General features: G+C 44.6%; 1 protein-coding gene and 1 pseudogene across 1 annotated transcript; one reads left to right on the top strand and one right to left on the bottom strand.

The window, feature by feature from the left end:
- Positions 1–12,443: 12,443 nt before the first annotated feature.
- Positions 12,444–12,561, bottom strand: LOC124546134 (annotated as a pseudogene).
- A 21,398-nt stretch (positions 12,562–33,959) lies between these two features.
- LOC124544974 (protein regulator of cytokinesis 1-like) lies at positions 33,960–47,193 on the top strand. The gene is made up of 2 exons (XM_047123722.1): positions 33,960–35,511; positions 47,099–47,193. Exons 1-2 carry the CDS (start codon positions 33,960–33,962, stop codon positions 47,191–47,193), a joined length of 1,647 nt encoding a protein of 548 aa, XP_046979678.1.
- Positions 47,194–72,089: the final 24,896 nt, after the last annotated feature.

The following is a 72,089-nucleotide window of genomic DNA, read 5'->3' as shown; positions in this document are numbered from 1 at the left end:
CAGTCCGGAACCGCGAGCCTGCTACCGTCGCAGGTTCGAATCCTGCCTCGGGTATGGATGTGTGTGATGTCCTTAGGTTAGTTAGGTTTAAGTAGTTCTAAGTTCTAGGGGACTGATGATCTCAGATGTTAAGTCCGATAGTGCTTAGACCCATTTGATTTTATGTAGATCTTGTAAGTTTGCCGTGTTGTGTCCCAGGTGCAGTAAATGGAAAGTCGGAACTAATTACAACTTGGAAGCAAGGTGAAACATCACTGGTGCTCAGGTCCGTAGCCAAAGTTCATAGTAACAGCGTCGCGACTGAGAGCAGACCTGCTCCGTGCTCCAGGGGGCCCACCAGACGACTCCCCTTCCGGGCCGCGACGACGCAACTTAATCACGTGGGCCTGCATCCTGACTGGCTCCGTCGACTCCAGCGATATGGCTGCTGCATCTCTTGTGCTGCCCCCACTGTCAGCACTTTGAAGTTATGTCGCGGTGCCACCACTGGAGCGTTGGCACGCGGTACTCGAGAAGGCGTTGGTCGCGCCTTACCTGCGGCGACCGCGCTGTACGAACACACGGCACAACATCCCACAGTCGCATTCCGAAATACTGGAGGTACATTTCAAGAACCGTCTGTTTTCTTCTTCTGTGTGTTCTAAATATGTGGCCATAGCTTTTGTTACACCCTACGCATCAAAAAAGAAAAAAGAAAAGAAAAGGTGCAATGGGCCACAACTTCATAGCAGCTCAAACAAATTTCTTGTCCATTTGTTGTTACTAAAGGACAGCCTCATTCTTCCCATTCAATAAACACTAAAAGAACAATTCTTGACCTTTCTCCGAACAGCCATAGTGTTTTCTTAAATAAAAATTAAACGCATCATTCTAATCTCACAGTTGGGCCCAATTAACGACGACTTTGCAGTGCCTGTGTGGTGGAGAAGTGCGATGCAGTATTCCTTCACAACTTCTTCACAGCAGAGCCACTGCAATGTGTATTTATCGGTCGATACCGAGCCTGCGACTTAGAAATAAAATGTCGTCCCTGTATGGGAAGAGGATAGTGGGATGTACGAGCACAGGTATGACACGTGGACGGCGATATGTGGAAGTCTCGGTGTGGCCGTGGATCGCACTTCGGACAGCTGAAGCCGTTAAGGCGGCCGCTAGCGTAAAGTGGGAAATACAGGTCAGAGTCCCAACAAAAAGTTTCATTGTTGTCGTTTCATTATTTATCTGGAAGTAGTTCCTATTAGCAAGTGCGAACACATTTCCTGACAGGTGAAAGTGGTATTTCTTGTTGATTCCCCTAGTCTGGCGACAGAACAGCGCACACTGTTTACGCTGAATCACTGGCAGTCCGTTTGCCGGTGTCCACGAGGTGCTGCAGCGGAGAAAGTGGCCGCCGCCGGCAGCTGCTACTTAGAGGGCAGCCGCTAGCACAGCCATAAGTCAGCGGCACCAGCCGTCCTCGCTCACCTGTTCACGGGCCAAGCCCACAAGGAGCGGGTCTAATTGTGAAACGAAAACCTCCGCGGCCGGAAACGCCACACTTTTTACGAGGGGGCGTTCAATATGTAATGGAACACATTTTTTTCTCCGCCAGTTTCGCTTGAAAAAATGCGGAATTGTTGTGGGACATTGTAGTATATTACCACTCTATCCACTATTATTTCGCGAAATTCCGATTCACGGCGGCGCTGTTCGTAGTCTTCAAATTGGTGTCTCTAACGGAGCAGTGTTCCAAGCAGACGGTCATCACCGAGTTCCTTTTGGTGGAAAACCAGAGCATCGCATAGACGCTTGCAGAATGTCTACGGAGCCCTGGCAGTAAACAAAAGCACAGTGAGTCGTTGGGCGACGCGTGTGTCATCAACGCAACAAGGTCGCACAAACCTGTCCGATCTCCCGTGCGCCGGCCGGCCGCCATCACAGCTGTCACTCTTGCACTGCTGGAACGTGCGGACACTCTCATTCGAGCTGTCGACAGATCACAACTGGACGTCTCTGTTAGTGCTCCTGACAGACTCGACTACCAGTTGGGCTACTCACAGGTGTGTGCCCTGTGGGCACCTCGCTGCATAAAAACCAATGAAGGACTATTTTTGCAGTACTGCTTGCACGTGATGAGGCTGATCGTGATAATTTTTTGTGAAGCATCGTAACATGGGTTCATCACTTCGAACTGGAAACAAAACGGCAGTCCACAGAATGGCTCCACAGCATCCCTCGTCCAAAGAAAAGGTTCTAAGCCGCAACTTCAGCCTATAAAGTCATGGCGACGGTCGTCTGTCACTCTGAACGCTCCCCCCTCATTGTGATACCTCTAGGAAATTTAAGAGACAACTTCACCGTGTTCGTCGTCACAAAAGTGCAAACGAACTTCTCCTTCTCCACGACAACTCAAGACCTCACACAAGACTGTGCATCCTACAGCTCACAAAACTTCGTTGGACAGTTCTTCCTCATCCATCCTACAGCCCGGGTCTCACACCTTCCAGTTTCCATCTGTTTATCCCACTCCGTGGGCAGCAGTACGTGGATGCTGGAGAGGTTACTGATGCAGTGAGACGTTGCCTCCGACGTCGCCCAGTACAGTCGTACCTTGCGGGCATACAGGCCCTCGCTGTAAGGTGGCGTACGGCAGTCGCATTGAACGTAGGTTATGTTAAAAAACAGACTCTTGTAGCCAAAAGAGTGGGCAATAATATGTTGTATTGGAGTCCTTAATAGGAGGTGCATTCAAGTTCTAAGGCCTCCGATTTTTTATTCTCCGGACTGGAAAGAGATAGAAACATGCGCATTGTTTTAAAATGAGGCCGCGTTCATTGTCAATACGTCCCAGAGATGGCAGCACCGTACAGCAGATGGAATTTTACCGCCAGCGGCGAGAACGAGAACTATTTTAAATACTTAAAACGGCGACGTTTTCCTTACTTGAACAGCGTGCAATCATTCGTTTTCTGAATTTGCGTGGTGTGAAACCAATTGAAGTTCATCGACAGTTGAAGGAGACATGTGGTGATGGAGTTATGGATGTGTCGAAAGTGCGTTCGTGGATGCGACAGTTTAACGAAGGCAGAACATCATGTGACAGCAAACCGAAACAACCTCGGGCCGCACTAGCCGGTCTGACGACATGATCGAGAATGAATGGGACTTTCTTTTCGTCGGTTGTGACAATGGATGAGATGTGGATGCCATTTCTCAATCCAGAAACAAAGCGCCAGTCAGCTCAATGGAAGCACACAGATTCACCGCCACCAAAAAAATTTCGGGTAACAGCCAGTGCTGAAAAAATGATGGTGTCCATGTTCTGCGACAGCGAGGGCGTAATCCTTAGCCATTGCGTTCCAAAGGGCACTACGGTAACAGGTGCATCCTACGAAAATGTTTTGAAGAACAAATTCCTTCCTGCACTGCAACAAAAACGTCCGGGAAGGGCTGCGCGTATGCTGTTTCACCAAGACAACGCACCTGCACATCGAGCTAACGTTACACAACAGTTTCTTCGTGATTCCTCATGCTCCCTACTCACCTGACCTGGCTCCTAGTGACTTTTGGCTTTTTTCAACAATGAAAGACACTCTTCGTGGCCGCACATTCACCAGCCGTGCTACTATTGCCTCAGCGATTTTCCAGTGGTCAAAACAGACTCCTAAAGAAGCCTTCACCGCTGCCATGGAATCATGGCGTCAGCGTTGTGAAAAATGCGTACGTCTGCAGGGCGATTACGTCGAGAAGTAACGCCAGTTTCATCTATTTCGGGTGAGTAGTTAATTAGAAAAAAAATCGGATGCCTTAGAACTTGAATGCACCTCGTAAAACCAACCTGCTTTCAGACAAAAATGTGTTGCACTATTTATTGAACACCACTCGTAAAATTTTCCGGGCTGTCGTGAACTGCTCGGATGACTTCCTCGTCGAAGCTTAACGTTGCGTCCCCATGTGTGCAGGACGTCTTCAACAGGGGTTTGTGTTTTTCGAAGGTTCGATGCACACCTTGGCTCGCTACCGACAGAAGTAAAATTCCGCTCCCGTGCATGATGCGTGACGGCACATATTTTGAAAATTCGACCGCAATTGACGGCTGTCGGTTGCTGTTGTCCGCTATCATCTTGGTACCAGCCCGTGGTGGAAGGCTGGTACACATCTTCTTCAGAACCAGAATCCAGATACACCGTTCAGTTCCACGCTCCCCTCCTTCCGATTACAATCATTGTGGCGTTTAGTCGCTTTTATGACGTCTCTGTATGAATTTTCATAGTATCCGCTTGTGGCTATCAGTACCGGAGTCTCCTCAAATCGTATCCGATGCTGCCCTAGTTGCAAAGACTGTCCGCAACAGCTGACTTGTCTGCTTCTTCTTTCTACGATTGCCCTTCTGTTCTTCCCATCGTTTCTCGGCCGTTCTTTTAGTGATACCCATCTACACATGTCCACCAGAACACGGTGTCCCGTAATTTCCGCCTTTTCCTGCGTTTCCGCTGCTCTGTATCGGCTCTCCACGAACACCGGAGTCCCGAGCGACTGCAAAGAAGCGCAGGTGACTCCTGTATATAATAAGGGTAAAAGAACGGACACGCAAAATTACAGACCATGCTGCAGAACCCTTGAACATCTTCTCAGTTCGAATACGATAAACTTTCTCCAGACTCAGAAATAGTTAACGCAGAACAGGGAATCAGCGTTCATCAAGCGGTTACAGCATCGGTGATTTCAGCAGTAAATAGAAATATTGAAAAAAGGTAGGAAGATTTTTCTGTTTAGCAAAAGTGACAAAAAGCAGATTTAAGAGCACTTGATGGCTCAACACAAAAGTTTTGTCTCAAGTACAGATAGTGTTGAGGATCAGTGGACACAGTTCAAAACCATCGTACAATATGCATTAGAAAAGTATGTGCCAAGCAAGATCGTAAGAGATGGAAAAGAGCCGCCGTGGTACAACAACAGAGTTAGAAAACTGCTACGCTCGCAGCAAGGTCTTTAATTGCTCTGTGTCTGAAAGTACACTTCGTATCGATGGTGTGGTTTGTACGGGAATCCGAATCACTGTCGTATACAGGAAATACACTACAAAGAATTCCATAAAATGAATTCTGACATGGAAATAAAGCGTAAGGCATGCCTCTGTAACATACAGGGTTATTCCTAAGTACCTCCGGGGTTTTGGAAGACAACTGCAAACATAAACATAGCCAAAGCCTTGCAGACAAACAAAAATTACACGAAGCGAAATGTAGTGTGAGGAGGGCTATGAGAGAGGCGTTCAATGAATTCGAAAGTAAAGTTCTATGTACTGACGTGGCAGAAAATCCTAAGAAACTTTGGTCTTATGTCAAAGCGCTAGGTGGATCAAAACAAAATATCCAGAAACTCTGTGGCCAAAATGGTGCCGGCCCATTGAAGCCGAGCGGTTCTAGGCGCTACAGTCTGTAACCGCGCGACCGCTACGGTCACAGGTTCAAATCCTGCCTCTGACATGGATGTGTGTGATGTCCTTAGGTTAGTTAGGTTTAAGTAGTTCTAAGTTCTAGGGGACTGATGACCTCAGTAATTAAGTCCCATAGTGCTCAGAGCCATTTGAACCAAAATGGTACTGAAACAGAGGATGACAGGCTAAAGGCCGAAATATTAACTGCGTTTTTCCAAAGCTGTTTCACAGAGGAAGACTGCACTGTAGTTCCTTCTCTGAATTGTCGCACAGATGACAAAATGGTAGGTATCGAAATAGATGACAGAGGGATAGAAAAACAATTAAAATCGCTCAAAAGAGGAAAGGCCGCTGGACTTGGTGGGATACCAGTTCGATTTTACACAAAGTACGCCAAGGAAATTGCCCCCCCCCCCCCCCCCCCCCCCCTTCTTGCTGCGGTGTATCGTAGGTCTCTGGAAGAGCGTAGCGTTCCAAAAGATTCGAAAAGAACACAGGTCTTCCCCGTTTTCAAGAAGGGACGTCGATGTGCATAACTATAGGCCTATATCTCTAACGTTGATCAGTTGTAAAATTTTGGAACACGTATCATGTTCCAGTATAATGACTTTTCTGGAGACTAGAAATCTACTCTGTAGGAATCAGCATGGGTTTCGAAAGAGACGGTCGTGTGGAACCCAGCTTGCGCTATTCGTCCACGAGACTCAGAGAACCATAGACACCGGTTCCCAGGTAGATGCTATGTTTCTTGCCTTCCGCAAGGCGTTTTATACAGTTCCCCACAGTCGTTTAATGAACAAAGTAAGAGCATATGGACTATCACACCAACTGTGTGATTGGATTGAAGAGTTCCTAGATAACAGAACGCAGCACGTCATTCTCAATGCAGAGAAGTCTTCCGAAGTAAGAGTGATTTCAGGTGTGCCGCAGGAGAGTGTCGTAGGACCGTTGCTATTCACAATATATATAAATGATCTTGCGGATAACATCAGAAGTTCACTGGGGCTTTTTGCGGATGATGCTGTAGTATATCGAGTGGTTGTAACATGGAAAATTGTACTGAAATGCAGGAGGATCTGCAACGAATTGACGCATGGTGCAGGGAATGGCAATTGAATCTCAATGTAGGCAAGTGTAATGTGCTGCGAATACACAGAAAGATCGTTTATCATTTAGCTACAATATAGCAGGTCAGCAACTGGAAGCATTTAATTCCATAAATTATCTGGGAGTACGCATTAGGAGTGATTTAATATGGAATGACCATATAAAATTAATAGTCGGTAAAGTAGATGCCAGACTGAGATTCACTGGAAGAATCCTAAGGAAATGAAGTCCGAAAACAAAGGAAGTAGGTTACAGTACACTTGTTCGCCCACTGCTTGAATATTGCTCACCGGTGTGGGATCCGTACCAGATAGTGTTGATAGAAGAAATAGAGAAGATCCAACGGAGAGCAACGCGCTTCGTTACAGGATCATTTAGTAATCGCGAAGGCGTTACGGAGATGATAGATAAGCTCCAGTGGAAGACTCTGCAAGAGAGACGCTCAGTAGCTCGGTACGGGCTTTTGTTGAAGTTTCGAGAACATACCTTCACCAAGAAGTCAAGCAGTATATTGCTCCCTCCTACGTATATATCGCGAAGAGACCATGAGGATAAAATCAGAGAGATTAGAGCCCACACAGAGCCATACCGACAATCTTTCTTTCCACGAACAATACGAGACTGGAATAGAAGGGAAAACCGGTAGAGGTACTCAAGGTACCCTCCGCCACACACCGTCAGGTGGCTTGAGGAGTGTAGGTGTAGATGTAGAGGCTTATGTCCACGAATGAGCATGGTTTTAGAAAGCATTGCTGGTGCGAAACTCACATGATGTACTGTGAACCATGGATGAAGGGCAACAGGCAGATCCCATATATCTAGCTCTCCGGAAAGCATTTGACACGGTGCCCCATTGCAGGCTGTGAACAAAGGTACAGCGTATGGAATAAGATCACAGATATGTGTCTCGAAGGCTTCTTAAGTAACAGAACCCAGAGTGTTGTCCTCGACGGGGAGTGTTCATCAGAGAGAAGGGTGCAGTCAGGGGTGCCACGGGGAAGCGTGGTAGGATCGCTGTCGCTCTCGCTATGCACGAATGGTTTGGCGGACGGGGTGGGCAGCAACCTGCGGCTTTTTGCTGACGATGCTGTGGTGTACGGTAGGGTGTCGAAGTTGACTGACTGTAGCAAGATACAACACGACTTAGACGAAATTTCCATTTGGTGTGATGAATGGCAGCTAGCCTTAAATGCGGGAAAATGTAGGTTAATGCCGATGAGTAAGAAAAGCAACCCTGTAATGTTCGAACACTGCATTAGCAGTACACTGCTTGACACAGTCACGTTGTTTAAATACCTGGGCATAACGCTGCGAAGCGATATGAAATGGAGCTAGGACTGTGGCAGGGGAGGCGAATACTCGGCTTCGGTTTATTGGGAGAAATTGTAGGAAAGAGTGGTTCACCCGCAAAGGAGACCGCATACGGAACGCTGGTGCGACCTGTTCTCGAATGCTGCTCCAGTGGTTGGGATCCGTACCAGGTCAGATTGGAGGAGGACGTAGAAGCAATGCAAAGGCGGGCTGCTAGATTTGTTACCGGTAGGCTCGAACAACACACAACTGTTACGAAGATGTTTCGAGAACTCAAATGGGAATCCTTGCAGGGAAGGCGACGTTCTTTTCGAGAAATATTATTGAGAAAATTTAGAGAACCGGCATTTGGAGCTGACTGCCGAACGATTCTAGTGTCGCCAAAATATCTAGCGCGTAAGGACCTCGAAGATAAGATACCACAAAGTAGGACTCATACGAAGCGATTTAGAAGTCGTTTTCCCCTCGCTCTATTTGCGAGTGGAAGAGGAGGGGAAATGACTAATACTGATACATGGTACCCTCCGCCACGCACCTTACGGTGGTTTGCGCAGTATGTAGACATACGAGGGAGGCTTAAATGAAACCCTTAAATATTTTTAAATATTATTTATTGTGCAGAAGTGGTATAAAGCTGTATCACTTTTCAACATAATCTCCCCCCAGCGCTTACAAAGTGCATGAATTCCTTTAGAAAAAAAATCTTTAGGTAGTCCGTGCAACTGCTCATGCACCGCGTGGCGTACCTCTTCATCAGAACGGAACTGCTTTCCTCCCATTGCGTCTTTGAGTGGTCCAAACATATGGAAATCACTTGGGGCAAGGTCTGGTGAGTATGGTGGATGAGGAAGACACTCAAAATGCAGGTCTGTAATTGTTGCAACTGTTGTACGGGCAGTGTGGGGCCTTGCATTGTCATGCTGCAAAAGGACACCTGCTGATAGCAATCCAAGTCGCTTTGATTTGATTGCAGGCCGCAGATGATTTTTTAGGAGATCTGTGTATGATGCACTGGTGACAGTGGTCCCTCTAGGCATGTAGTGCTCCAAAATGACGCCTTTTTCGTCCCAAAAGAGAGCCAGCATAACCTTTCCAGCTGATGGTTCTGTTCGAAACTTTTTTGGTTTTGGCGATGAGAAAAGGCGCCATTCCTTTCTCGCTCTCTTCGTTTCCGGTTGGTGGAAGTGCACCCAGGTTTCGCCCCCAGTAACGATTCTTGCAAGGAAGCCATCACCTTCTCGTTCAAAGCGCCGAAGAAGTTCTTCACAAGCATCAACACGACGTTCTCTCATTTCAGGAGTCAGCTGCCGTGGCACCCATCTTGCAGACACTTTGTGAAACTGGAGCACATCAGGCACCCATGACTAATCTGTAAACATGCTGCAATGTCATTCAGTGTCACTCGGCGGTTCTCCTTCACTATGGCTTCAACTGCTGCAATGTTCTGTGGAATCACAACTCGTTGTGCCTGACCTGGATGACGAGCACCTTCCACTGAAGTCACACCATTTGCGAACTTCCTACACCATTCGTAGACTTGCTGCTGTGACAAACATGCATCACCGTACTGAACCTTCATTCGTCAATGACTTTCAATAGGTTTCACGCCTTCACTACGCAAAAAACGAATAACAGAACGCTGTTCTTCCCTGATGCAAGTCCCAAGTGGGGCGGCCATCTTTATACTGATACTGCGACGGTATGTGTGCATCTGCACTGTGCTGCCACCTACAGGCCATTCTGCACGCTGTTTGTAGCACGCTTACCAACTTACAGGCTAACGGCACGAAATTTCGATTTGTTATTACAAATTTAAGGTTTCCATTTGACTTACACTCGTATCTCGCAGTAAGTGGTTTTCAGCGCCTCGCTGATCAGCGGTTGAGAACCGACATCGGTGTTTAGGAGGCTGCTGCTGGGTGGCTTCTAGACTTGCAACGTGGTTTCCCTGATGGCGGTTTCGACAGATTTACTTACTGATGGAGCAAATGCTTAGGTAACCACGGCGATCACGTGGAGACTAATATGCACGCGCGCGTCGCAGAGGACTCGCCACCGCTCTGTCAGGACCAGCGTCGGCGGGGCGTAAGGTAGCACGGCCGAGGCCGGCCCTGTTACCTCCCACACGTGACGAATGGCCGTCCTGGCTCATAAAAGAAAACTGAGTTTGGGGAGCGGCCCCCGGACAGAGCTGTCGCTAAAGAGAAATGAACGCACCACTGGCGCTCTTCCAACGCTTCCCACCTCTTCTGCAGCGTCGACAGCGCAGGTGCAGAGCCGCAGCTGGGATGACGGGCAGTAAAGTTCGGAAAGAGTGACAGCTAACTTGGTGATGGTATTTCGTATTTCGGCGAATAATTTGACAAGATCAACGTAAATTAAACGGGACAATTTTCTAGAAAATAAATGCATTAAAAATATTCCTCCCAGATTTCTGAACAAAATTATATCAAACCTACACAGATCCATGTCCTAAAAATTACAAATATTGTTGGCTACATGCGGGATCTAATACATTTATTTTAAGACTATGAGACGTTAGCCGTCATCTTGCTCACACTTGCTCCGACAGTCACTACCCTCGTTGCAAATATCGACCAAACACACACACACACACACACACACACAAACACACACACACACAATACTCTGAGAGAGAAGACAAACACAACACATTAGGACACACGCAAAAACACAATGAGGAAGTGTAGGAATAATGCTAGCGTTCAACCTGCGCAAGCTGCGGGAGCTAGGACTGCCCTTTGATATTAAGACTGCGTGAGTGAGAGAGAGGGCTTAGAGGAGACCTGTCTTCGCCAAAAATCTAATTCAGCCGCTCTGACATCTTTCCATTTTATAGCGTCGCTTCTAAATTCATTCAACACTCTACTCGCGCCATTATACTACTAATAACACCGTGTACACTCCAATACGAAAGCAACGTTCACAAAAATTACGCTCATTAATTACTCTATGAACAGTAAATCTAATTCATTATTTATTCGCACCTGGCAATCCGGACTGACTGGTCGACACTAGCGGAAGTTTATTCTTCATAAATAATGGAAACATCATGTTTTCGGTAACATGTGGATAAATGTTAGTTTCATTTAAATACGAGACGAATAACGTGTTTTATTTACGTTAGTTTATAGACGAGCGAAACAAATTACTTGCGTGTAGAATGTTATAGTGCAGTTTTATGAAGTAATGTCTCCCTTGCCCGTGGGTGAGGGACTAAGGTCTCTACTTGTGTTACGCCACATTGGTTTCCTGATCAAATGAGCTTATTTATAATGGGAAGTGAATGGTAAAGCCGTATGCCATTATTGGCTGGGATATCCCATGTGGTGGGTTTATCCGCTTAGGCGGAAAGTGTTTTCTTGCGCCGCACTCCCCCTTCTCCTTACTGGCGGATATGCGACAGTTTGAAAGTTACCCCTATAGTGGGAACTGTATGCTGGAACTGTGCATGACTGAATTTCTCGTTAACAATCTGAAAACTGGGGCACTTCTAAATCACAGATTCAGATCTATATTCGGCGTAGCCACCCTATTTTCAACATGAACTTATTTACTTCCTATTATCTTATAGGAGTGTGATTTTAATTAAGCTGAAATGCATCTGGCTGTACGTAAATTGGGTTACATAAAAGAATGATTCACAACTTTACGCAGAATGATTAACTGTCTCGTAATTTAAATGTGCCCTCTTAAAACAATTCAACTCTTGAATTTACATGATATTTCACTAATTGGAAACTATTCCCAATATTCTGCCAAAAATGTTCATTTAGGTCCTACAACAATTTCTTATCCTGCAACAGATAACTTGGCTCAGCACTGCAAATGATGATATGAAATAAATCACTGCGCTGCAGTTTGCCTTTTTATTCCTTTTTCTTTTAAGATGAAGTTTTGGCCAATTAGTTTTCTGATTCTGTTTCCGAAACTATTAATTATTCTTCTGACAAAAGTGCAAGGCGTGACAGCGCATATGTTAGCAAACAAGTTTCTTTGAACTGTGGGAGAATGAGAGTTCTGCAAGGTTCGGAGAACGGCTTCTGTGAAGTTCAGAAGGCAGGAGACGAGGTACTGGCAGAAGTGAAGGTGTGAGGACGGGTCGTGAGTCGTGCTTGGGTAGTTCAGATGGTAGAGCACTTCCCCTCGAAAGGCAAAGGTCCCGAGTTCGAGTCTCGGTCCGGCACACAGTTTTAATCTGTCAGGAAGTTTCTTGTGGGAGAATGCTTTGTGAAATATCTATAAATGACAAAAGGAAGTACTCTGAAATTCTTTTGTAACACGAAAGTGAACTCCAAATAATACGAACAATCAGTATTCGCCCACTGCACATTGTCATACTCGATAATATAAAATAACTCTATCGCAAAAAAATGTTTTCTTGAATTCCTAGTACAGCACTCCGTCTTCAGACGACAAGTGGTCCGTCGGGACCATCCTCAGATAGGGATGCAGATACGAGGGGCGTGAGGTCAGCACACCGCTCTCTCGGTCGTTACGATGGTTTTTTTTTTTACCGGAGCCGCTACTATTCGGTCGAGTAGCTCCTGAATTGGCATCACGAGGCTGAATGCACCCCGAAAAATGGCAACAGCGCATGGCGGCCCGGATGGTCACCCATCCAAGTGCCGACCACGCCCGACAGAGCTTAACTTCGGTGATCTGACGGGAACCGGTGTTTCCACTGCGGCAAGGCCGTTGCCTGAATTCCTAATACAATACCATTTAACTACTCTGAATGGCGGGCGGCTAATTGCAGCTCTGAACGAATAATTGACAGTTCTTCCAGATTGCAAAAGCGTGTATATTATTGGACACAATTAAATCTTTGCACAGCAATAATTACTGAAGTCGGTCCTACAGCTAACCTCAATACTCGCTGAGGTGACAGAAGTCACGAAACAGCGATTCGCGCATATAAAGGCGGCGGCAGAGTCGCGTACACTAGGTATAAAAGGTCAGGGTACTGGTGGAGCTGTCAGCTGCGCTCAGGTGATGTGTGAAAGGGTTTCCGACGTGACAATGGGCTCACGACGGAAATTAACAGGTTTCGTAGGCGGAAAATTAGTTGCAGCTACACGCTTGGGAGATTCCATTTCCGAAATCGTTAGGGAATTCAGTTTTCCGAGATCCAGAGTGTCAAGAGCGTGCCGAGGATACCTAATTTGTGCATTACCCCTCACTACGGACAACACAGTGGCCGACGGCCTTCGGTTAACGAACGAGAGCAGCGGCATTTGCGTAGAGTTGTCAGTGCTAACAGGCAAGCTACACTGCGCGAAATAACCGCAGATATCAACATGGGGCGAGCAACGAACGTATACCTTAGGACAGTGTGGCGAAATCTGACGTTAATGGGCTGTGGCAGCAACCGACCGACGCAGGTTTCTTTGCTAACAGCACGACATCGCCTGCAGCGCCTCTCCCGGCCTACAGACCATACCTGTTGCATCCTGACTGGAAAACCGTGACCTGGTCAGACGAGGCTCGATTTCAGTTGATAAGAGCTGATGGCAGGATTCGACTGTGACGCAATCAACAAGGCACTGTACAAGCTGGTCGTGGTTCCATAATGGTGTGAGCTGTTTTTACTTGGGTGGACTGGGTCTTCCAGTCCAAATGTTTGGCTACTTGCAGACCATTTGCAGCCATTCATGGACTTCATGATCCAAAACAACCACGTCATGTCACCGGAGCACAACTGTTCGTCACTGGTTTGAAGAACACTCTAGAGAATGATTTGGCCGCTCAGATCGCCCAACATGAATCCACCGACCATATATGCGACATAACCGAGAGGTCAGTTCGTCCACAACATCCTGCACCGGCAGCACTTTCGCACTTTTGCATGGTTGCAGAGGCAGCACGGCTCAATATTCCTGCAGTGAACTTCCAACGACTTGCTGAGTCCGTCCATGCTACGTCGAGCTGCTGCCCTACGCCGGGCAGAAGAAGGTCCGATATTCACCTCAGTGTAAGTTACCTTTTTCTGAAGTGCTGTCTTCTTAATCAGTTATCTTAAAAATCATCCTTTATCGTCAGGTTACACAACATTTCAAACGCCATCTCTGTGCGGCACATCCGCTATCCGAGGTGCTTATTCCGCCGTGGTACAACACCCTCTCTGAACGACTCCCCAAGTACTGTTGCCACTGGACTCGACTGTTGCCTACTAGCTTGCCCGCACATTTCTTAGTAATGCAACCTCGGAAACCAGAGCATTCGAACAGCTGACCTCAGAGTAGAGTGCCACCAAAAAGGCGTGTCCCTCACCTCGGCGAAGTATGGTAACAAACATGCTCAACATGAGCTAATGCTGGAAATGAATTCCCTCATCTTCATATACAAGCGTGTGATGGTGAACGACGCTTCCATCAGTTCTCTGAAGAAACACACGGTGGCCTAAAGATGTTGGAAACCTATCACAGGGCACTGCAGACCTGCTCACTGTCTCTACTGCGAATTGGAACGTGCGTCAAAATAATGGAAATCCCCTTTCCTAACAGTTCCGTATTCATGCATCTAAGAAATTCCGTAATCCAGGTGTATCCGTCTTCACTCAACGTCATACTCCAGTGATAACGTATAGAGGCGCTACACCTATTTTACGATGAAGTCACAGTTGATGAGGGTTCCTTCAGTGCCGGAAGGTAGTGCAATAAAAGCGAGAAGCAGGTCAGAAGGCACAGCTGGTATATTTCAGCAAATATTTCTGGAATTACAGATAAAGCACATGACTTGTTGCTAGGTCTTGACACTGACATTATTCGTTATTGAGAGCATCATTTACGTAGCAAAAAAAAAACTAAGGAAAATTTGTAAATTTGTGGTAAGTTCCTATGGGACCGAACTGCTGAGGTCATCGGTCCCTACGCTTAGACACCACTTAATCGAATCTAATTTGCGCTGAGGGCGATACACACGCGCCAATGCCCGAGGGAGGACTCGAACCTCCGACCGCCGGAGCCGCGCGAACCGTGCCAAGGCGCATCACACCACGCGCCTACTCCGCGTCGCCAAATACTATAGTAAGGCTATCTATGGAGGCGGTAGTGGCGGAAGAGAACAAATTATCCGATTTCAATCCAAGGAGTACGCTGCAAAGCAGGGCATTGGTCATTCATGCCAAATGTAATGTATCATTCAAAAGTGTTACACATTAAAACACTGTAAAAACTAAATATCTGAAGGTTGACAGGAGAATTTGATTTTTCAAACAAAAAATTTTCTTTTAGGCTTCTACAGATCACGCAGTCCAGAGCACAGGGTTCTCCTCTCCAGACTTGTCGCTCAGCTAGATTCGAATCGTATGGTCACATGTCTGGCGTTTTGTAACTGATCTATGGACGAATAAACGGCTGCCTAGTTACTAAGTTAGGACTGATGGTGGGCGGAAAGCATTGTTGAAAGTGTCACGTTCACGACCGACCTTGTGCAGGAACTGAACGCTGCTGTGCTCGTCGTGAGAAAGATCTCGACCGTATCTGACACCGAAACGCGAAGGGTTGTTTACGTTGCTTACCTTCCGTCTGTTGCCACGTGTGGCGTTATGTTGTGGGGAGACTCTGTGTACCCACCGAGGATGTTTTTATGTCAGAAAAGGGTGGTCTAACTGGTCTGACGTGTCAGTTAGCGAACGTTGGGGACTGATGACCTCAGAAGTTCCATCAAAAATAAAAAAAGGAAAAGAATGCTAGAGCTTTGTTACGGTATCTCGCAGTACTAAACTCATTCAGAAGAAACTGCAAGATTCACTCAGTGAACACGAGACGAAAAATTTATATACATACAAATAATACGGTAGACATGGTGTTCATAAGCTTATAAGGAGAAGAACGACGTTCCTGCGTGTCACTCATCAGTCGTAACAAGGTGGGTAAAAAGTTAAAGTTCCTTAACAACAGAAAAATGACCTGCATAACTTTCTTGGTGAGATTGTAAGGCGTTCTTTGTAGGATATATTGTACTGTCATTTGACTTTCCAAAAAAACAGCCAAACGGGGATGTAAAACAAAATTTATGACTGGTTTGAGAATTTCTTGTAAGGGAGAACGCAGCGTATTGTTTTGGACGGAGAACTATGAACAGAGGTATACAGAACTTCAGGTTTAACCAAGGCAAATGAGGTGGCACCCTTGCTGATTATGCTGCATGTTAATGACCTGACTGACAACATTCATAGTAACCTTGGAGTTTCTATGAGCGGTACAGTTCTGCGTAATAAAGTGGCGCCAGGGCCGGTCCGAGAACATTTTACCACACAAGCGATTTATAGTTCGGCTTCCCCCTCCCCCCCCCTTTTCAGTCGTTCCCCTTCCCCCGCGTCAGTTTTCCTTACTAGTTGTTACACGCACTGTACCTTGCGCTGGGGCGTCCTTTGCGCCCCCTCGGCATGTTGGCCGAAGCGGCCGCTACTGACTACGATACGCTGTGCTGCAAAGCTTTGCAGTTGTGGCGCCTCTGCCGGCGACCCCACAGCTTCGCTCTCTAGGCGGCGGCTTGTGTCTCTTGCGCCTTAATCCAGCCCTCATTGCTGCTCCAAATAGACTGCACAAATATCCAGTCAGACACCGATATTATTTCAAAGTGGTGCGACGACTGACAAATTGCTTTCGATATACACTAATCGCACACCAAATAGTAGCAGTGTGACATATCAAAAAATACGAATTTTGCACTGTGCGAGATCTGTAGTAGTGGGATAACCCTATTGTGCAGAGCTGCCGAGAGGTGGCTGTTGTAACGGTGCTGTGTTGGGGAAAAAAGATGGGAGGTGGTGGGTGGCTCTTGTGCAGCATAGTGACTTTAGAAATCCCTCAGCCGCAAGATGTAGTGTCCGTCAGCAGAGTGAGTTTTTTAATTATTACATTGCCTGTCGTTTTTCCGTTGCATTTTCTAATCATCGCGCTGTTAATCTACTGAATTTGTACTTGCCACTTTTTTTGGCTCCATGATTTTATTAAGTCACATTACTTCTCTGTTTCATTTTAATTTGTCTCATTGCTCGTTTACGATATTTTGGTTTATGTTGAAAATTAGGTGTACAGATAAGATTGAAAATGAGAAGGTTTTGCGCAGAATCGGAGAAGAAGGGAACATGTGGAAAGAATTGTCAAGAAGAAGGGAAAGGATCATAATACGTGTGTTAAGACAAGACGGTATAGCTTCCATGGTACTTGAGGGAGCTGTAGAGATAAAAACTGTAGGGCAAGACAGATTAGAATATACCCAACAAATAATTGAAGGCACTGGATGTACTCGTAAGTGCTACTAAATGAAGAGGTGCCACACGAGAAAAATTCACGAGGAAGCGATCTGCACATCAGATGTCGGTAGAATCTCGTACAGGAGATATAGAAGGGCAGTGCATCGGCAGACTTGTCAGTTGTGCTCAAGTGATTCGTGTGGAAAGGAACGCGTAATGGTAGTTGCAGCTAGACGCATGGGAGATTCCGTTTCGGAAATGGTTACGGAATTCAATATTCCGAGATCTACAGTGTCAAGAGTGCGCCCAAAATACCAAATTTCAGACCTTACCTTTTACCATGCACAACGCAGTGGTCGACGGCCTTCACTTAACGACCGACACCAGCGGCGTTTGCGTAGAGTTGTCAGTGCTAACAGACGTGCAATAACAGCGGATATCAATGAGGGGCGTACGACGAACGTATCCATTAGGACAGTGTGGCGAAATTTGGCGTTAAGTGGCTATGGCAGCAAGCGACCGACGCGAGCGGCTTTACTCACGGCACTACACCGCCAGCAGCGCCCCTCCTGGGCTCGCGACCCTAACAGCTGCACCCTAGATGACAGGACAGCCGTCGCCTGGTCAGATGAATCCCGATTTGAGTGTGACGCAAATCCCACGGAGCCATGGTCCCAAGTTGTCAACGAAGCACCGTACAAGCTGGCAGTGGCTCCACAATGTTCCACGCTGTGTTCACGTGGACTGGGTCCTCTGGTCCAACCGAACCGATCATTGACTTGGAAATGGTCATGATCGGCTACTTGGAGACCATCTGCAGCCATTAATGGACTTCTTGTTCCCAAACAACAGTGGAATTTTTGCGAACGACAATGCGCCATGTCATCGAGTCAGAGTTACTTGCGATTGGTCTGAAGAACATTATGGATAATCCGAGTGAATTATTTGGCCGCCCACAGCGCCCGACGTGAATCCCGTCGAACATTTGCGGGACATGTTCCAGATGTCAGCTCGTGCAGAAAATCCTGCACTGGCGCAGCACGGCTCAATATTTCTGCAGTGGACTTGCAACGACTTGTTCAGTCCGTGCCACGTCGAGCCGCTGCACTGCGCTGGGAGAAAGGAAGTCCGACAAGATATTGGGAGGTGTCCCATGACTTTTGTCACCTCAGTCTATGACGTTACACCACACTGAAAAGTTGACTTCAGCTGAAAGCATAATTATCTTTCTTCATATTTTTAGACGTTAGAATCACATGTCAATAACCTCAGCCCGCGGTGAGAGAGGCCGAAAAATGGCTTTAATTACCAAGGCACAAAATACTGAGGAGCATCCAGAGCCAGAGCTACTGCTGAAAATGGAAGAAACAGAAGAAACCAAGGAGGAAGAAAGCTCTAGTAAGCGTGCTTGTTTTAATTTTAAGGAGCCCAATACTTGCAATCCGTAAGCGATCAGAGCTTGATTCTCATGCGAAACGAATTTCCATCACCTTCCCCTCTTGTCAGATACTCAAACGGAAGAACGTGCCTCCAATCAAGCCACCACAACTACTTCTTAATAATGACCCTAATTTTAATTTTGAACGTAACAGTATTTCAACATGAGAAGAGGAATACGATTCGTCTAGTACCCACAACGACGAGAAAAGGAACTGAAGAAGAAGAAAAAAAAACTGCCTTGCTTCGAAGGAGATTCCACCGAAAGCGTGAAGTACTTTTCGTTCGAGGACCAACAGCGGGCCGACCGCGGCGGCCGAGCGATTCTAGGCGCTTCAGTCCGGAACCGCGTGACCTCTACGGTCGGAGGTTCGAATCCTGCCTCGGGCATGGATGTGTGTGATGTCCTTAGATTAGTTAGGTTTAAGTAGTTTTCAGTTCTAGGGGACTGGTGACCTCAGAGCCATAGTGCTCAGAGCCATTTGAACCAACGACGGAAAAACAGCCATCACCCGTATTGTGATGAACCTCTAAGTCCAACTACTACTGAAAATGCAAGAAACGTGGTAGCTGAAAATAATGTGAACCCCACAGCAAGGAGGAAGGAGAAGCATCATTCCGAATGGAAGCATATAAAACCAAAAGCCCTTCGTAATTCAGGTCAAGAGTACTTCTCTTTAAAAGCAAGAAAATATCATGCCATCTGAGAGTATTAATCCACCATGTCGCAACTGTTCTCAGAATTGCACCTCAAAGTTCACTGAACATGACAGGAGATTAATATTCTCAAACTACTCGAAGATGGAGGATTTTTCTAACTTACATGAATATACCGTATGTCATGCTGTCGAAATACACCGTCAATGCAGGTCTCCTAAGCTGAATTATGCGTTCTCTTTTGAATAGAACTTGGAAATTTGTGGTAAGTTCCTACGGGACCAAACTGCTGAGGTCATCGGTCCCTAGGCTTACACGCTACTTAATCTAACTTAAACTAACTTACCATAAGGACAACACACACACCCATGCCCGAGGGAGGACTCGAACCTCCGACGGGGGGAGCCGCGCGAACCGTGACAAGGCGCCCAAGACCACGTGGCGTTTTGAAAGGAATGGAGCATTGTGGAGTGAATTTTTTTGTGCCTAGTTTCGATACTAACCGACTAAAGGTTCCAAATAGCTTAGGAAAAGTTAAAAGTTAAGGCACCTTCGGGTAAAAAAAGATAGTAACGATTCAGGTGACGACAACATTACGAAGACATCTGCGCATACATTAAATTAATCTCTTGCATTGAGAGTCATTTTCTTCTAAGAGCGTAGATGTCCCGAAAGTTTAAAGAAGGAGGAATAACTATTACGAATATCTACACACACACTACATAGGAGACTGCAAGAAAATAATAAGCCTCATACTACTCCCTCTCTTTCTCTCTGTTTAAAAAAAATATATATATTAAATTCTGAATTCAATATAGCCTTTTTCGTGCTCAAAAAAGGGTTACGTGATTTTTACGAGGCATACGGGAATTCTGATGACACTAGCAAGCAGCAATAGAGTGACGTGCTATCGCTTACACCAACTGGAGCAGAATCTTGCAAGAGCCAAGAAAAGGACATGATAAACTGATTGCAGACACCAATGTGATACCACGTGCGGTTTATTTACAACCCTAAGACGAAGTCTCAGTGTTCTATTCCAAAAGTAAACTGCCTAATTACAATCTGACAATATCTAACTACAGAACGAAACAAAGCCGGCCGGTGTGGCCGTGCGGTTCTAGGCGCTTCAGTCTGGAGCCGCGTGACCGCTACGGTCGCAGGTTCGAATCCTGCGTCGGGCATGGATGTGTGTGATGACTTAGGTTTAAGTAGTTCTAAGTTCTAGGGGACTGATGACCACAGATGTTAAGACCCATAGTGCTCAGAGCCATTTGAACCACTTTTTGAAGAACGAAACAAGGACCATAAGGAAAATGGAAGCAAAGGGACCAACAAAATTGCAAAGATGGTGAATTCACACAAATGAAATTTATGTTTTATTCAGAAAATTGCTGTCCACAACCAAAAAGAGACATAAAGAAAATTAAGTCAGAAGACACACGCAGTGTGCATGTAGTATGAGAGAGCGTGCTGTCCGTGTGTAGAATGGGGAAGATGCGCGATCGATCTCAGTTTGACCGAGGGCAGATTGTGATAGCTCGGAACCACCATTTCGGAAATTGGACGACATGTCGGATGTTCGAGGAGTGCTGAGGCGTCTTCAAAATGTCGCGAAACATCGGTGAAACCACGTCCATACGTCGTGGGGTTGGGCGGTCACTCTTCATTACAGATGTCCGACGTCGGAGGCTGGGCAGACAGGTAAAACAGGACAGGGGGCGAACTGTGGCAGAATTAACATCAGACCGTAATGCTGGGCAGAGTACGTGTCTGAACACACAGTGCTCCGAACACTCCTAACGACGGACCTCCGCAGCCGACGACCCACGCACGTGCCAATGTTAACACCACGACACCGGCAACTACGACTGAAGTGGGTACGTGGCCATCGGCACTGGACGTTGGCGCAGTGCCAGAGCCCTACGTGAACTGATGAATCAGGATTCCTTCATCATCATGGCGACAGGAGGGCGCGAATCCGTCGTCTTCCAGTGGAACATCTTCTTGACACCTGTACTGCTGGATGGAGACAAGCTGGCGGCGGCTCCATTAAGCTCTGGCGTACATTTATCTGGGAATCCAGGGGTTAAATGGAGCTCGTGCAAGGCACCACGACGGCTAAGGAGTATCGTACACTGGTTGCAGACCACGTACACCTGGAGGTCATGTTTCCCGACGGCAGTGGCGTTTTTCAAGAAGATAATGCGCCATATCACAAGGATAGGGGTGTGATGGACTGGTGTGAGGATCACAGCGACGAGTTCCAAAGGATGTCCCTCCCCAACTCGCCAGATCTGAACCCCGTCGAACAAATCTGGGATGTGACTGAACGTGGCGCCACAACGCATCGCCCGCCTCCGCGGAAGTTACGGGATTTGGGTGACTTGTGTGTGTGTGTGTGTGTGTGTGTGTGTGTGTGTGTGTGTGTGTGTGTGTGTGTGGTCATAATGTTCTGGTTACCAGTAAACGTTCCACGCCAGTATGTTCAGCTGATTAGAGAAAAATCCACCATGTTATATCTTGGAAATGTAATATGATAATTCATTGATTTCAATGACCTTTCGAGTAATCTACGGAAACATTTCACGATGCGCAAAGATGTTAAAAAAGTGCTACAGGAATTGCAAAAATGTTCATGATTCGTCAAGATCTCTTTAGCTTACCCTACGAAACGTCTTACAGTGGAGTCTGTGAAGTAGGACAAATATTCAAAGGTAAAGCCTGTGTGGGAGAAAAAGGTAGCTCAAAATAGGAAAAGGAGAAGAAACGAAGAAGACATTCAATTCAGCAGAGAGAAAGCAAATCGTTAATGACTGGAAAGAAGAGCAGGTCTCGACTTCAAATACTTATGTAACAAAATCACAAAGACAGTTGTATTTCCCTTGCCTACCAAGTACAAAAGGCTACAACTCATAGCCAGGTCCATGACAGCTAATAGAGCAATATGATAGTTCCAGGTTGTTTTGAAAATTAATAATAATTATATGTAAGTATATATTAAAATGGTTATACGAGGTGCATTCAAGTTCTAAGGCCTCCGATTTTTTTTCTAATTAAATTCTCACCCGAAATCGATGAAACTGGCGTTACTTCTCGACGTAATCACCCTGCAGACGTACACATTTTTCACAACGCTGACGCCATGATTCCATGGCAGCGGCGAAGGCTTCTTTAGGAGTCTGTTTTGACCACTGGAAAATCGCTGAGGCAATAGCAGCACGGCTGGTGAATGTGCGGCCACGGAAAGTGTCTTTCATTGTTGGAAAAAGCCAGAAGTCACTAGGAGCCAGGTCAGGTGAATAGGGAGCATGAGGAATCAGTTCAAAGTTGTTATCGCGAAGAAACTGTTGCGTAACGTTAGCTCGATGTGCGGGTGCGTTGTCTTGGTGAAACAGCACACGCGCAGCCCTTCCCGGACGTTTTTCTTGCAGTGCAGGAAGGAATTTGTTCTTCAAAACATTTTCGTATGATGCACCTGTTACCGTAGTGCTCTTTGGAACACAATGGGTAAGGATTACGACCTCGCTGTCCCAGAACATGGACACCATTTTTTCAGCACTGGCGGTTACCCGAAATTTTTTTGTGGCGGTGAATCTGTGTGCTTCCATTGAGCTGACTGGCGCTTTGTTTCCGGATTGAAAAATGCCATCCACGTCTCATCCATTGTCGCAACCGACGAAAAGAAAGTCCCATTCATGCTGTCGTTGCGCGTCAACACTTCTTAGCAACATGCCACACGGGCAGCCATGCGATCGTCTGTCAGCATTCGTGGCACCCACCTGGATGACACCTTTTGCATTATCAGGTCGTCATGCAGGATTGTGTGCACAGAACCCACAGAAATGCCAACTCTGGAGGCGATCTGTTCAACAGTCATTTGGCGATCCCCCAAAACAAATCTCTCCACTTTCTCGATCATGTCGTCAGACTGGCTTGTGCGAGCCCGAGGTTGTTTCGGTTTGTTGTCACACGATGTTCTGCCTTCATTAAACTGTCGCATCCACGAACGCACTTTTGACACATCCATAACTCCATCACTACATGTCTCCTTCAACTGTCGATGAACTTCAACTGGTTTCACACCACGCAAATTCAGAAAACGAATGATTACACGCTGTTCAAGTAAGAAAAACGTCGCCATTTTAAGTATTTAAAACAGTTCTCATTCTCGCCGCTGGCGGTAAAATTCCATCTGCCGTACGGTGCTGCCATCTCTGGGACCTATTGACAATGAACGCAGCCTCATTTTAAAACAATGCGCATGTTTCTATCTCTTTCCAGTCCGGAGAAAAAAAATCGGAGGCCTTAAAACTTGAATGCACCTCGTATTTTAACCAAAAATTTGGATAAATACTTGAACTACACATTGTTGTTGTTGTGGTCTTCAGTCCTGAGACTGGTTTGATGCAGCTCTCCATGCTACTCTATCCTGTGAAAGCTTCTTCATCTCCCAGTACCTACTGCAACCTACATCCTTCTGAATCTGCTTAGTGTATTCATCTCTTGGTCTCCCACTACGATTTTTACCCTCCACGCTGCCGTCCAATACTAAATTGGTAATCCCGTGATGCCTCAGGACATGTCCTACCAACCGATCCCTTCTTCTAGTCAAGTTGTGCCACAAACTCCTCTTCTCCCCAATTCTATTGCGTACCTCCTCATTAGTTATGTGATCTACCCATCTAATCTTCAGCAGTCTTCTGTAGCACCACATTTCGAAAGCTTCTATTCTCCTCTTGTCTAAAATATTTATCGTCCACGTTTCACTTCCATACATGGCTACGCTCCATACAAATACTTTCAGAAACGACTTCCTGGCACTTAAATCTATACTTGATGTTAACAAATTTCTCTTCTTCAGAAACGATTTCCTTGCCATTGCCAGTCCACATTTTATATCCTCTCTACTTCGATCATCATCAATTATTTTGCTCCCCAAATAGCAAAACTCCTTTACTACTTTCAGTGTCTCATTTCCTAATCCAATTCCCTCAGCACCACACGACTTAATTCGACTACATTCCATATCCTCGTTTTGCTTTTGTTGATGTTCATCTTGTACCCTCCTTTCAAGAAGGGTTCAACTGCTCTTCCAAGTCCTTTGCTGTCTCTGACAGAATTACAATGTCATCGGCGAACCTCAAAGTTTTTATTTCTTCTCCATGGATTTTAATGGCTACTCGGAACTTTTCTTTTGTTTCCTTTACTGCTTGCTCAATATACAGATTGAGTTGTCTTGTGACAGCCAGAGCGACAGCACCAGCAGCAGCGAGTACTGTTTGTATAAAGCGTTTATTTTGCATTTTGTTTACGACCTTCCACTAAGGAAGGGGTTCTATTTGTGTTTATCTGCTCTGCATAGTAACTAACAGTTCTTGATAAAACTTTACGTAGTTTTCGTGTTAGATTTCTTAGTGTTTTCTTGATCGTTTAGAACAGAAAGCGCCCTAAAACCGTCTTTTGTTTGTTTCGCGGCCGTTAGCCACTAGTCACCTGAATCAGCAGTTGTCTTGTGACAGCCAGAGCGACAGCAGCAGCGAGTAGTGTTTGTATAAAGCGTTTATTTTGCATTTTGTTTACGACCTTCCACTAAGGAAGGGGTTCTATTTGTGTTTATCTGCTCTGCATAGTAACTAACAGTTCTTGATAAAACTTTACGTAGTTTTCGTGTTAGATTTCTTAGTGTTTTCTTGATCGTTTAGAACAGAAAGCGCCCTAAAACCGTCTTTTGTTTGTTTCGCGGCCGTTAGCCACTAGTCACTTGAATCGGCAGTTGTCTTGTGACAGCCAGAGCGACAGCACCAGCAGCAGCGAGTACTGTTTGTATAAAGCGTTTATTTTGCATTTTGTTTACGACCTTCCACTAAGGAAGGGGTTCTATTTGTGTTTATCTGCTCTGCATAGTAACTAACAGTTCTTGATAAAACTTTACGTAGTTTTCGTGTTAGATTTCTTAGTGTTTTCTTGATCGTTTAGAACAGAAAGCGCCCTAAAACCGTCTTTTGTTTGTTTCGCGGCCGTTAGCCACTAGTCACTTGAATCAGCAGCTGTCTTGTGACAGCCAGAGCGACAGCACCAGCAGCAGCGAGTACAGTTTGTATAAAGCGTTTTTGTACTTATTTGCTGCGCTTAGCTTTTAAATAGTTTTTCTGGGAAAACCTAGCGTAGTTTTCGCGTCTCGTATTTCAGTGAGTGTTTCTTGATTATCAGAGTAGCTCATCAGAAGATTATCTTGGGAATTTGTCACCGTATAGAGTAGGGTAAACATAGTCATGTGTAGGGGCTGTGGTTGTTGTGAGCGGACGCAAGGAGAATTGGCCACTCTTCGGGGGCAGGTGGAGGCTTTGTCTGTTAGGCTCATCGAGCTCGAGGCGCAGGCGTCGGCTCGTAGTGGCGTTGGGGCAACTGTGGTGAGACCTATGCCTACTTCGGTGGCCTTGGAATCACATGGAACCCCTGATGTCGCTGCGTCTTCCGACAGTGAGCATCTTACCGGTCAGCCATCACTCCAGGGTGAATGGCGGACAGTGGTGGGCTCGCGCGTGCCTGGCCGAAAGGTACGGGGTACGGGGTGCTTCCTAGTGGTGATGACATCGTTTCCGAGCCACCACAGGGTGCCTCGCCTGTTGGGCCAGTGGCCGATTCTCCGGCAAGGTCCCGACAGTCACAGAGGGCGGGCCTATTAGTTATAGGGAGCTCCAACGTTAGGCGGGTTATGGAGCCCCTCAGGAAAATAGCGGGTAGGTCGGGGAAGAATGCCAGTGTGCACTCGGTGTGCTTGCCGGGGGGTCTCGTCCGTAATGTGGAGGAGGCCCTTCCGGCAGCTATTGAACGCACTGGGTGTGACCGGCTGCAGATAGTAGCACATGTCGGAACGAATGACGCCTGCCGCTTGGGTTCTGAGGCCATCCTTGGTTCCTTCCGGCGGCTGGCTGATTTGGTGAAGACAACCAGCATCGCACGCGGAGTGCAAGCTGAGCTTAATATCTGCAGCATAGTGCCCAGAGTCGATCGCGGTCCTCTGGTTTGGAGCCGTGTGGAGGGTCTAAACCAGAGGCTCAGACGACTCTGCGACTATAATGGTTGCAAATTCATCGACCTCCGTTATTGGGTGGAGAACTGTAGGGCCCCCCTAGACAGGTCAGGCGTGCACTACACACCGGAAGCAGCTACTAGGGTAGCAGAGTACGTGTGGCGTGCACACGGGGGTTTTTTAGGTTAGAGGGACCCCCCCTTGGGCGAAACGATAAAATACCTGACGGCTTACCAGAGAGGACATTATCATCGTTGATAAAGAATGTCCGTCCTCAGAGACCAAAAACAGGAAAAGTTAACGTAATATTGGTAAACTGCAGGAGTATCCAGGGCAAGGTTCCCGAATTAGTATCTCTTATTGAAGGAAATAGTGCGCATATAGTATTAGGAACGGAAAGTTGGTTAAAACCGGAAGTGAACAGTAACGAAATCCTAGACACAGAATGGAATATATACCGCAAGGATAGGATAAACGCCAATGGTGGAGGAGTATTTATAGCAGTAAAGAATTCAATAATATCCAGTGAAGTTATTAGCGAATGCGAATGTGAAATAATCTGGGTTAAGTTAAGTATCAAAGGTGGGTCAGATATGATAGTCGGATGCTTCTATAGACCACCTGCATCAGCAACCGTAGTAGTTGAGCGCCTCAGAGAGAACCTGCAGAACGTCGTGAAGAAGTTTCGTGATCATACTATTGTAATAGGGGGAGACTTCAATCTACCAGGTATAGAATGGGATAGTCACACAATCAGAACTGGAGCCAGGGACAGAGACTCTTGTGACATTATCCTGACTGCCTTGTCCGAGAATTACTTCGAGCAGATAGTTAGAGAACCAACTCGTGAAGCTAATGTTTTAGACCTCATAGCAACAAATAGACCGGAACTTTTCGACTCCGTGAATGTAGAAGAGGGTATCAGTGATCATAAGTCAGTGGTTGCATCAATGACTACAAGTGTAATAAGAAATGCCAAGAAAGGAAGGAAAATATATTTGCTTAACAAGAGTGATAGGGCACAAATCGCAGAATATCTGAGTGACCACCATCAAACGTTCATTTCTGAGGAAGAGGATGTGGAACAAAAATGGAAAAAATTCAGAAACATCGTCCAGTACGCCTTAGATAAGTTCGTACCGACTAAGGTCCAAAGCGAGGGGAAAGATCCACCGTGGTATAACAATCATGTACGAAAGGTACTACGGAAACAAAGAAAGCTTCATCATAGGTTTAAGAGTAGTCGAATCATAGCTGATAAGGAAAAGCTGAACGAAGCGAAAAAGAGCGTAAAGAGAGCAATGAGAGAAGCATTCAACGAATTCGAACATAAAACATTGGCAAACAATCTAAACAAGAACCCTAAAAAGTTTTGGTCATACGTAAAATCGGTAAGCGGATCTAAATCCCCTATTCAGTCACTCGTTGACCACGATGGAACCGAAACAGAGGACGACCGAAGAAAGGCAGAAATACTGAATTCAGTGTTCCGAAACTGTTTCACTGCGGAAAATCGTAACACGGTCCCTGACTTCAGCCGTCGCACGGACGCCAAAATGGAAAATATTGAAATAAACGATATCGGAATTGAAAAACAACTGCTATCACTTAGTAGCGGAAAAGCATCCGGACCAGACGAGATACCCTTAAGATTCTACAGTGATTATGCTAAAGAACTTGCCCCCTTTTTATCAGCAATTTATCGTAGATCGCTGGAAGAACGTAAAGTACCTAGCGACTGGAAGAAAGCGCAGGTCGTTCCCATTTTCAAGAAGGGTCATAAATCAGATGCGAATAATTATAGGCCTATTTCGCTTACGTCAATCTGTTGTAGAATAATGGAACATGTTTTGTGTTCTCGTATTATGACGTTCTTAGATAATACAAATCTCCTTCATCATAACCAACATGGATTCCGCAAACAGAGATCATGTGAAACTCAGCTCGCCCTATTTGCCCAAGAAATTCACAGTGCCGTAGACACTGGCGAGCAGATTGATGCCGTATTCCTGGACTTCAGGAAGGCATTTGATACGGTTCCGCACTTACGTTTAGTGAAAAAAATACGAGCTTACGGAATATCGGACCAGGTTTGTGATTGGATTCAGGATTTCCTAGAAGAAAGAACACAACATGTCATTCTTAACGGTTCAAAATCTGCAGATGTAGAGGTAATTTCGGGAGTACCGCAGGGAAGCGTGATAGGACCTTTATTGTTTACAATATACATAAATGACTTAGTTGACAACATCGGTAGCTCCGTGAGGCTATTTGCAGATGACACGGTTGTCTACAAGAAAGTAGCAACATCAGAAGACTCGTACGTACTCCAGGAGGACCTGCAGAGGATTAATGCATGGTGCGACAGCTGGCAGCTTTCCCTAAACGTAGATAAATGTAATATAATGCGCATACATAGGGGCAGAAATCCATTCCAGTACGATTATGCCATAGGTGGTAAATCATTGGAAGCGGTAACGACCGTAAAATACTTAGGAGTTACTATCCGGAGCGATCTGAAGTGGAATGATCACATAAAACAAATAGTGGGAAAAGCAGGCGCCAGGTTGAGATTCATAGGAAGAATTCTAAGAAAATGTGACTCATCGACGAAAGAAGTAGCTTACAAAACGCTTGTTCGTCCGATTCTTGAGTATTGCTCATCAGTATGGGACCCTTACCAGGTTGGATTAATAGAAGAGATAGACATGATCCAGCGAAAAGCAGCGCGATTCGTCATGGGGACATTTAGTCAGCGCGAGAGCGTTACGGAGATGCTGAACAAGCTCCAGTGGCGGACACTTCAAGAAAGGCGTTACGCAATACGGAGAGGTTTATTATCGAAATTACGAGAGAGCACATTCCGGGAAGAGATGGGCAACATATTACTACCGCCCACATATATCTCGCGTAATGATCACAACGAAAAGATCCGAGAAATTAGAGCAAATACGGAGACTTACAAGCAGTCGTTCTTTCCACGCACAATTCGTGAATGGAACAGGGAAGGGGGGATCAGATAGTGGTACAATAAGTACCCTCCGCCACACACCGTAAGGTGGCTCGCGGAGTATAGATGTAGATGTAGAATAACATCGAGAAGAGGCTACAACCCTGTCTCATTCACTTCCCAACCACTGCTTCCCTTTCATGTCCCTCAACCCTTATAACCGCCATCTCCTTTGTACAAATTGTAAATAGCCTTTCGCTCCCTGTATTTTACCCCTGCCACCTACAGAATTTGAAAGAGAGTATTCCAGTCATTATTATCAAAAGCTTTCTGTAAGTCTACAAATGCCAGAAACGTAGGTTTGCCTTTCCTTAATCTTTCTTCTAAGATAAGTCGTAGGGTCAGTATTGCCTCACGTGTTCCAGTATTTCTACGGAATCCAAACTGATCTTCCCCGAGGTCGGCTTCTACTAGTTTTTCCATTCGTCTGTAAAGAATTTGTGTTAGTATTTTACAGCTGCGGATTATTAAACTGATTGTTCAGTAATTTTCACATCTGTCAACACCTGCTTTCTTTGGGATTGGAATTATTATATTCTTCTTGAAGACTGAGGGTATTTCGCCTGTTTCATACATCTTGCTCACCAAATGGTAGAGTTTTGTCAGGACTGGCTCTCCCAAGGCCGTCAACAGTTCCAATGGAATGTTGTCTACTCCAGGGGGCCTTGTTTCGAGTCAGGTCTTTTAGTGCTCTGTCAAACTCTTCACGCAGTATCATATCTCCCATTTCAACTTCATCTACCTCCTCTTCCATTTCCATAATATTGTCCTCAAGAACATCGCCCCTGTATAGACCCTCTATATACCCCTTCCACCTTCCTGCTTTCCCTTCTTTGCTTGGAACTGGGTCTCCATCTGAGCTCTTGATATTCATACAAGTGGTTCTCTTATCTCCAAAGGTGTCTTTAGTTTTCCTGTAGGCAGTATCTATCTTACCCCTAGTGAGATAAGCCTCTCCATCCTTACATTTGTCCTCTAGCCATCCCTGCTTAGCCATTTTACACTTCCTGTCGATATCATTTTTGAGACGTTTGTATTCCATTTTGCCTGCTTCATTTACTGCATTTTTATATTTTCTCCTTTCATCAATTAAATTCAATATTTCTTCTGTTACCCAAGCGTTTCTACTAGCCCTCGTCTTTTTACCTATTTGATTCTGTGCTGCCTTCACTATTTCATCCCTCAAAGCTATCCATTCTTATTCGACTGTATTTCTTTCCCCCATTCCTCTCAATTGTTCCCTTATGCTCTCCCTGAAACTCTGTACAACCTCTGGTTCTTTCAGTTTATCCAGGTCCCATCTCCTTAAATCCCCGCCTTTTTGCAGTTTCTTCAGTTTTAATCTACAGTTCATAATCAATAGATTGTGGTCAGAGTCCACATCTGCCCCTGTAAATGTCTTACAATTTAAAACCTGGTTCCTAAATCTCTGTCTAACCATTATATAATCTATGTGATACCTTTTAGTATCTCCAGGGTTCTTCCATGTATACAACCTTCTTTCATGATTCTTGAACCAAGTGAGAGCTATGATTAAGTTATGCTCTGTGCAAAATTCTACCTCACGGCTTCCTCTTTCATCTCACATTCGATATTCACCTATTACGTATCCTTCTCTTCCTTTTCCTACTATCGAGTTCCAGTCACCCATGACTATTAAAGTTTCGTCTACCTGAATAATTTGTTTTATCTCATCATACATTTCATCAATTTCTTCATCATCTGCAGAGCTAGTTGGCATATAAACTTGTACTACTGCAGTAGGAGTGGGCTTCGTGTCTATCTTGGCCACAATAATGTGTTCACTATGCTGTTTGTAGCAGCTTACCCGCACTCCTATTTTTTATTCATTATTAAACCTACTCCTGCATTATCCCTATTTGATTTTGTATTTATAACCCTGTATTCACCTGACCAAAAGTCTTGTTCCTCCTGCCACCGAACTTCACTAATTCCCACTATATCTAACTTTAACCTATCCATTTCCCTTTTTAAATTTTCTAAACTACCTGCCCGATTATGGGATCTGACATTCCACGCTCCGATCCGCAGAACGCCAGTTTGCTTTCTCCTGATAACGACGTCCTCCTGAGTGTTTTACCTCCGGAATATTTTACCCAAGAGGATGCCATCAACATTTAAACATACAGTAAAGCTGCATGCCCCCGGGAAAAATAACGGCTGTAGTTTGCCATTGCTTTCAGCCGTTGGCAGTACCACAACAGCAAGGCCGTTTTGGTTGGCGTTACAAGGTCAGATCAGTCAATCATCCAGACTCTTGCCCCGGCAACTACTGAAAAGGCTGCTGCCCCTCTTCCCCTCTTCAGGAACCACGCGTTTGTCTGGCCTCTCAACAGATACCCCTCCGTTGTGGTTGCACCTACGGTACGGCTGTATGTATCGCTGAGGCACGCAAGCCTCCCCACGAACGGCAAGGTCCATGGTTCATGAGGGGGGTGGGGGGGGGGGGGGAAATACACATTACAAGCATGAAAATAATAATATAGTTTCATTCCTTAGCTTATTAGAAAACTAAATTTCTATTGACGTCTTCAAAGATGATTTCGCACAAGTGAGTTTGTTTGAGATCTCACAGTGCTAGTCTTGGGGTGCGAAATATAAAACTGTACTCTTCGCAAAACGCAGACAAGCCGTATCGTACGTCTACATCATCAGTGAGTCACCACTGGAAACAGCCAACTCGTAAAAATAACATCGATGTAACCGTTTGTAAGGATATGAAACGGACGGATTACATACGCTCAGTCATAAATAAACCAAGTGACAGACTTCGTTTTATTGGAAGGAAACAGGGAAAATACACCCAGGTTGTAAAGAAGACCGCTTATAAAACAGGCGCAACAGGGAATATTGAACGCCCGCAGAGTAGCTCGACTGTTCACAGATTTTTTTGACTCACGAGGGAGTATCGCGGAAATCCTGTAAAAACTGACGTGGCAGACGCATGAAGATGGACTCGAATACACGCGCAGGCTTCTGATGAAGTCCGAAGAGCCGTTATTGAGCGAAACATCTGGAGGTGTTCTTCGGCCCTGTGTGTGTCGCTCCCTCAGTTACAGCGAAGACAAGCTTACGCTGGTTACAGCGCCCTCAGGGATTTAATGAAGCATCGCTGCCGCGTTCCATTTGCGACTGGTATGTGAAGAAACACTAACGTCGCGCGGCGCCAAGTAACCTCTGCCATGCACTTCACAGTGGTTTGCAGAGTACAGATGTTGATCAGCAACGTACCGCAAACGGTGTTAAACCTACTGTATCGTCGGGCGGAGTATTAAGGAAAATCGAAGTCAACTGGAGGGCACCTCGAACAACAACTGAAACCCTACGTCATGGGAATACACAGGACTCCGAACCAAGCCGGTCCCTCCATTTTACGTGCTGTATCTTGACAAATTTCTCAGTCATCGAAATATATTGCGCATAAAATACGAATATATTGTGCATAAATTGTTAAACAGATTCAGAAGGATGTAGGTTGCGGTAGGTACTGGGAGATGAAGAAGCTTGCACAGGATAGAGTAGCATGGAGAGCTGCATCAAACCAGTCTCAGCACTGGAGACCATAACAACAACACAAATTGTTATCATCGAGCTGAATGCACAGAAAAAAACTCGATCACGACGAAAAATAATAATAACCACCGTCATCACGATTCCGTTTTTCTCTGGCACTGTAGCGCGTATCTTCCGAGATTTCTTCTTCTTTATTTGTGCACACTGCCAGTTAATTATTCTGTTTTTACCTGGGGTTTTCTTGCGTCATTTCGCCGTTTTCAACATCTTCCCTACGGTTCGTTGTGTAATGCTGCCTACTTATTTCGATTCACAGACACACACACACACACACACACACACACACACACACACACACACACACACACACACACACACACACTCGCCAGTAAAAGTGAACAGAATATTCTACTTTATACAATCGTGACCTGCCAGGTGTCAAAAAACATCGATGTGGGGACTCGAGGTTCATTCAGCTGCCTTTTGCAGACTTGATGCTCAACAAGAAATGTTTCTTCTGTTATCTGTTGGCCCACATCACAAATAGAAAAAGGTAGACATATGGCTCATGTTGCTACTATCTAGCCATCAATTTTTTTTTAAGGGTGCAGGAGACTGATCACCAACTTCATTAGAGTTCGACCGTGACATCGGTCTTATGCAGCTGACTTGTGCACACTGCCAGTGTTGCGAATCTCCTTACTGTGAAGAACAGCAGAATGAAATTGCGAATCTGAACCATCTACTGCTTCTGTGTAACAGTGTTCTAAGAACGCAAAGAACTGTATGCAGCAATAACACAGACAAAAATTTGGTTAACAACCACAGTTGAGAGTATTTTAAGAACGCTTGACATCACCATGTATTCAGAATTAGGGAAATATCTTTTCTAAACAGGATATTATGTGTGAAAAGTAGCATTCTTCACTTAAACGATAACACATTACTACCCGAGCGCTAAAGTATAAAATAGAGGTGCCAATAACTGAATAAAGAACAAAAAAGTCGTGACTTCATATCTGGATTATATGACTCTTCTCTGGATTATAGAACATCTTTGCTGCTTATTTATCTCTCTGCCAGTTTCTTTCCGCGGCAGACAAGTCAGTGGTTTTCGCCGCCGAGTTCTTTTGTTTTTGATAACACTCTCGACGCGTTTGCTAAAAACGTCACCTGTCCACTTTTGATTCGCAAACGAGAAGCGATTTGCAATCTTACCGACATGGAATATTCGAAGCCTCACGTCGCAGAAATTGTCGAAGCGAAGCTGCGGAAACTGCACGAGATATGGGACGAAGTCGGTTACGACGAGAAGGGGAAGCAAACGAGAGAGGAGCTCGTGAAGAGGTACCTGCAGGAGCTGCTCGACGACATGATATCCGAAGAAGAGGGCAAAAAACTGTCTCTCGTGAGATCCATCGAGAGCCTCCTGCAGGAGTCGTTCCAGCTGAGCTCGGAAGTGGGCGGGGACCTGTCCGCGGACGACCCGGAGTACGATCAGCTGCCGCTGCTGCAGGTGGAGAAGTCGCTGCAGAGGAAGGTGAGCGAGTACCGGGCGCTCAAGCGGGACCGCCTGGACAGGTACGCCGCCCTCAGGCTCCAGGAGAGGGAGCTGTGTCTGGAGCTGGGCACGCGGCCCAGGGAGGAGTTCGCCGACCTCGTGCCGACGGAGGAGCAGCTCGCCCACTTCCGGGCGTACCTGCAGGAGCAGGAGGCCGACAAGGACGAACTGAGCGCTTACTTTGGTAGGACGAAAGCAGAAGTGGTGAAGATAATGACCGAACTCGGCATGACACCGCTGCTGGACTTTGAGAAGAAAGTGTTCTCGGAAGAAGGTGGCGGCCTCGAAATGACCAGAGAGAACGCGAGTAAGCTCAGAGCGTTGCACGAAGAGCTGGTTCTGATGCTGGACTGTACGAAGGCGCTGGCTGCCGAGCTGAGAGAGAAGCTGAGTGGGCTGTGGGAGGCGCTGGAAGAGGACCGGCGCGTCACGGCGGGCTTCCTGCGGGCCCACCAGGGACACTCGCCACGCACCATAGCGGCGCTCAAGCGGGAACTGGCGCGCTGCCAAGAGCGCAGACGGCACAGCATCAAGGCGTGCGTGGATAAGATCAGGGCGGAGATGGCCGACCTCTGGGACAGGTGCTGCTTCGGCGAGCGTCAGCGGCACAAGTTCGTGCCCTACTATCTGGACTGTTACACCGAGGACTTGCTGGAACTGCACGAGCTGGAAGTGGAGAGGCTCAAGAGCTTCCTGGAGCGGCACGCGGACGTGTTCCAGCTGGTGGAGAAGAGGCGGGAGCTGTGGGACGCGATGGTCGACCTGGAGGACGTGGCCTGCGACAAGAAGCGGCTCTTCGACAACCGCGGAGGGGGCCTCCTGGCGGAGGAGAGGCGGAGGAGGGTGGTGCAGAAGGAGCTGCCCAGGGTCGAGGAGCAGCTGCTGCAGCTGGTGGAGCGCCTCAGGGCGGAGAACCGCGACCAGTCGCTGCTCTTCTACGACCGGGAGCTGCCCGACTTCATAGAGGGCCAGTGGAGGGAGTTCAGGGAGAGGAAGGCGCTCCGGAGGGCGGCGGCGGCGTCGCACACCGACTGCCGCCCCAAGAGGAAGCTGTGCGCGTCGGCGTCGGCGGCCGCGGAGACGCCAACGGGCGCCGCGGCGCTGGTGCCCCGGGCACTGTTCGGCGAGCGGCCAGCGGGGGCGGAGGGGGCGGAGGGCCCGGCCAAGAGGCGCCGGCTGCAGCCGCAGCCGCGGGCCGCGCGCGCGCGCACGCGCACGCGCTCGCGCACGCCGCGCTCTGCGCCAGCCGCCGCCAGGCGCAGGCCGCCCTTCAGGACGTGACGGCCGAGCGCAGCCGGGTCTGCCCGAGCGGTGCGCGCGCGCCGTCTGGCTCGCCCGCCTCCCCGCTGCAGTGGTTCGCCCGATCCAAGTGGCCAAATGTCCATCGCAGATACGAGATTTGCTGTCACGTTGCCATTCCTCGCTCCAACTTTACAATGACAGCACTGTTACTGCCGTAAGTCACTGTTGATACAGTTTTGACCATTTTATACAGCTAACTGATGTTTTGTAAGAACTCTTCGCGAGTTTGATTTAGCGTCAGAAAGTGGGTTCCTTGGGTACTAGAAACGTGGCTCCATCATCGCACGAAAAACATTTTTACCTACAAAATGTAGAAGTGTTTCATAATTTATTTTGTGTATATTTGCTAAGTTTTCCTTTTTCATTTCCATTTCCTTTCCCTCGTATTATTTTGCATGCAGAAACACGGGTCACGACTTGAAATAAACACATGCACTTCAAATAATTACTGCGTACTATCTAAGTCCGGTAAATAAAAGGAGTGAAAATAATTATTCGATTAAATTATTTGTGCTGTCCACCTTTATCGAGGTTTATCACGGTCTAGGCGCTTATTCATTTATTGTTTATATAGCCTGACCGTAATTTCGAAGAAATGGTACACTTCGCAATCGCGGCCTCATTACGAGGGATGCGTATCGAACGCTCGACTCTGGAGTTGTTGACGAAACAGGCAACAAAAGAAGAACGTATTGAAATAGCAAGTCATTAAAAAAGAGACAATAAGAGGACTTTTTATTTTATTACAGAAATGAAGAATGTCACTTACACTATTTATCAGGTATATCGTCGCCGTACACAATACTGTGTCTGGCGCACACACCATTCCTTTTTCGACACATCTCTTAGCAAAACTGGAGGAGTCTCACAGGAGGCAGATTAACCAGGTAGTCTTGGGTTACGAAAATGTAAAAAATGAAATATTTACTCACATGGGACGTTCCGCTTTCAAAGGAGTAAACAGTATCCATATTTCCCGCTTTGGGAGTCGAGTGTTCGATACATGTTGCTCGCAGTGAGGCCGCGATTTCAATGTGCACCGTTCCTTGTTAACTACCAACAATGAATAATAATAATAATAGGTATTAATAATAACACTAAGAGTAATAAACAGCATTAATAGTAACAATAATATTGATTATTGTAACACGTTTGGAGTTGTGTTTAGTATCACCAGAAACGGAAGAGGTAATGAAAGAGATGAAGATTGAAATGACGATAACAATAGCTGTTAAGAAAGAACAGACTGGAAACTGAGGACTCTGTACAGGGAGGGAGAAGTGGCGAGGGAGAGTGAGGTGCAGAGAAGTGTATGGAAGACAGAGCCATTTTCATACAGGATGGACCTTTCGTGCTTTTTTTTTTTTTTTTTTTTACGCGTTTAATTTCTGTGCTATTTTCAGCAGGATCCTACCAAAGTTGGATTCCTGCTATATAAAATGATTTTGAAAAGATATCTGTGGTATATAGTTGTATAGAGAGGATATTAATTGCTTGGAAGCCCTATGATATCAAAAAGTTGAAATCCTATCACGGCTCTGCCTAGGCGTCCTGTAGAAGTTACATAGGTTAACACCGTCACCACACAAAGTATGTTCTCTAATAGGCGCTCATGTTGTAGACTATGGAGATATGTTGCCTGAGGAAAATGGGGCAGCAAACTTTAAACTCTGAGTTGCAGATGTGATACGTGATAGTGGGGGTAATTTATGCGCCCCTGATTCCCACACTACATTCGTTCGCAGTGTCACGTAATATTTTGCTTCATTATCACGGATAATGCTACTACGAAATTATTTTCTCCCAGATACTGTTTCATTTGTACGGAAAACGCAAAGCGCATCATTTTCCCATTGGGAATCAGAGCGTGTAAAGTTTTCTGCTTCAGACGGTTGCGGGAATTTTCGCCTCTCCGCTCGCTCCGTTCGTCGACCTCTGTGGGCTACAAGCGAAACATTCAGACAAAAAACATGCTAAGAAGTTCATATCATGAACAGGAAAAATAAAGACCTTGTAATTACTATTTCATAAATAACGACCAGTATTCTTATGGAATGCCCGATCATTAAATTCGAAATTTTTACGCACGGTGGAAAATTCTCAACTAGAAGAGTATCCACATATGACACTCCTTAGTTTCAATGTATAATTTATTTGCTTGATCTAGAAAAATGTTCTCAAATTTTGTGAATTTTTGAAACAACTTGTGGAAAGAAATACGAGTATAAATACATTATATTTTATTTTATATACTTATGTCTGATAACCTAAATACCACAATAAAAGAAATTAATGTTTATTCCATAAAGCTCCTACAGCCGAATCCAACTGCCAGCTGATCGAGAGTCGGCTTCCGTTTAATGGCGTCATACGTGAATTACTGTATACCACCTGCAGGCGAGGTCGTCAAATTTCTTGCTTTAAGAGCCGATAATGACGTTGTGGAGCGCAACCTCGGACTACATGTGTGCCGATCTTGTTATTAATTGGTAGCCAGTAGGGACTAGCTGTAGCTACTGATTGTTAAAACTCGGAACACTTCGCGTCGACTGTTCGCTGTTTCACAATGCTGGCAACCTCCGCGATCCCAAAATTGTACCACTGTAACAGCCAGAGAAAGTGTTGTTGTGTTGGCTGTGTGAGCGGATGATTAATTTATTAACAGCAGTAATTGTACTTATATTTAAATGCATTACGTAATATGTGACATGACCATAAATGTTGACTGAATGTTTTGAATGTCGTTTTTGTTTTAATCATTGCGTTGTATTTCAAACGCCTTAATTTAACTTCATAATCCTTGGTTCAAATATATGCTTCATTAGTAGATGATGGTCTCTATAATGCGCCTTCAGGAATCTATGTCACCTCCGTCTGAAATTTATACCATAGCAGCTGATCGGTACGAGTCGAGACGCCCGTGAGTCGTTGGTACTGGAATACGAACAACAAAACGATATTCCCCCTCTCACACCCTCAGACCCTGCAGTGGTCGCACCACTTACCCCTCTGCCCCTGAGGTAAGGGAACAGCTTTACTTGGTTAAAATTAAACACATGTTACAATATTACTGCAAGTAATTCTTTTTCTACTGAGCAGGAAAACTACTCTTTAGAACCTCTTAACGTTAGATGATGTTTTTGGGTTCGGCAGTTGCTAGACACATATGATCATAAAATACGGCTGAGAATCGCTGGCCGCAAGAGTACTCGATCAGTGCCGCCTGCAGTTCGACGACCACTGATCTGTGGCCATCTTCATCTTTGCTGGTTGCTGCGCTCTGCTGGAAGAAAGCAGCAAATGCTGCAACAATAGAGTCACGAACAAAACGCAGGTTACTGTGTGTCACTGTATCGCTGCAAAGATCTGCAATGTCGTATTTTTAAAAAAAGTAGCTAAAAAAGTGGCTTGTTTCTAAAAACAACATTTGACATTTTTTCAAATTTACAGCATCTGATTTTGTGTGGAAATTTCATCTCCGAGAAGTAATCATATAGTATGACATAGTAATCACGCATAAATTATGTACTTAGAACGTCACAAATAATTTACAACCTGGATTCTGATCAGTTTTATCAATCCCTGTTCGTCATATTATTGTGACAATTCGTTGTCACTACTCTCTGTCTCTTAATAATCCAGTTCAGTAGTCGGTGATCATTAGCATGATAAATTCTTGCGAGACGTTATTAGAACGCATTGTACATGCTATGTTTCAAAACTGAAGATAATCGCCGCCTTATGCAAATGCAGTTTGTAATTTTGTATTATGTGTACATGTTTCAGCACACTACGCGCTGTCTTCGATGGATATGCTTTTTATTCTGCCTCAGTTGTTTAGTATCTGTACCAAATGCATAAAGCAACGTTAACTGTTTTAAAATTTTATTTTTGTGGGGGTCCAGAGCCCCAAAGTGTTTTGTGAATGAAAACGTTTTCCAGATAGGCTGGATTATTATTGTATTATCTATGCGCTTAGCCACTTTCGACTTTTGGTCATTTTAAAGTACTTTTATAAGCTTCCTGTTTAATGTAAAATGACGTCGGAAGCTTAAGATACGTACTTGAAAATCACCAAAGGTCGAAATTGGCCAATTGCATAGATAATAAAAGATGATACAGCCTACTGGGATCATGTTTTCATTCACAAAACATTAACTGTGTCTTGCAAAATGCGGAAATTCACTTCAATTTCTCTTTGCCACAAAGGTAAGGACTGTTACAACATACAGTTTTAAGCATGGCTGCTTTTTCAGCGATCGTTACAACGTAGATTTAAAGCAATAACAGCCCTCGGTCGCAAAATGAAGCTTTTTGGCCGATGTTTCGCCCACTTCTGAGTGCCTTCATCAGAAATAAACATTTAAACTGGCATGTCATGTATAAAATAATTAACAAGAAATAAAGCTTTAGTCCAAATGACAATTATTTCAACGCTAGCTTATACTTTATCAGTATTTCTGCATTGCTCTGCAAGAGATGTTGTAATTACATCAGGTTTGTCGAAACTGTTGTGGGATGTACTGGGTCCACATGTCCAAAGTTCTTTGTGTAAGCCAACAAATATTGACTTTGTATGTACTACACATGTTTATACACTTCAGGCATCGTCAGCGTTGGGGCGATCTGTAGTATTACGAACAATGAATAAATTTTCAACCGCCAAGATCGCTAAAATCATTTATTAATATGAATGACCGGTTTCCACAATTCTGCCATCTTCGGATCTGCAAGAGATGAGCCTGAAAATGCTACGATATAGTCACTAACATAAGTATATCCAAAGTTTGCAATACATGGAACAGCAACATCCCTGTATTTAAATCATTACACAATCTTCTCCTTCAACACAGCAAGTGGTGTTATACAATGTACGTCCATGTTGGTATCATGAGCTATACTAGAAGTTGGCAATGTCAGTTTTACAATAACGGCTATTTAGACACAAGCTATTGTGCTGATTGCTAGTGCTCACATTTATCACCACTTCACAACTGACAGATCACAGTACAAACATCCTTAGTGATACATAAGTATATCAGATAGCACAGTGGTAGTACAAATCGATACTACCATCTCACGTTAGATTAAGGCAGGAATCCACTATTTCAAATAAATCACATATGCCTAAATTACCGTAATAACATATAAGCCATGTCAGTATCTTACATTAAGAGGAAAAAAACTCACTATAAGATCATCTGCAACAGTCGTAAAAAAGTAATACATACATAAACCGTTTTATAACATTTTATAAATTAAAATAAACATTTTCTCGACATTGTTAATAATTCTTTACCAGATTTTCCTTCACCCAAAACCACAGCCAATACAACAACATATAACCGATTAAAAGCTCTCTATGTATGGCTAATGGTATCATATGTAGATTGATAACAAAAAAGGTCGATATCTACAGGCACAGATGTGATACTTCATCAAGATTACATTCAAAGTATGTGTATCTACAATGGGTCTATTTAATGTTTGTGCTTTTGTCGTCAATTACGATGTTTACAGGAGCTTGTCCAAGATAACATTTCACTCGAGGCACTGATGGAATCTCGTCACTTGATGCCTATGTGTAATATCATAGCCTGTACAATTAATATTTTGCATTCTGTTAGCAAACATGCTGCTTGCACTAGCTTTTATATGACAATATGTCGTTTGGCTTCAAGGTGAAGCTCACTACCCTGTGCCTACCTGCAGTTACGTCACCAGATGTCTAGATGAAATCTGTTCCACATTTGACGTATCAGCATTCAATTAATTTATCACATGGGATTGCAGTTGCCCCTAAGTGAACCGTGAACTATGTATTTAGAAAATTTTCTATTTTTTAAGGTGTAATGCATAAATGAACTTACAACAATATGTTGTGAACTCACATTATCCGAAACCTAAGTACAAACTCATCACCTGATGTCTGCATTAAGTCTCTTTCATTGTTTACTATTATCTAAGATAATTTATAGAGTTAGTTAAATGTATAGCATTAGAGTGACAATCTAAAATAACTAAATAATTAGTGCACCTTGGAACATCAGGTGACTGAAAGGAAGTAATGGTCTCATAAACCAAATAATAGTAAATTAATCCCTACTTCTGATGAGGAATTTTAATCCAAATCGCTCAAATATCACCAATCATATGATTCTCTCTAGTCATTATATTTTCAACAACTTTAATTTTATTAAATCAAATAAACTTTTTCTCTTTTAAACCTAATCTTATTAAAAGAGCAGAAAAAACAACTGAAATAAAAAATGTAACATCAAAATAATAACAAATCTATTCCCAATGTTTGATCCATCTACTAATACCTTTAATTTATCATTAAATTGATCTAGTTCTTTCTTAGGACTGTTATTAATTCCATCATTATTTTGACCTACATGATCACAGATTAATATTATCTTAAGTAAATTAAATTCAACCTTACATAATAAATTTAAAACATTATTAGGACCAAAATCATTTAATGGAACAACATTCATCTTTATTTCAATTTTCATTATAATATTATTCAATAAAAATAAATGTCGTGTGACTAGGGCCTCCCGTCAGGCAGACCATTCGCCAGGTGCAAGTCTTTCAATTTGACGCCACTTTAGTGAATTGCACATCGATGGGGATGAAATGATGATGATTAGGACAACACAACACCCACTCTCTGAGTGGAGAAAATGTCCGATCCAGCCAGGAATCGAACCCAGGCCCTTAGGATTGACATTCTGTCGTGCTGACCACTCAGATTCTGGGGGTGGACATATTATTCAAAAATTTCATAGGACTACCCCTTATATCGTTACTAGAACAGGACACCTAGCACTAACATTCGCAATCACATTACCTGTATGATTAAGATTAATATTATTTCGATGAATCAGTCACACCAACCATATATTTATACATCTTGTTCCCCAAAGTACACCACTTGCAGTAATATCATTTATAGTATTAACTGAAACAATTAGAAATGTTCATCTACCAGGTACATTAGCAGTATGACTAGTAGCAAATATAATCGCTGGACACTTATTACAAACCTTATTAGGAAACACATGGCCATGTATAGCAATACATTTAATTTCATTACTAATTATTGGTCAAATACCTCTATTAATCCAAGCTTACATTTTCTCAGTTTTAAGAATTTTATATTCTACAGAAGTATGTTAACATCTCACTCAAACCACCCATTCCAGTTAGTAGACTATAGACCTAGACCATAAACAGAAGCAGTTGCAGAAATAGTTCTAGTATCACGATTAGAAAAATTATTTCATTGATTTTATATTAACCTGTTGATAATTGGATTTGGAATTACTTTATTAACAATAATGCAACGATGACAAGATGTAATTTGTGAAGGAACATATAAAAATTACTTACAGGATTTGTAGCTATTGGATTACAATGAGGAATAATTTAATTTATTGCATCACAAGTTTTATTCTTTGTATTATTCTTCTGAGCCTTCTTTAGAAGAAGACTAGCCCCAACAATTGAGTGAAGAATATTATGACCACCAATAGGAATCCAACCTTTTAATCCTATATCAAATTCCATTACTTAATATAGCAATTCTCCTACCTTTAGGAGTAACTGTGACATCTTATAGAATCTAATCAAACCCAAGCATTACTAGGATTATTCTTTACAGTACAGATATGATTATATTTTACAATCCTTCAAGCATACAAACACTGAGAAGCACCTTTCACTATTGCTGATGCACTCAACAGATCAACATTCTTTGTCGCAACAGGCTTCCATGGACTTCATGTAATAATTGGAACAATCTTCTTAACAGCATGTTTACTTCAACATTCAATAAATCAATTCTCACCAAGACACCACTTTGGATTTGAAGCAGCAGCATGATATTGACACTCTTATATAGAAATAATCGTACTACATCTAAGAGTGTCAATATCATTATATAGAAATAATCGTACTACATCTAACTAAATTTATTGATGAGGTAGATAATTGTTTTTCTAGTATAAATAGTACACTTGACTTCCAATCAGAAAGATTGATATAAATCAAGAAAAACAATCCTGGTATTATCTACAAGAATTTTTATTAATTTACTATCCCAATAAAAGTTATAATCTGTGCAGCAATACTATCAAAGAAATTAATCAATGACATAGAAAAAAGATCACCATTTGAATGTGGATTTGATACAAAAAGTTCAACACAAATACCTTTTTCCCTCCAATTCTTTCTGATTGCTGTAATTTTTCTAACCTTTGATGCAGAAATCTCATTAATTCTACCAATTGTGATTATTATAAAAACATCATATACTCTTATCTGAGCAGCATCTACAATATTCCTCAAGCCTAGACCTATTAGGAGGACTATACCATGAATGAAATCAAGGAGCTTTACAATGAGAGGAGGAGATGGATTGTAGTTAAGTATAAAATTTGGTTTGCATTGAGAAAGTATTGACATAATCAATCAACCTTAAACAGAATAAGAAGTGAAATATTGTGGTCAGTTTCGATCTGGAAGGCTGGTAAATAAGTACCCTTATTATTCATTAATTGAAGCCAAAAAGAGACATATTACTGTCAATAATATAATTGAACTATAAAGTTCCAATTAAGGTAATGTAAAGCCAATATGAAAGCTATAAATTTAAATAATAAAAATTTAATATTCAAGCAATGGAAATCAAAATAGCGACATCATCAATCCTATTAGATAAAGCTGTTAATATACCAGCACTATAAGACTTTACATTTTGATAATAAATAACTAAACAATAAGAAACCAATCCCAAACCATCTCAACCTACAAAAATTCTAATCAAATTACGACTAATAATAAAAGACTATTGAAAGAATAAATATCAGAACAATAATAATAGAAATGCTACTCATCTATCGAGAATGTAAGTTAGCAGAACAAGAATTGCAATACTGTTTTCTTATGTACGGGTACATTTAGTACTGTTGTTTAGTCCTTTTAACTACTTTTGTGTAGAGTAGGCATACAGCAAAGGCTATCCTTCGTACAAACTGCATCGACATAATGTTTCTTTGTTGCTGTTGTTGAAGGTAGGTGAAATGCTACGCAGGCAGCGGAACTATACAGAGAGCGATATCCTGACAAGAACCCACCTTCCCGACGGATGTTTTCTCGTCTTGTTGCGACGCTTCAGGAGACTGGAAGTTCCAACCCACGCCAACGCAATCGTCGTAGCAATCGCAAAGACAAAGCTGTCGAAGTTACTGTTCTCACTTGCATTGCAATGAATCCACATGTGAGTACACGACAGCTTGAACACGAAATTGGCATTCCTAAAACCAGTGTACATCGTATTCTTACACGTCACTGGTTCCATCCTTACCATGTACACCTACATCAAGAATTGCATGGGAATGATTTCCAGAATCGTGTACAGTTCTGTCAGTGGGCACAGCAACAAATCCTCGCCAACCCAAACGTCTTCTCCAATGCTCTGTTTACAGATTAATGTTCGTTCTCAAACAAAGGACAGGTAAATACAAGGAACATGCATTATTGGTCCAGCGACAACCGACATAAACTTAGACAAGTGGAACATCAGTATCAATGGAGAGTTAACGTCTGGTGTGGGATGCTTGGTACTACAATTATTGACCCTTATTTCACCAATGGTAATCCAAACGGCACAGCGTATGCCAACTTCCTCAGACGGATTCCTCCTCCTCATCTGGATGAAGTGCTGCTAAGAACCAGAATGCCTATGTGGTATCAACAGGTTGGATGTCCAGCAGATAATGCCTTGTGTGCAGTAATGTTCTACACCGAAGGTATCCTGCCAGATGTATTGGTCGAGAAGGGACAGTTATTTGGCCTGCTAGGTCTCCTGATTTAAATACTCTGGACTATTCTCTTTGGGGATGCATTAAAGGCGTTATCTATCGCGATATTCCCACAACTCCAGAGGACATGCAGGAACATATCGTAGTTGCTTGTAATTTTCTTCAGCAGGCAACACTGGAAGCAGTAAATAATTGTTTCATTCAGCAAGTGCTTTAGTGTATTGGTGTACAGGGTCACCACTCTGGGCACATTTGAATGTTCAACTCTTGGGCAATGGCACAGGAGAGTCGAAGTCAATTCTGTATTATGAAACTTCCTGACAGATTAAAACTGTGTGCCGGATCGAGATTCGAACTCGGGACCTTTGCCTTTTGCGGGCAAGTGCTCTACCAGCCGAGCTACCCAAGCAAGACTCACGACCTGTCCTCACAGCTTCAATTCTGCTAGGAAAACGTCTCCTACCTTCCAGACTCCACAGAAGCTCTTCCGCGAATCTACCAGAACTAGCACTCCTGGAAGAAAGGATATTGCGGAGACATGGCTTAGCCACAGCGTGGGGGATGTTTCCAGAGTTATATTTTCACTCTGCAGCAGAGCGTGCGCAGTTATGAAGCTTCCTGACAGATTAAAACTGTGTGCCAGACCGAGACTCGAACTCAGGATCTTTGCCTTTCGCAGGCAAAGTAGAGCATTTGCCTGTGAAAGGTATAGATCCCGAGTTTGAGTCTCAGTCCGGCACACAATTTTAATCTGTCAAGATGTTTATAGTAATCATATCTATAATATCTTTAGAAAAATTATATAATAACCCAACTTTATTATTACAATAATAATATATCTATTTTAGCATATTAGCAGTAAATAAAATCACTAATATTAACCAAGGATCTATTTGTAAAATAAGATAATTTTACTAATGAACAAACTCATATGATTAACATAACCTTGAATTAAAATTATTTACAATTCCCTGACTGATCTAACCACAACAACAAATATTTCATTTTGACGAAATTTTGGGTCTCTAGTAGGATTATGTTTAGTAATTCAAATCGTGACTGGACTATTTTTAGCTATACATTATACCTCAGATATTGAAATAGCAGTCAGTAGTGTAGCCCACATCTGTCAGCAAGTAAATAATGGTAGAATTATCTGAACATCACATGCAAATGGAGCATCTATATTTTTTATCTGCATTTATTTACATGTAGGAATCTATTATGGATCTTATATGTATATACACAGCTGAATGATTGGGACAGTAATTCTATTCTTGGTTACAGCAACTGCATTTATAGGATATGTTTTACCTTGAGGTTAAATGTCATTCTGAGATGCGACAGTAATTACTAATTTATTGTCAGTAATTCCATACTTAGGAACAGATTAAGTTCACTACGTATGAGGAGGCTTTGCTGTTGATAGTGCAACATTAAATTGATCCTTTACATTTCATTTTGGATTACCATTTATTATTGCAGCTGTGACTACAATCCATTTATTCTTCTTACGTCAAACAGGATCTGATAACCCCCTAGGATTAAATGGAGATATTGAAAAAATTCCATTCCACCCATACTTCATCCTTAAGTATTGTCTCACATTTGTATAATTAATAATATCACTATTAGTTATATTATGTCTAATTGGCCCTTACCTTCTAGGAGACCCAGATAACTTTGTGCCTGCTAATCCAATAGTAACACCAGTTCACATTCAACCAAAATGGTATTTCCCACTTGCTTATGCAATTCTATGAGCAATTCTCAATAAGTTAGGAGGTGTTATTGCACTATTTCTATCAATTAGAACTTAATAATTATACCATTTTATAACAAAACATCCTTCTGAGGTACTCAATTCTACCCTATCAATGAAATCCTATTTTGAATCATAGTAGTTGTATGTTTATTAACATGAATTGGTAAACGACCAGTTGAAGAACCATATATTGTAACAGGACAAATCCCAACAATTATCTACTTTATGTACTTTGTAATTAATTTACACATTCCAAGTGCATGAGACAAGCTAATTAAGGACTAAAAATAAAAAAGTTAATTAGCTTATGAGAAGCATATGTTTTGAAAATATAAAACTAGAAGTTTAACTCATCTATTAACTTTTCTCAAAACATTTCACTAAATAAATGAAATAAATATCTTTAAGCCAATAAAGAAAATAAAAAAATTTAAAGACAAAAGTAAAAAACTGTTTTGAGCTAAATACATTAACTTATCATAACGAAATCGAGATAAAGTACTATACCCATGCTCCAAATAGGAAGTATAAAGTACCAATGCCCTTATGGTCTGCTGAGAATAATCATTTTTGCAGTAAGATAGCTGAAGTTATAGATGCTAGACTGTCAATCTACTTATGAGATATTTTCTCTAAGGTAACGAGGTGTCACCTCTGAGACGAACGACATACTGTCATATGCAAGCCAGTACAAGCAGCATGTTTGCTAACAGAATGCAAAATATTAATTGTAGCTCCATTGGTAAATAGATACAGTGTATATTTGCTACATGAAAAAATAATAATGTGTTAATTACACCTTTGATTTCAAGTATTCATGGATGTAATAGAACTAGGTCTCATATGGTATTATAAAACTTACATTTAAAAAATTTAAAACAGGATTTAAAAGACTTTTTTGAAACACTTTTAGAAAATGTTTTTTAGATAAAGACTGGCATATAAAGCAATTCTGTATGAAAAGATAGCTTAAGGATTTGTTGTAAAAAACGTTTTTAAAATTAAGATGATTTGGACACTGTTACATGATGGCACTTTCACATTAGTCGTGTAAGATGAATATAATATGAACCTATTTGTTGTAGTATGGGCATATCTAAGACTGAGATGGTAATGTCAAACCCTAGGCTCAGTTTAAGAACAACTGCCATCCCACATGGTGTAATAATTATACATGGGGTAAACTACCTCGAGTGATGTGTTGTCTTGGATAAGCGCAGTGTAAACATCGTAACTGACGATAAAAGTACAGCATTAAAAAGCCCCTTGTAGGTACACATACCTTGAATGTAATCATGATGCAGTATCATATCTGTACCTGTAGATATCGAGCTATTCCTGGATGAATTAAAAACAACCTGCTTATGATACCATTAGCTGTACATAGAGATTTGGTTGTAATTTTGTACATTAAAATTTTTATAAAATACTATAAAAAAATTTATGTATAAATTACTTTTTATGATTGTTACACTTGATTTTACATACAATTTTTTTTAAAAAGTGATAAAGTGAGTTGACTTTTATGTTATGATGATAATTTAGGCATATGTAATCTATATGGGACAGTACATCCATGCTGTAATCTAATGTGAGATGATAGCATCGATGTGTACTACCACTGCGCCATCTGATATACTTATGTATCACTAAGGATATTTATGCTGGGATCTGTCAGTTGGGAAGTGGTGAGGAATGTGAGCACTTGAAATCGGCGCAATAGCTCGTGTCTACATAGACATTATTTTAAAATTGACGTTGTCAACTTCTAGAGTAGCTCATGATACGAACGTGGACATGCATTGTATAACATCAATTACTGAACTGAAGGAGAAGATAGTGTAATGATTTAACCACAGGTAAGTTGATATTCCACGTATTGCAAATTTTGGATATACTTATGTGTGCTGTTATGTTAATCGCCGTATCCTTGCATTTCGGGTCCCACCTTTTGCATATTTGAAGATGGCAACAGAGAATTATCGAAACGGGCCATCTATGTGAATAAATGATTTTAGCGACCTTGACAGTTGAAAATTTATTCAGTGTTCACTATACATGGTTTTGCATAGTGATTTCAAAGCATTATAGTTCCACTTTCATGCCGTATAAGCACTAGATCGGAGCCGAAATGCTCTGAAACAAGCACGCAAATAAACATATTCAGTATGTACCTGCATGCTAAAATTTCTTTGCTTATGCAAAGATGTTATACTGATTTACAACTCTACGTTTTGTGATAATACACAAACAGATTAATAAGTACTGAAAACACTGATCAGTTGCATGACATTTTAATTAAATGATACCATGTGCTTGAGTAAGTGCGTTGAATGTAAATGCTGATACAAATACGTTTGCAAATCATTTTTACAGCTTTTTTGCCTGTTCCTGGCCGCATTACTGAGCGCTGTCGTATATGTGTTTTGTTTCATGTGGCAGTGTTGTAGGGAATAAAGCTTTCTGCATTGATTCAGACAGATTTACTTACGGGGCTTTGATGTGAACGAGTAGCATCTTCATTCCAAACCTTAAGAGCACATCACTCTTAAACTTTACCACTTCGGACGTTGTCGTATTTTGCTCACACTGAATAGCAATATTAGAAATTGTACTTATCTGTCTATGAAAGTTTAATTACTACAACAATTTGTAACTTCCTGGAAGAACTGTGTGCCAGATCGGGACTCGAACATTGGACCTTCGGCTTTCAAGGACAAGCGCCCTACCCAAGCACGACTCGTGATAAGCCCTCACAGCTGTGAGGGACATGCACCCGTGGGAAACGGTTGACGCATCATTGTGCAGTAGTTGGAATGCGCTCCAGCTAGTACTTATTACTAGGGACGGAAGCCTAGCGCTAAACGACCTGTGAACGACGAGTTAATGAGAGACGGAGTGTAAGTTCTGATTGGAGAAGGATAGGGAGCGAAATCGGCAATGCCGTTTTCAAGGTACCCTCCCGGCATTTGTCTTCATGGAAAACGATCTAAATCTGGGATCTGAACCGTTGTCCTCCCCGAATGCGAGGCCGTTGTGCTAACCAAAGGGCCATCTCGATCGGTATTATAATTAAGTGTGAATAAAATTTAAAAAAAACTCCAGAAGGGTGCACAGATGCTGCAACAATGGTTTAAATGGCTGTGAGCACTATGGGACTTAACATCTGAGGTCATCAGTCCCCTAGAACTTAGAACTACTTAAACCTAACTAACCTAAGGACATCACACTCATCCATGCCCGAGGCAGGATACGAACCTGGGACCGTAGCGGTCGCGCGGTTCCAGACTGTAGCGCCTAGAACCGATCGGCCACCCCGACCGGTACAGATGCTGCAAGCGCAAATTTTAAGAAAAGGAAAATTCGCAAGATTAATAACAAAGGAGAACAGGAAGGAAGCGGAAAGCTCGCGAAATTAGTAGTGGAAAAAAAGGCCCAGCCAAGACTCGAACCCGCTACCTCTCGGATAGATAGCCGCTCTGCAATAATCAGCTATCACTGGCGTGTAAAATTCACGAAATGTTGGGAAATTAACAAAACATTTGGAAAACCTGCCGTCACTGGGAATCCAGCTAGCAACTTCTAGGGCGAAACTGTTTGTGTGAATGGGAAGACGAGGGCCTTAGGAATGTGAGTGTTCAAATTTTTCCAGCTGATTTTACGAAAGGCACACTGGCCTCGCATTCGGGGAGGACAACGGTTCATATCTCAGATTTCGATCGTTTGAAGTTTTCATTAAGACAAATGCAGGGAGGGTACCTGTGAAAATGACATTCCCGATTTCACTCCCCATCCTTCTCCAACGCAATTCTTATGAGTGTCGCACGATACGAGAACGGTACGTTGAACGACAACGACACACCCGCCTTCTACAGCCCGACACATCAGCAGACAACCTGTCCAACCGGAACGAGGGGTTGCAGCTCGCGGCTATGCGAAGCTACTCGAACACTGTCTGCGTTCTCAGATGAATTATTATTCTGAGTCTTCGTTATCTTTCCAGCGTTGCTATGTTTCATACTTAAACGCTTAAGTTTGACCCATGAGTGGTTGTGTTGGCTATTTTATCTGCCACCATGGGCGTCGCAGAAATTTGTCCAAGAGAGCGTAAGATTCTAAAGTTGCATTCGGTGAGTCTGATAACGAGTAGTACCCCAGTACTCATAGGATTAAATGTAGTGTATCCAAAGCGTCGAGATATAAAGCTAGAACATATTCGCATAACACGTTTTTGTTTACATGCCAACTAGCTAATGGCGAGGCTCGATTGGGACGTGAAGAGGGAGCGGGGTTCTGAATGAGAATATTTTGTTGGATATAAAAAATATATACAGTAAAAGTGCCACTGATTCATAGTCTGAGTAACATCTCAGCATATTTCTTAACAACTTTATTGCTTTACTTTCATGCCTTCTATAAATATGACAGGCATTTAAAATGCATTTTGAAAGTTTCATTTTTTGGGATTGTTTTTGTCAATTGTAACAGAGGTCCTGATGTACGAGATAAATGTGGTGTATCTTGCAAAAGAACCTCCAAGTCGATCGGTACAACGGATTCTTAACAGCCTTGGACTCATCCAAGACGGCCCTCGTATCTTTAGTTTTACACATTTGGACAGCAATGCCAACCTAAGCTAAAGATATTGTAATTCTATGATTCCATTTGTGCTTCGTTGCACCCTGTACAACACTACTGGCCATTAAAATTGCTACACCACGAAGATGACGTGCTACAGACGCGAAATTTAACCGACGGGAAGAAGATGCTGTGATATGCAAATGATTAGCTTTTCAGAGCATTCACACAAGGTTGGCGCCGGTGACGACACCTACAACACACTGACATGAGGAAAGTTTCCAACCGATTTCTCATACACAAACAGCAGTTGACCGGCGTTGCCTGGTGAAACGTTGTTGTCTTGCCTCGTGTAAGGAGAAGAAATGCGCACCATCACGTTTCCGACTTTGATAAAGGTCGGATTGTAGCCTATCGCAATTGCGGTTTATCGCATCGCGACATTGCTTCTCGCGTTGGTCGAGGTCCAATGACTGTTAGCAGAATATGGAATCGGTGGGTTCTGGAGGGAGGGTAATACGGAACGCCGTGCTGGATCCCAACGGCCTCGTATCACTAGCAGTCCACATGACAGGCATCTTATCCACATGGCTGTAACGGATCCTGCAACCACGTCTCGATCCCTGAGTCAACAGATGGGGACGTTTCAAGGACAACAACCATCTGCACGAACAGTTCGACGACGTTTGCAGCAGCATGGACTATCAGCTCGGAGACACTGGCTGCGGTTACCCTTGACGCTGCATCACAGACAGGAGCGCCTGCGATGGTGTGCTCAACGACGAACCTGGGTGCACGAATGGTAAAACACCATTTTTTTCGGATGAATCCAGGTTCTGTTTACAGCATCAAAATGGTCGCAACAGTGTTTGGCGACATCGCGGTGAACCCGCATTGCAAGCGTGTATTCGTCATCGCCATACTGATGTATCATCTGGCGTGATGGTATGGGGTGCATTGATGGCACTTTGAACAGTGGACGTTACATTTCAAATGTGTTTCGACCCCTGGCTCTACCCTTCATTCGATCCCTGCGAAACCCTACATTTCAGCAGGGTAATGTTCGACCGCATGTTGCAGGTCATGTACGGGCTTTTCTGGATACAGAAAATGTTCGACTGCTGCCCTGGCCAGCACATTCTCCAGATCTCTCACCAACTGAAAACGTCTGGTCAATGGTGGACGAGCGACTGGCTCGTCACAATACGCCAGTCACTACTCTTGATGAACTTTGGTACCGTGTTGAAGCTGCATGGGCAGCTGTATCCGTACACGTCATCCCAGCTCTGTTTGACTCAATACCCAGGCGTATCAAGGCCGTTATTCCGGCCAGAGGTGGTTGTTCTGGGTACTGATGTCTCAGGATCTATGCACCCAAATTGCGTGAAAATGTAATCACATGTCAGTTCTAGTATAATATATATATCCAATGAATACCCGTTTATTATCTGCATTTCTTCTTGGTGTAGCAATTCTAATGGCCAGTAGTGTATCTGTGATTCAATAACGGTTGCATGAGGAAAAGAGAGATAAGTTGGGGACTACCTCGGTACTGCTCTGCAAAACTCCACAACAGCTTTGACTGCAGCCGAGTTGAGGAAAAGGCGCAATCTCTAGCGAAGAGCATCACAACCAAGGATCCCCAACTCGTACAGTGATAGCTGGAGCGATGGCAGTTCCCATCACACTCGGCTATCCACTCATACCTACAAAAATGATTGAGGATTCTGGAGCGAATAAAATTTCTGTACACCCGATTACACGTGCACGTGCAGTTTGCTGGACAGTATTTTGTGTCGAGTAGTACGAATTCAATCACCTACAGCTGTACGGTTAGTAGTCGAAATATGGGAAGTTGAAATACAGTATCTGGACACCTGTTCCTGGACAATAATACGGGGTGTGTCCACCCTTAGGCTTTATGACAGCTATAACTCTGCTGGTGGCACTTTAAAGTAGGTACCTGAATGTCTCACTGTGGCCGAGCGGTTCTAGGCGCTTCAGTCCGGAACCGTGCTGCTGCTACGGTCGCAGGTTCGACTCCTGCCTCGGGCATGGATGAGTGTGATGTCCTTAGGTTAGGTTTAAGTAGTTCTAAGTTCTAGGGGACTGATGACCTCAGATGTTAAGTCCCATAGTGCTCAGAGCCATTTGAACCATTTGGAACCTGAATGTCTGTGGAGAGTTGGCATCATATTCCTCCTTCGGAGCCGAAACCAGAAAGAGTGCTGATGGTGGACGCTGAGGTCGGGTGTGAAGTCGACGTCCCAGCTCATAGGAAAAGTGTTGCATTTTATTCACGTGGGAATTCTGGGCAGGCCATTCCATTTCAGGAATGTTATTATCCACAAATCATCGTTTCACAGAAGCTGCTTTAATGACAGGGTGCATTGTGACGCTGATACAAAAATGGTTCAAATGGCTCTGATCATTATGGGACTCAATATCTGAGGTCATCAGCCCCTAGAACTTAGAACTACTTAAACCTAACTAACCTAAGGACATCCCACACATCCATGCCCGAGGCAGGATTGGAACCTGCGACCGTAGCGGTCGCGCGGTTCCGGACTGAAGCGCCTAGAACCGTTCGGCCACAGCGGCCGGCATGATGATGCAAACAATCATCATCTCCGAACTGTTCCTCTACTGTATGCAGTCCAACACACTGTAAAATGTGTTCGTGTCTCTGCACTTAACGTTTTTCTTTGGCGGAATAAGGGGACCATACCGCAATCTTGAAAAACACCCCCATACATCACTTCCTGCCTACTTCACTACTGGCAGGGAGCAGGGCAGGGAGCATTCTCCAGCAATTCTATGAACCCAAATTTCCCACCGGACTGCCACAGGGTAAATCGTGGTTCATCGCTCTTCATCACTCGTTTCCAGGCATCCACTGTCCAGTGGCGTTGGTCTTTGCACCAGCTCAAGTGTCGCTGAGCACTGACTCCAAAAATGTGTGGTGTGTAAGGAACTGACCGATCATTGTACCATGTTCTTTTTAATTCTCTACGCACAGTCCACGTGTTGTATACATGGTTCCGCGTAGTCAGCGTGTACACAACTTTCTCACTAGAGCGCGCCCCGCTAAGCACAACAGCGCAGGCGCAGCGCTCGTCCGTCTCCGCACTACGAGAGGGCGCTGCCTTAGAGATGGACCAAATTCTGCTTCCGATGATCCGCGTATTAATATGTAACGCAGCCAATGAGATTGCTGCTAACGTAGAACCTTTTCTCCTCACAGATCACACTCGCGCAGTGATACCTGAATGCACGAGGTGTTATAGTGAGTCTACAGACCTCCGATTAGTCAGTCCGCATTTGTCTGCATTAGTCTGTACGAGTCTGCATTTGTCTGCACCAGTCAGTACCAGTCTTCATTAGTCTGTACCAGTCTATAGTCAAGTTTCAGTCTGCACCTAAGAAGATTATCATATTCCTGTACATAGCCATGAAGATAAATGAATAAATACTTTGTCAAGCATCAGAGGTGTGTGAGAATAAGATTAATGTACCAAGCCCAAAGGAACTTCAGATTGTCAGTTGTAAACAGCATCCAGAATCAAGTTACGTAACGTCTATGTTTTTTATTATTTTAATAAATGTGTGTGAAAATCAATCAAGTTCTGTTTAAAGATGGTCACCGTCAATCTGCTACTCTAAGCGTGCAAGTGGCATTTCTATCGTCTGACCTAACGGCAGAAGATAAACACGCCACGATAAGACCACGACACATATTGCTGACACTCGCGTACTTCGTTAGAGAGACAAGTCAAATAATCTGATGGTGTGTGTACCGACGGTCTTACAGTACGCACACCACACCACGAGTGATGCCTTCCGCTGGTTTCGTGCCATTTTTCACAGTTGGCGTGAAGTCTGCCCTGGTCTCTATCAGCTCTGCTTGTTCCCTTGCGTTTCCATTTCACATTCGCATCACCAACAGTCGGCCCGAGCAGCTTCAGAATGCTCGAAAGGTCCATCACGGATTTGTTACTTTAGGTGACATCGAACGACTGGTCCTCATTCGAAGTCCCTGAGCTGCCGTGACCGACCCATTGTGCTGTTGCTGCCACTCTGCCGACAATACTGTCGCTGTCGCTATATTGACGGGCCTGCCTTGGCCTGAGGTGTAGGAGTTTAAGCTTGACTAAGCTATTCCTCCTCAATTCCTCGCCGTTAGAGATGTTTTTCCTCAGGTTTTGAATTGGCCTCTGGTTTCTGTAAAAGAAAGAATTATCTGCCGGCTTCCTATTCTTCTTCTTCTTGTTACTTCCGGGCTGCCTGAACTCTATCTACTTCAGGCGGGAGATGTCAACTGGCGGCGTCTGTTGCTGGCTGTACAGGACGGCTTGATCCGTCATGTACCGCCAGTCCTCATCGGATGCCCGTTTATCAGCTCCAGATCTGCACGCCGGACGAGTTCCCTCCCAGTGATCTTCTGGTTTAAGGGTTCGTACCCCCAGTGGAACGGGTACGGTTTATGGGGTAGGGGAGGGACGTTGGTTACCGTGAAAGGATAGGGGTAGCTGCCGTCGCGCAGGAAATCTGCCATCTTGGTGAGCACCTCCCTCACGCGGTTCTTGTTGGGGAGGGGGAGGCACTCTGACGGCTCGCCTTCTTCTTCTCCATCCGTTTCCATGGGCGTGTCCTCTATCGTCTGCGTTTCTCCAGAGACAGGAGTGACGGCTGCTTCTGACGGGGCCGTCTCCTTGTCGGCGGTTGTCCCCGACTGCATGACCACCTCCCTAGCAACCTGCGTTGCCGCGTCAGTGAGGGAGGCGGTCTTTTGTGTTGCCGCGTCTACCCCCGTACTGGTGGGGGTCGGCGCCGCAGCCGGTGTCGTGCAAGGTGCGAGGTACAGGGCGACCCTCAGTTGCGTCACCTCCCGACGCGTCTCGTCTAGTTCCGCCCTCAGGGCCGCCCTCTCCTCCGCCGTGGCTGATTTGAGCGCGGTGATTGCGTCCTCGTTGGCTTCCCGCAGTGCTTGGCGGAAAGCGTCCACGTCGTCTTGTGGCGCAGCCCGCTTCCCCTACTAGAGTAGGAGGGTGGGGTGTCCACCTTTTCTTCTTGTTGGGCCACCTCTTCGTGTGTGGTGGCCCCTTTCCGCTGCTTCCATGTCTTCAGATAGCCGCAGCTGCGAGCCGCCGCAATTTACGCACGTTGCTGCGGCACCTCTTGGTTTGTTGCAGTTTCGTGTGTCGTGCGGTTTCCCGCACTTAACACACGCAACCGCGCCGTCGCATTCCCTGGCTGTGTGTCCCAACTTTTGACACTTATAGCACTGTAATTGTGCCACAGGCTTCCGCTTCTTCTTCTTGTTGCCGCAACCGTTGCTCCCGACTGCCTTTAGCAGGAGCTCAACAGCAGCAGCAATCTTGCCTCTTCCTGCAGTCCTGCGTCCCGCCATGGCGTTGGGCGAGTGGCGGTGGCGTGCGCGAGCGACGGTAACGAAGTGAGCCGCGGCGAGTCGAGCACCGGAGTGCACGGTGCTCGCCACCGCCTTCTGTACTCTCGGGTCGCTCTCGTGTGACACCTACTGGTCAACTGTGCGTTGCCAACGGATTTCAGGATAATTTTGATTAGACAGTGTATACAGAAATCATTGGGTGGTAGGTACACACATATTCTTGCCGATCCTACCACTCTTCTGTCACTGGGTATTTCGTTCAGTTACATTTAACTGTCACCCCTGTACTCGCGATGTCTTCCAAATACTTCATCCTAGGTCGTCCTTTTCCTTTCCTTCCCCTTTCCTTCCTAGCATTTTCCCTACATGAACATTCATGCCGAAGGTGTTGTGTCTGATGGACTGAGAATTCTGTAATGAATACAATATCTGTGCCTCAGTTACCAGGAGTGGTCAGTGATCCACCTTAGCCCCTCATCCCCACCCCCTCACGTCGCCTCTCCCCGCTCTCCCTACTGTGGTCGTCCATGTCAGTGACGTACGCTTTTTAGTCCACAGCACTATACATGGTGAACATTAACAAAACCGATAAACTGCAGGGACCGATTCGTGACTGTAAATGGAGGAAAGAAGGTCCTACGAACCTGTGTCCGGAAAGGCATAGTAGCCACGGTAATTGGCGCTGACGGATGGCACTTCCTCTGACCACACGCCGTGTGTTCCTTGTGTGTTGCAGTCTGCGTGACTGACGAAGCGTATTGTAAACACCAGAATGGTGCGGTAAACATGTTGGGAACAAGCCGAGATGGGGTTTGTGTACAGCGGAGCAGACAGAAACTAAAACAACTACCCTCAACACCAACCATATCACGCAACATTTCAAGTCCTTTTTGCGTGTTTGTGTCGTGGGTCCTTTCAGACAGACGAACTTGCAGGGAAGCGGCGGACTGTGCGTATTATTTATACAAATGATATGCCCTCTAGTATTACACGTAACTCTAAAATATTTCTGTTTGCTGATGACACTAGCTTGGTAGTAAAGGATGTTCTGTGCAACATTGGCTCGGTTTCAAATAGTGCAGTACATGACCTCAGTTCATGGCTTGTAGAAAATAAACTAACGCTAAATCACAGTAAGACTCAGTTTTTACAGTTTCTAACACACAATTCAACAAAACCTGACGTTTTAATTTCACAGAATGGGCATACGATTAGTGAAACTGAACAGTTCAAATTTCTAGGTGTTCAGATAGATAGTAAGCTGTCGTGGAAAGCCCACGTTCAGGATCTTGTTCAAAGACGTAATACTGCCATTTTTACTATTCGAACGGTATCAGAAGTGAGTGATACTTCGACACGAAAATTAGTCTACTCTGCTTATTTCCATTCGTTATTGTCGTAATGGTACTATATTTTGAGGTAACTCTTCTCATTCTAAAAGGATATTTTTGGCTCAAAAACGGGCGGTTCGGGCAATAAGTGGTGTTAGTTCACGAACCTCTTGTCGACCTCTGTTCACGAGTCTGGGTATTTTGACATTGGCCTCTCAATACGTATATTCCTTATTGTCGTTTCTTGTTACCAATATTAGTTTATTCCCAAGTATAAGCAGCTTTCACTCGGTTAATACTCGGCAGAAATCAGACCTGCATTTGGATTGGACTTCCTTAACTCTTGTGCAAAAAGGTGTGCAGTATACTGCTGCATTCATTTTCAATAAGCTGCCACTCGAATTCAAAATCTTAGCAGTAATCCACGCGCTTTCAAATCTAAACTGAAGAGTTTCCTCATGGGTCACTCCTTCCATTCTGTCGAGGAGTTCCTTGAAAATTGAAGCTGATTTTTATTGTACTGCTCATAGCGTTTACTTAAACTTAAGGACTGATTTTTTTAAGGTTCATGAACATGTATTTTTATCTGTTATTACGTTTATGTTCTAATTTCATGTACTGACACGTTCCATCACCTTGGAGATTTGCTCCTCAATTTGGTCCTACGGAACTTGACGAGCAAATAAATAAATAAATACGCCAGATTTGGAGGACCTGGTTCTACAGGATATTGAGACGAACCCCAGCACGAGCTCCAGGCACGTGGCCCGTCAGCATGGTGTAAGCCACAGTACGATGACGTGTACCCTGCATCACAGCCGCTAGTTTCCCGCTCACCTGCAGTCCCACGGAGGCCACTTCCAACGTCTGTTGTGACGTGGAGGCGATGCAGCTCTGTAATGTGTTCCGGGACGACTTCGTGTCGTTGCACGCATACCGTTCGCTTCCGGTCACATGTTCGTAGGTCCTTTTTTCTTCAATCTGCAGTCAGGAATCCGTCCCTTTAGTTTGGTCGGTTTTATTAATGTTGACTATATGACCATATGACCCATTGTGTCATGTGCTTTTAATTCATTCATCGACTGTGTTTCGATTAGCACCCGAAATATGGGAAGATGAAGAAGCACTGCTGTCTGGGAGGCACGGCCGAAACATGGTGGGATATCGCTCTCGGGATGTTTTCCAGCTGAGGATAATACTGAGGACCGGTCGCGAGTCGTGCCTGGTTAGGTACTCGGCTGGAGCGCTGCCAGCGAAGAGCCAAGTTCCAGGTTTAGCTCCCGTTTCGTCGCGCGCTTTTAATTTCCTAGTAAGTTTCAAAACAGAGCACGCTATACTCCAGACGTGAAAGATGCATTCTGTAAAGGGCTATATTTATACGCCGGAATATTAGACGAGGTCACAAAAAATTGTGTCGCTATGATTCGAACCCCTGTCCTCACAGTGCAGTCACACGTGCCGGAAGACACTACTGTACATGGCTGCTCTGGTCTGGACTTCCCCTTGCCAGAGGTAGATCATCATCAAGGATCCCCGACATTCACTCAAACTCCCTTGACGTCCGACCCATGTATCCACTACCCTACTCCACCACCAAGAAGGGAACCAGCTTGGAAAAACTACCCCCTTAATTGGGGTGTAGGCCTTCCATTTGAAGAGCACCTTTAGCCACCCTTTGGGGTGCCCACGGGGAACCACGTGGAAGCGGCGCCGCCGCTGCTTACGGCGACCCCTTTCGTCAGCAGTATAGCATCAGCTTACAGCACGTTCATAATTACGGAGGTACTCAGGGGGACAACCTGTAGTCCCCAGGCTGGCCAGGTCCACATGCTGTCGATCACCAGTTTCCCAGGGCCTCAGCTAATTCTTGTCCGTATGCTGATTTTCTTGTCCTCCGACATACCTTTCTCGCCACTGGTGTCCCAGGATCCACTCAGCCACGATTCCTCCAAGTGGGCGAGATCGAGGGTTATTTGGGAATCATTGGGTCAAAGAAAATATTGAGTTGTTTCCAGTTGGTATTGGTTGCTGTTTTTGGTCGCATCTGTAGCTGTTTAACTTACCTAGATGTTTTTTAGACTTCAACCGCTTCCTCAGCAGATGCCTTTATTGCTGAGAAGCTAGCTATTGTTTGGAGCAGTGTTTCCTTTCCCTGGTAGGATGCAGGTCCCACTGCTTCTATGAACTGACTTCTGGGCTCAGTGTACTGTGTGCAGACGTAGAGGATGTGACTGGAATCCTCTTCCTCACCACATGCACATCTGGCATCTTCTTCAACGTGCAGGTCGCAAAGTTTTTTCTTCAGACCATGGTCAGTCAGCAGGCACGTTAGGGAGTACGGCGGAATTGTCACCCTCCGCCAACCTGCCTGCCACATTCTCACATCTGCTATCCAGCTGTAGGTTTCCCTGTGTCTGGCTCCATACATTCTGCCACCTGCCACTCTTCCTGCAACATGATGTCTACTTGTTTACGAATATCACATCTATGGTTTTGCCCGGCAGTGGCTCTTGGAGCCTGGAACCGAGGGACAGAGCCAGCCACACCATGTCGGGTATAGTACAGGAAGGCTGCCTTCACTATCTCCAGGTCGAGCGGCATGCACCCTGTTAATACCTGCAGGGCCTCTGTCGATACAGTCCTACAAGCGCTGGTCATCTGTAACAGAAATGGTCTTTGAATTGTATCGATTATTCGTCTGACATATCGTTGCTTCGTCCGATCTGCCCATGCAGCTGCACCATACCGCAAACAGAGAGACACAAGCCCTGATAAATTAGTCGTAATGATATTTTCTGCAGACCCCACTCTGTTATAGTTCCCATCAGGAGGGAATCTGAGACAGCACTTAGCCTATTCTGGATGTTTGTCTTGTAAGGTGTGAACCAGAGTCTTTCATCAAGAGTTACACCGAGATACGTAAACTCTGAAATGAATTTCATATTCCCTCCCTCCAATGGGATTCTTGGGGGTCTGTGACTGTCAAATCTGCCTTTGATGGTCATGGCAACTTTTTGTTTGGATATCCCTAGTTTGTTTTGTTTGGTCCATCTGCTTACATCACTCAGCGCCAGTCTTGCTCGGTCCTCTGTCTGCTTTTAGAGAGTGATGCTGGTAGAGTGAGAGGGAGAGGGGGAACAACCAGACGTACACTTGTGACGTCACGTCAGTCTATACGTTGTCACGGTGCCACGCGGTACCTCCGAGGCGCGAACCCGGTCCTCCAGTTACGCTGCCGCTCCCACCCAGGGCTCGCTTATCTCGGCCACGCGGCCACTTCGCGCTTATGGTTGCACAGCGCCTGCTGACGCGCTTCAAATTTCTCGGGATGGGCCTTAACGCTTTCCCCAGACGCCGCTCTCTGGCTCCTAATTAACGAGAGGCCGCGGAGAGCGCAGCCAATCCTTGGCGGCTTCGTCACATGAATATTTCATCTGTTCCCCGAATTGCCTGCGTCATTCACACTTTAGCTCACAAGAGGTACGGCGATCGCCCACCTGCTGGGATGGTCTGCGCCTCTGCCTGCTTCGCCTCTTTTTTCCTGCTACTTTGCCTTAACGCACACTCTCCTTTGGCATGGAGGTTCCAAATGGAGTGTTCAAAGCAACACAGCCATAAATCACGAACAGTAACACCTGATTTATCACGGTATTGTTTTTTTTTTTTTTTTTTTTTTTTTTTTTTTAAGTTTACTAGCCTCCGGAGATAGTTCGTAAGGCAGCCACCATGTCTTCCATGCAAGTACAGTTGTGGTCTTAGCACTACCGGTTCTACTAAACTAGCAATAGCCGATAATGTTAGTCTTATGACAGGAATACGACTTGACCGTGACAGTGTGTAAGGGTAGCGAATCGGACTAAATTGATTTCTCGAAAGATTTCTATTGATGGAAGCATTAACAGAGGATGCGGTAATCGAACCAAGCTTCTATTACAGTGTATTGAACTGGGGACCTAGAAACGACGGAGAGGCTTCGTCCCCGCCGTAGCCCTCAGTGGTTCACAACCTCACAACAGGCTACAGCAGTCCACCCACCCCACCGGCGCCCCAAACAGAACCCAGGGTTATTGTGCGGTTCGGCCCCCAGTGGATCGCCTCGGGATCGTCTCACACCGTAAGAGTCTAGCCGCAATGTTTGCGTGGTAGACTAATTATGGTGTACGCGTACGTGGAGAAAGTGTTTGCGCAGCAATCGCCGACATAGTGTAACTGAGGCGGAATAAGGGGAACCAGCCCGCATTCGCCGAGGCAGATGGAAAACCGCCCCAAAAACCATCCACAGACTGGCCGGCACACCAGACCTCGACACTAATCCGCTGGGCGGATTCGTGCCAGGGACCCGCACACCTTCCCGCCCGGAAAGCAGTGCGTTAGAAGCTTCTCTTACCAATACAGTAAACTTAAGTTACGTAAAAGGAAACGGTCGCCAGCCTAATCAGGCAAATTGTATTTAATACTAACATTGTTCATAAAGGAAGGTAACTATGGGTATTTACTTTACTTGACACTGACATTCTATTTTTTTTTATAGGACACGACACAGTAGCACACTTTAGCAAGAAATTTACCAGCGGTTTGTCATGAACAACGCAGAAAGAAAATTAAACGTTTATGCAATAACTGGGTCTCAGTAACACTTACTATCCGTACATTAAGGTAGGGAAGTTAGTGGTCATTACACGAAATGAATTACTGATGGTGGAGCACTGTTAACTTGGACATGAGTTTCTTTCATCAGCTTAGTTGTCGGAGAATACCCTTACAGAACTGGTTTTCAAATACTCGTATTCTAATTGCTATTTGTTTTCTCGAGGAGCATTTACTTCAATATATTATACAGCTCAAATGAAACCTGTAGACCCGAGATCTGTTATCGTCTGAACAATTGCAGCCAGTTACTTATTAGAGTACGTAAATGTCGCATAAATGATAACTGCACTTCATTATTACTATTAATGTAATGTGGAAAGCAAAGCTGGCTTAATAACTAGCCTCTACATTGATTCAGATCAACGCTGAACAGCTTTGCCAAGACACAATAAGACTGACACTTTTATCTACAAACAGGTTAAAATACAAAAATTGTAGGGTAATCAGTTTATGCTGGCCTATCTAGTTTACTAGCCAGTAACTACTCTGAATAATCAGTTTTCTGAACATACCTTTAGTACAGTACTGAAATTTCAATAAGACTGGCATTTAAGAAAAGCACTTCGGATCTTTTCTTTGTAATTTCTTTGACGAATCTTCAACTATCATTCTGAGAAACGCCTGCAGTCACTCAAAAACGAGGCTCACTGAAAAATTACATAGGCCAACGAAAACTTTTTCGAAAAACTTTTTTTGCTTTGATAGTTGATATTTACAGATTTTTATGAGCTGAATCGAAATCTAGCCTTAGTTTTTTGTATCACCCCTAGTTTTCGAGCAATATGCTTTTCACTATATAGTATAAAAATCCTATGCTATACGGTAAACGGGGAAATTAATGAAACGCTTTGTTACAACATAAGCATGCTTTGTATTTACAGTAAGCTACTTAAAACAATGATATGTGTTAATAGAGGTTTCACTTGTCGGCTGGAATTGGTTTGTATTTTCTCTCTCTTTTTTCTTTGAAGCTTCTTGTGTAGCTTTTTCTACGATAAGTTGCTTGCCGAATCTCTCGGTGAAGTGACCAACAGTAATCCCCCATAATGTTGGTGTTCCAGCGGCCTTGGTAGACGTTTTCCATCACTTTAATGTCTGGTGAAAAGGCTCTCCTTGCTCCTCACTATCATCTCCCATACTATCCAGGAACGAAACAAGGTGACTGTTCAAAAAGTAAACTTTGAGGCTCATTAAACATTTCGGCATAACTACTGCAACCTACAGGAGTTGGACAAAAATATGGAACCACACAGAGAAACGCACTCTTGGATATAAATGCACACGCTAACGAAGCCTTCAGGTCGCGCTGTGATATTTGACCACGAATGGCGCCCGTGCAACGTCCTCAGTACGTCGCAGGTGTCAGTCGCGGCCAGAACACAAGTGTTGTGTGTACTTGGGAGAGTGCGTCGTGTTGTAGCTGAGCGAATTCGAACGTGGGCAAATTGCTGGTTCTCATACTGTAGGTCCTTCCACAACCGGAGTAGCCCAAGTGTTTGAAGTTTCGAGAGGCACCGTGTCGAACATTCACACCGCATCCAGGAAAAGGGGGAAAATATCACCCGCTGAGTCACAACGAGGACAAAAGTGTGTGCCGAATGATCGTGGCGGACGGTCACTGGAGAGGTTGGCGAAGAAAAGTGATACGACGACAGCTGGAAAAGTCACCGCAGAACTGAATGTCGCAATTTGTATTTTTATTTGTTATTTTATTTTATGTATTTATTTTTTGTCAGCTACATTCAACTCTCCATGCTTTATTAGATGTAAAATTTCGTCCCAAGATCCTGTGCACCTCAAATTCCAATGATTCGCTGATGAGCCAAAACATTATGACCATCTGCTATATAGCCTGTTTGTCTGTCTCTGGAACGAAATACATCACTGGTTCACCCCGATGACGCCGTTTGTGGAGACGACCATCGACCCAGTGTATCAAAAATTTGATTCGCCCGAAGAGCAGACACGTCTCCATTGACCGACTGTCAAATACCCACGGTCCCGTGCCAACTGCAAACGTAACTGACGATGTCGTTGGGCCAACATGTGAACGCGGAGCGGTGGTCTATTGCGGAGCTCCATGTTCAACAATGTACTATGAACGGTGCGCTCCGAAACACTTGTGAGTGCATCAGCGTTGTGCTCTTTAGTCAGAGATTCCACACATCACCAGATATCCTACTTTACAGAGCAGACAAGCCTCCGAAACACACGCTCTGCGAAGAGTCGTGGACGTCCTACCATTTAGCGCCTTGTGGTAGTTTCACTATCCTTCTATCTCTTTCCGTAGATGCTCCGACAGTAGGACATGAAAATTGGACCCTCTTCGTCGTTTTCGAGTCACTCGTTCACAGGGTCTGCGTAACAACAATGAGCTGTTTGTCAAAGCCGCTTATCTCAATGGATTTTCCCATTTGCAGCCCATATCTTCACTAGGGATATCCTCCATCCGTGTCTGCACCGCTTACATACTTTTCTTACGGCGTCACGTGCTCGCAACGACACCAGGCATCATCCAACGTAGACAGTGGTAATAATTTTTGGGCTTATCAGTGTATACGTCAAGATAAGTTTGCTAAAGGGCAATATTCGAGCAACACCAACAAGATGCCATTCAGACCTAATTAAGGGAAACTGAACGTACATCTCAACTGCAGTTCATAAAATAAGAGAGGTGTGGCTCACAATAGAGAAAATAATTTACTTGGGCCAGTTACTCTGAAATCTACAGATACAAGGCGACCACTAAGTCATGCTACACCTATACTACCGTGTTTAAAACTGTAGGAAGCATACAATACATCCCGCTATCATTCTACAGAAGGTGCATGGCGATTTCTTAAATGGAAGAAAGAAGCGAAACGAGGAAGAGTACAGGAGGAGAGCTTGCTGACCGTGGGCCCCCGGTTCAACGAGAGCCTATCACGAACGAAACACTGCTCAAGTGAGAACATAAACTTTTCTCTGCAGGTTCTGTAATGAATAAGGACAATAGCGGTTCACCTTCCAACGTAAGAGGAGCATGCAGACTCGCCGAAGGGTGAATGGATAGACCGACAACGGTTTCAAAGCGTGAGCTATAGGCAGAACCGCGTGTCGCAACACAACCATGCAGCTGCGTGAGAAGAGAAACTTAAGGCTGCGGCCACAGCAGCCTGCACACTCAGGCACTGCGTCTTAACCATGATCGGTATGTGCCGACAAGCGCACGCGAGCTAGTTCAGACAGCAGAGAAAGACGGCCCCATCACTTAAAACGAGATTTATATTCGTACAGATGTACTGGTTCTTTCGATAGAATTAACACTCTGGCGCATTTTATCTTTAATATTAATTTCATTTCGATGTATGTATAACTTCAACACGCAGGTTATCCCCTCATGCAGATTATCCCCTTAAAGAAAAGTCAGAGAGTAATGCGATAATCATAGCCAGATTTCTTACATACTGCAGAGCTGTGTCCCAGAAAATGATCTTTCATGCGATGATCACGGTGGAACTTGGCGAATTCTACAAAATGGCGACAACTGTTAGAATTCGCTGAAAATATTTTTCCTTCAAAGGCGCGCCTATATACGACAAACATACTGCTTTGAGTTGGTTGGCTCCGAGGCTGGATGGGAAACGTCTTAGGAACGACGTTATTTTCTTTCTTTGTCTCAGCAGATAGAATCTGGACACTGCATTTCTCAGCAGCTGGCATGAGGCCTATTGATTGACGTCGGGAGCTTGCTTAGCAGCGACCAGTTCGAAGTCATAAAACTCGGGGACTTGGCCGCCTCGGAGCCGTACACATCTTGTTCGGACTCCTGCGGCAGCTGCTGGGTGGTACGCTCGGAAGATGCTGACGGTTATCGCATTCAGTTGCGGGAACTTGCCGTCTGGCGTCAGTTTTCCCGTTCACAGAGAGACATGCTCGGTGCAGCAAGGCAGCTTAAATCACCGAATAGTCCAGAGTGTGTAAGTCAGGCCCCTCTCACAGTATCCTGATGCAATAGCTACTTACTTAGCAATCACATACAACCGCTAGCTCGTCGAAAGATACGTACTTAAAAGACTGAAAATTCAAAGGAAATGGGAGTAATCTGCTGTATTGCGGACCTCTATCACTAAAGTCGATTTCCAGTAGAATTTTAGAACACATTCTGTGCTCCAGCGTTATGAATCACCTCGAACAATACGGTTTACTGACAAACAGCCAAACAGCCAAGCACAACTAGCTCTTTATTCTGACGAAGTATTGAGTGCTATCGACAGGGGATGTTAAATTGACTTCATATTTTTAGATTTCCAAACGGCTTTTGACACCGCTGCTCCTATGAAGTAGCGTCTCAATCGTGCGACTGGGCTCCTGATTTCCTGTCAGAAAGGTCGCAGTTCGTAGTAACTGATGGAAAGTCATCGACTAAAACAGAATTAATATCTGGTGTTTCCCAAGGTAGTATTACAGGCCCTCTGCTGTTCGTGATCTTCATAAAGGATTTAGAACACAACCTGAGCAGCACTCTAGATTGTTTTTCAGATGGCGATGTCATTTACGATCTTGTTATCAGTCATCAGATGATTAAAAGCAATTGTAAAATTATTTACACAATATATCTGTATAGCGCGAAAAGTGGCAATTGACTCTAAACAATGAAAAGTGTGAACTCATGCACACGAGAACTAAAAGGAATCCGCTAAATTTCGGTTACAGGATAAAACACATAAATCTAATGGCTGTAAATTCAACTAAATATTTAGGGATTATAATTACTAATAACTTAAATTGGAACGTTTACAAAGATAATGTTGTGAGCAAAGCAAGCCAAAGACTCCGTTTTACTGCATGAAGACTTAGAAAATAGAACAGGTCTACTGAGCAGACTGCTTACACCACGGTTGTCCATCCAAAAATGGCTCTGAGCACTATGGGACCTAACATCTGCGGTCATGAGTCCCCTAGAACTTAGAACTACTTAGACCTAACTAACCTAAGGACATCACACACATCCATGCCCGAGACAGCATTCGAACCTGCAATCGTAGCGGCCGCGCGGTTCCTGTTGTCCATCCTCTTCTGGAGTACTGTTGTGCGGTGTGTGATCTGCGTGAGATGGGTCTGACGGAGGACATCGAAAAAGTTCACGGAAGGGCAGCTCTTTTTGTATTATCAGGGCAGGAAATAGAGGAGAGAATGCCACGGACTTAATATGCGAATAGGGGTCCCAATCGTTGAAACAAAGGAGTTTTTTGTTGCGGCAGTGTCTTCTCATGAAATTTCGATCACCTACTCTCTGCTCTGAATCTGAAAATATTTTGTTGGCGCCCACGTAAATATGGAGAAATTATCATCGTAATAAAATACGATAAATCGGAGCTCGAACTGAAAGATTTAGGTGCTCGTTTGTCCCAAGTGCTGTTCGAAAGTGGAATGGTAGAGAAATAGCTTGAAGGTGGTTCGATGGACCCTCTGCGAGGGTCTGTGAGTGTGAAATGCAGACGTGGATTACCTTGGATAGATACGTGCAACACCACCCATCACCGTTCAACGCGGAGCGAGCAGCTGTTTCTGGCAGGAGAGACGTAGCACGCCGCTGCACGCCACGCCACCTTGTACATCACCACGTGCTAACAGGACACAGCATCCACGCCCCCTTTTGTCGCCAAGACCGAACGCTCACGAGTGTAACGGTATCTCCGCTCCCTCTGGTTTATCTGGAAAGTTTGGCCGCGACTGCATTGCAAAGCATCATTACCTCGACTCCCACGTGTGCTGGCCCTGTTCACTTCTGTAGTCGCCGTAGCCACTTTCCGAGAGCACGGGGAGCTGCTCGGCCGCTCTGTCCCCGATCCTCCTAAATGGGCTGTGGCAGGAGTTTTAACAACGGCCTTATAGGGAGAGTAATCTCCCCTTGACCGCAGTAGCACGGCAGTGTCGGTAAGAAGACATGAGGCGACCCGTCACTTCCCTGCGCCATGTCACGTCGCGTCCGGTGAGCAATCTTTCCAAAACACACTGACACACATCCAGAAAAGATGCAGGATCTCGGCAGCCTTGCTTGTGATACGACACGCTACAGCTGATAAGCAGTAGCTTATCTCTGCTGGCACGGGCCGATCTTAACCATGAGTATCACGATACACTGCTTAAAGATATCCAGTATCACTTTACCCACTTGTGGTCCCTGGTCCTACTCCCTCACCGCAGGGGAACCACCGGGAACTGATCAAGGTCACCCAGGGGAATCATCAGCCTCTCCCCTTCCCTCCCCTCCCCTCTGGGCCAATGACTGTCAAGCACCCCCTCCTCCCTCTCCCCATCATCATCTCTCATTAGTGGGATTCACAGATTGAACCGTGATTTATTTTCAAAGAACATTCTTAAGAATTTATTTTATTTACTAGCGATTCATCAAGAACATTAACACATTTAATGACACTATGTAAGCATGGAAGTAGTTGCCAGAGAGTAACTGATGTAATCATATCCAAATTCCTTTTAACAAATGGGAATTTTATTCAATTTAATGGAGCCTAAAAGCATATTTTAAATGAAATAAATTTAAAATTATAATCAGAAAGCACCCTCTAAATAGCAAAGTTACAATTTATTCAGAGGCAGAAAGAAACAAGTTTTGACTCTATGAGCTTTCGGGCAGAGAACCTTGCCGCTCCCTTTTGACACGGCCCTAGTTACGACTGCTCACAACAGCCTCTGAAAGACTACACTGGTGCAAATCTGCAACACACCAAATAACTTTAAACTAAAAGTTTTAGCAATTTACACAAGCACACAAACTATGCACCCCCCGTAGGAGGGATGGAAATGGTACAAAACACCAACAATTAAAATATTAACCTTGCCACCGAAGGTGGAACTTGATTTTAACTTCTAAGAAAAGTCTTACGGTGAAAGGGTGGCAACTTTATATACTAAAATGATCATTTAAATAAAAGCCCATGAAATGCAATCTTATATAAAATTCTGTAAGGTTGGCCAAACAATAGTTAAGATGTTCTACAATACACAGATACCGCCTCTCAAGATCATCAGCAATAATATCAAAGATTCCAAAGATCGAAACGTATTTCAGGTATTAGGCCGTTACACTCCAAGCAAAAAATTCGTTAACACACCAAATCCGACGAACATGACAGAGGCAGCTACTAACGTACGGTAGATTGATAGGGAGACTACCGAACAACGCGAACCGCAGGTTGCTCTAACCCGCCCTTCCTCCACAAGGGAAAAACGGACCACTCAATTTATAAACAACCACCTTTCTGAGGGTGGGCAAACGAAGAAGAATGGTGGGACGACCCCAAAGCAAAACGGCTGGTGACCTCACCAAGAAAACAAGTAGAATTTAACAAGAGTAAATCAAACAACATATCACCAATCACTTAACTTCTAATAAACTGCGATTTCTCGAGAAGACCTGGCGCACCACCCCCAAATAGCTCTCCCGAACCGTCCGCTGCCAGCCGCTTCAACGGACGCAGGAAGGCGCGCCGATCTCCCGTCACACGGCGTCGCAGCTCGCACCGGCCAGCCCGATGTCGTGGGTTGACTCCTGTTGCTCTCGTGTCGACCGCGAAGCCACTAACCCTCGCTACACGCCGCGGCCCACTGGACTCACGTGGCGACCTCACATGCGACGACGCTCAAGACGGACAGGTCATCTCTTGTCTCAGTCCGCGACCGACCAACCGATCGATCCAACCGCCAATGACCGTTGCCTGAGCAAACTCGAGCAGTCTGGTGGCCTAACGCGCAGACTCAGATGCAGGAACTAAGCCCCGACCGGGCGACCACTCGCTGAGTTCTCTTACTGGCGGAGTGGAAAGACTCTCACATTGCCGGCTTTAAAGGTTGATCCGAACGGCAGACAGACACTAACTGCCTAACAAATGCGGACGAGAGGCAGACCAGAAAGCTGGGGATGAGAGACTGACCCAAACTGACCGACTGGCGAGCTCATAGCGCCCCGTAAATGCACGTGAACAGGCAACCTTTCCCACCAGATGGAGACACCAAAGCTGCGATTGCCACAGCGGCGCCACCGCCAGATACGGAGGGCGAATGCTTCATACTACGCGCTGCGGCGCGCTCTTGAAAACAGCAATTTTTACCACGGCTCACAGATATTTGCATACGTCAATGATCTCGCAACAGCAGTACAAGGAAAATCTTCCGAAAAATTAGAAGCATTACTATACGCAGATACGGAAATCCTTGCAAAATAGTACAGTGAGTGGCATTTAATCATCAACCCAACAAAAATTTAAGTACAGTGATGCACCTAAACAGCGAAGCAAATAGAGAATTAAATGTAAAGGGCCAAGCAATTAGACACGAGAGAACCACCATATACCTGGGAATAAAACTGGACCATACACTACCATAAAAGTCGGTCTTGAAAGACGTAGCCCAGAAATGAAAACAAGAAATAATATAATTGGAAAGCGAGCACGAACAACCTGGAGCAACTCAGCGGAGACACTATGCACTTCAGGTGTCGGTTCTTGTGAATACGGTGTGGCCCAGTGTGACCCAGGAGCATCCACACGAAAAAATTAACACCTAATTGCATAAAACTATGAGGACAATCTCGGCAACACTACGATCAACCCCCATTTCCTGACTTCCAGTCCTACCACATGCTGCCCCTCCACACATCCGACGACAAGCAGCAGCTACATTAGTTGGGGACTTTCATAACCTGACCATCCGCCAATACGTTCCTTCCGAAGAGCGCCTCAAATTGCGAAAACCCTTCAAGATGGACGAAGTACACCAAGGATGCGATGATCGTATGGAGAGAAGAGCGGCAGTGGATAGTCGTGAAGAATAGCAGCCTGGTGCCTCACCCAACACTGCAAGAGTCGGGATTTGACCTACAACGCAAGCATTTCGACTGCACTGAACAGATTGCGAACCGGA

Source organism: Schistocerca americana, chromosome 8, assembly GCF_021461395.2.
Source record: "Schistocerca americana isolate TAMUIC-IGC-003095 chromosome 8, iqSchAmer2.1, whole genome shotgun sequence".
Classification (NCBI taxonomy): domain Eukaryota; kingdom Metazoa; phylum Arthropoda; class Insecta; order Orthoptera; family Acrididae; genus Schistocerca; species Schistocerca americana.
The sequence above is the reverse complement of the archived record's forward strand: the minus strand, read 5'-3'. Positions and strand labels throughout refer to the sequence as shown.

Bases quoted from the DNA above. Each gene is read 5' to 3' on its own strand.
- LOC124544974 (XM_047123722.1), top strand. From the start codon at position 33,960: ATGGAATATTCGAAGCCTCACGTCGCAGAAATTGTCGAAGCGAAGCTG. The intron at 35,512-47,098 runs GCACGCGCTCGC...CTTACCTTCTAG, and splicing joins GGCCGCGCGCGCGCGCACGC to GAGACCCAGATAACTTTGTG.